This window comes from Aethalodelphis obliquidens, unplaced genomic scaffold (genome assembly GCF_003676395.1).
Source record: "Aethalodelphis obliquidens isolate GAN/ISIS:26980383/991018 unplaced genomic scaffold, ASM367639v1 scaffold6, whole genome shotgun sequence".
Classification (NCBI taxonomy): Eukaryota; Metazoa; Chordata; class Mammalia; order Artiodactyla; family Delphinidae; genus Aethalodelphis; species Aethalodelphis obliquidens.
In genome coordinates, this window is record NW_020837950.1 from 25,487,073 (window position 1) to 25,559,161 (window position 72,089).

A 72,089-nucleotide genomic window follows, 5' to 3' on the forward strand; every position below is an offset into this window, starting at 1 on the left:
TCAGTCTCTGACAGCAGCAGTGAGTGCCTGAGATGGAGGTCCGGAATCAGCCTCAGGCCTTTTAATGAGTGTTCTCCTAAGCAGAGTTGCTAACGAACCATCCTGGACTCCCTTGATCAGTTTAATTGGAGGACAGACGGTCTTAAACATTTAAAAAAGCTGACAGAAGGATCCAATTCCCAAGGCTTCCCCTTGAGCTAAACCTGTTTTGGAAGCTCACTTTCTCGAACACATGCAATGCGTGCATTTTGACCTTTAGTGAATTCTAGATCGTTCCACGCCCAGCCCTGTTTCTGAGCGTGCTCTTCATTTTGTCCTTTTGAGCACAGACAGAACGATACTAAACTCTCCATTCGTTCTGATGGCTTGCTACTGGAAAGAAGTTTGAGCGAGGGGTTGCTTTGGGAACATTTTGAGGCCTGTCTACACCCCAGATTTTGTTTATCTGTTTTCATAAAGCATATTTAAAGCTAACTCTGTCTTTTCACTCCCTGACTATTTCGGAATCATTATAGAATTTCCTAGTCATTGAGATCCTTCTTCGCATTGAACGTGTTTTGTTTTTCTTAGCACATTAAAATACTTGGAAAATTGAATTTTTGTATTACTGATATGTTTTATAGAAGCTGATAAATGTGAGATTAATGGCCAAAGAGAGACATTTCAGATGGATAATTTAGATTTTTATCATTTATTAATCATGGAAAGTAAACCTGCTATATAAGTAATTTTAGTTTTATCAAGAAGACAAATGGTTCTGGCTAATGAATGTATAGATGGTCTATGCCAAAGGCATTTGGAGTAATCTGTTAATCATTTAACTGTGTCAGGGCATATGCTATGTCTTCATAAAGCAACTAAAACACATAACTTTCTCCACTGAAATGTGTATTGGCCTTCACCGCCTAAAGCAAATTAAAATGGCATTTGTCTCAGACTAGGCTTCAGTGGCACAAATATCTAAAGGCAAAAGAACATGGGAGGCTGTGGATGTCACAGCAAAGAAAGACTCTTTCAATCCCTTATACTTGGGGTGAGGTTGCAAATCACTCCCAGAGTGGGGCTGGGCTGATGAGGACTTTCTGGTCCCTAAGTACCTGTCACACTGGATGGGTTATTGGTGGAAAATCTCAGGGGACCATTTCCCCTTCCAGTGCCTGGGGATTTACATCTGTGGCTCCCATTAACACTAATGGGTGCTCCCCATATACAAACTGTCCTCTCCCTGATGGAGGAACAGACCCCTGAATAATATTCTTGCTCCCTTTATCTGGTATTCGGAGATGGACAGAGGGCTGCATGATCAGGGTTTTGATAGCATTGTGCTGCCATTATGCTAATAGAGATTTGTGGCAGCTCTTTTTTTTTTTTTTTTTTTTTGCGGTACGCGGGCCTCTCACTGCTGTGGCCTCTCCTGTTGCGGAGCACAGGCTCCAGACGCACAGGCTCAGCGGCCGTGGCTCACGGGCCTAGCCGCTCCGTGGCATGTGGGATCCTCCCGGACCGGGGCATGAACCCTCATCCCCTGCATCAGCAGGCGGACTCTCAACCACTGCGCCACCAGGGAAGCCCAGCAGCTCTTTTTTAAAGGGTCATAATTCTACTTTTAAAACTCTCTTTCATCTGAAATACATTTTTAAATATTAGTTTTGTTTTTTTTTTTTTTTTGCAAACAACCAATCACCATCCCTACCACTCCCCCCCCACCCCCGCAAATAAATCGCTATTTTACTCACTTGGCAAGAGTTTGTGGAAGGCGATTTTCCCTCTGCTTGTTTTCCAGACATCCTTCCATCTGATTTGCCCTGAGCTCGGGGCTCAACTTCAGTCATCCTCCCCCCTGTGGCTCTATCAGTCACGAGTCTTGGAGGACCCCTGAGAGGGAGGGGCTCAGTGGAGACCAAGGCAAAGAGAGGTGAAGTTGTAGTTTGAGATTTTGTGGAAACCAGAGGCTGAAACCCATTTGCATTGGAAATCGGATTTCTGATTCCTAGGGTGGGTAGGTATCTAGTATCCCGCAGGAAAGTTCCTCCAGAGCTTCTGAGAAGGATGGAGGGTGCTCATTCCAACCTGGGCTTGGTCTTGCAGAGGGCACAGCACACAGTGGTTTCTCTGTAAATGCATGATGAATCAACAGATGTGTGAATGGACACGTAAGATGGATGTTGGCTTTTGTCCTTTTCTCTTACTGGCTTCATAACCCCCTCAGGTCTCAGTGTCCTAGGAAAGGGAATTTGCTCAGACCTTGTGGTGCCTTCTTGGGAGTCAGGGAGGTAAAGCCCATGGAGGCTGTAGCTCTCAGACTGGGGGCTGTTCTCAACAGGGACAAACTGTAGCACTGAACTGGCCTACGAGCAGTCCAACAGAAGCAAGGGATGGATTCTATTAAACACACCCTTTTTCTTTCTTTTTTTGTTGAAGTATAGTTGATTTATAATGTGTTAATTTCTGCTGTACAGCAAAGTGATTCAATTATACACATATATATATATTCTTATATATATATTCTTACGTATATATATTCATACATATATATATATTCTTATATATATATTCCTTTTCATATTCTTTTCCATTATGGTTCATCCCAGGACGTTGAATATAGTTCCCTGTGCTATACAGTAGGAACTTGCTGTTTATCCATTCTATATCTAATAGTTTGCATCTGCTAATCCCAAACTCCCAATCCACCCCTCCCCCTTGGCAACCACAAGTCTGTTCTCTATGTCTGTGAGTTTGTTTTTGTTTTGTAGATAAGTTCATTTGTGTCATAGTTTAGATTCCATATATAGGTGATATCATATGATATTTGTCTTTGTCTGACGTACTCCACTTAGTATGATAATCTCTAGGTCCATCCATGTTGCTGCAAATGGCATTATTTCATTCTTTTTTGTGGCTGAGTGGTATTCCACTGTATATATGTACCACATCTTCTTTATCCATTCCTCCGTCGATGGACATTTAGGTTGTTTCCATGTCTTGGTTATTGTAAATAGTGCTCCTATGAACATAGGGGTGAATGTATCTTTTTGAATTGTAGTTTTTTCCAGATATATGCCCAGAAGTGGGATTGCTGGATCATACGGCAACTCTATTTTTATCTTTTTGAGGAACCTCCATACTGTTCTCCATAGTGGCTGTATCAATTTACATTCCCACCAACAGTGTAAGAGGATTCTCTTTTCTCCACACCCTCTCCAGCATTTATTATTTGTAGACTTTTTAATGATGGCCATTCCGACTGGTGTGAGGTGGTACCTCGTTGTAGTTTTGATTCGCATTTCTCTAATAATTAGGGACATTGAGCATCTTTTCATGAATGCACCCCTTTTCTTAGCCACACTGAGGGCATGGCAAAACAGAGAAGAAGCTGAGTTGCATGGGGTTTGGGGATCACTTCTCCACCTGAGTTGGGTAGGCATGGGGGGCAATGAGCTGAAGATCAAACGGTCGGTGCTATTGTAGATAAAAGCTTGAACAAAGGACATGCCGTCACTCTGTGGGGGATAGTCTTTCTAAAGTCTGCACACCAGAGTTAAATTGACCACCCAGACACTGGCAGAGCAAGAGTCCTGCCTGGGAGAGCAGATGCAGGTAAGGCAGCACCTCATGAGAGGACCCAGAAGGGGCTGAACTACCCAGGTTGGGTTCCTTCTTCCAAATTTGCTAGTCAAGTTAAGTCCCTTCTCCTGCCCTGGAAAGGAGGGAGGAAAGGGGTGGAGGGAGGCCGCTAGTCTTTAAATGACAGCTTCCCCTGTGGAAACAGGACAAGTGAGGAAAAACCATTCCTCCTTAACAGGTTGTAAGGTGTTCCAGAATCCATTCTTTAAAGGGCTTGATGCATGACTTTCTTAATGATGTGTTAGGACCAAGTCCCCCAGCTTTTATGTTCTAGATGATCATCTTCATTTTCCTTATTTTTTGAAGCCCAACATCCACTAACCTGGATCGTATGTGAGGACCACGAGGGGCAGTTTTCATAAGGCAAGATGAGCAGTCATTTCATAGTTAGCAAGATGTACATGCTGGCACTTAAAAATCCAGAAAGGACAGGGTTGTTTTTTTGTTTGTTTTTAATTTATTTATTTTTGGCTGCATTGGGTCTTCGTTGCTGTGTGCAGGCTTTCTCTACTTGTGGCAAGCGGGCGCTACTCTTTGTTGCGGTGTGCGGGCTTCTCATTGTGGTGGCTTCTCTCGTTGCGGAGCACGGGTTCTAGGCGCGCAGGCTTCAGTAGTTGTGGCGCTCAGGCTCAGTAGTTGTGGTTCGCGGGCTGTAGAGCACAGGCTCAGTAGTTGTGGTGCACGGGCTTAGTTGCTCTGCCGCATGTGGGATCTTCCCAGACCAGGGCTTGAACCCGTGTCCCCTGTATTGGCATGCGGATTCTTAACCACTGTGCCACCAGGGAAGCCCTGGGACAGGGTTTTATATAGATGAAATCTGAAAAAGGAAGGTGCAGAGGGAATTTTGAAGAAGAGCTGTTACAAGAGGACAAGAGGCAGCAGAGGGGCACGTCAGGAAGGACAGCTGCCTTTGTGTATGTATACGAGCATCTTGAGTGGGCTTTTGATCACATTTTTGGCAGAGTCTAGTTCCATGGCACCTTCTCCAAACTTTGGCTTCCACCCTCTGCTCAGTGACAGCTCTAACCAGATCTGACAGTCCTGATTTGCCACCTCTTGGGACAGCTCTGGTTTCCTCACCCACATCCGGGAGATGAGGGAAGAGTTACTCCCATTCCCTCCTGCCTTGGACTCTTTCCCTCTTGGTCTGTGGTCCACGTCCCACACAATGAACGACTGCAACTTAGCCCTGGACTCACTACCCCTGATCCTCCGCTGCAGCAGGCCCCGTAGTCCTTTTTCCTCAACCAAGTCTCCAGAGACCTTGTGGACACATCAAGAACGAATGATCACTGACCTGCTACACAGCCAGGGCATCCCATTGTAACAACCCCCTTCCATCCTCTCTTAGGACCATTGAATTATCTTCCCCGTTCTTTTGTCCTTACTGGATTCCTCTTCTACGTTTTTATCCGGAAATAAAATTAGCTACTTTTCTGGTCACAGAGTTCTCTGCACAGCAGTCTTCACTACGTTTGGGTGCCTGGGGGCCTGGAAAGCCTCTGCTGGGAGGGGAAGGAGGGTGGGGAGGTGCTGCTTGGGCAGGTGGGATGTGGGCCTCTGGCCAGCTCTGGAAGGCTGGCCCACTCCAGAGCCTCAAGCACAGATTCCCTGCTGAGGAGCATATTGATGCCAGCAGACTGCTGGGCAGGCCCCCTGATGTTGGGAATACACAGATCCATATCAGGGTTATGCAGTTCCACATTAATATGATGCTAAATAGGGATTCCTAGGCTTGCCAGAGGCAGGGATGGGGAAGCAGTGAACGAGGTCACCAGTAAAAATGAAAGCCCCGGGACTGGAATAGCAGCAGACTTGCAGGTGACTGTCGGGATGCATTAGCAGCAGGGGAAGCTCCACCAGCATCTGCCTGTGTTAGTCTTAGTTCCAGCCCAGTGCCCCCTCTCTCCTCTTTCTCATTGAATTTGATGCTTTATGGAAGCTGCAACGTCATAAAAATAACACCCTGCTGCATCCTTCACCGCGGGATCTCAAAGCCCTCTACGGACATTAATATTTATCGCTAGGGACCTGAGATGTCAGTGGAGAAATATTATCCCAATTTTACACATGAGGAACTAGAGATTGGGCAGTTAAGTGACTTGGCAGAAGTCGTTCCCTGCCTACTGAGTGGTGGGGCCATGCCCTGGGCCAGATCCCAGGAAAGTCTTTGGAGCCCTTGGCAGAATGGGAGAAGGGCCTTTGTTTAAACGAAAGAAAACATGGTGTGCCCTGAACAAGCTGGGGGGAGACAGGGCAATTAGTCTCGTCTCCTCTCTCTGACTTTGGCTTTCCTCTTGTCAGGCTTGAGGGAGTTGACTCTTACGGCCTGTTTGGTTTTTCACTTCTCTGCCAACCTTGCCAATTATATCTGCCAGCTCAGAATCCATGGTTGGAGAGTAGTGAATGGTTTCAGTTACAGAACTTTCAGAAAGTATGAAAAAGGCCCACTTGGGAGGACATCTATAATGGTCAAGGAGAAGGGGCCCTCGCACAGAAAGGCAACAAAAATCTCTCTCTCAGTCTGGAAAGATGGCGGCCAAGAGGAGAATATCATCTAAAGGGAAGGGGTCCTGAGGATTCTGGAGGGGGTAGACCATCAGTTATAAGGTCCAGAATTCTAGGACTATGGCTGTATTTTCTTCTTTACTTTGAAGTTGTTCAGGAGGAATAAAGGGTAGTTCTACGTTTTTCTGTGTAAATGGGAGGACTTCTGTGTCTGGAAAAAAATACATGGATTTAAAAAAATGATTGAAAGACACTTATAGATGAGGCATCCGTTTTGAAGGCATGTATCGGACAATTTGGGTTGATACCAGGAGACAATGCTGCAGTTTTATTTTCCAGCACTTAGTGTCTGGCTACGGAAGAAAACTGAAAAAATGGCTGGGGCGGTGCTTCACTAAGCATTTGCTAACCATTTGTAAAGCTCTGATGATGGGCCATAGACTGTGTGGCACCCGGGATACAGAGCAGCATAGGATGGAGCTTCTGCCCTGCTGGTGGTTGGCCCCAGGCTGGACGGGGGAGCAGACCTGCAGATGAATAATCACAGGGCTGTGAGATAAGCTGCTACAGAGATTGGTCCATGGTGCTGTGGGAGTACAGAGGAAGAGGTGATTCATGTCAGGGAAATTCTACTTGCAGATTATATTCTTCCCAAACTAGCCTTGATGGGGCTGGCACACTTTACCTATTAGGAATTAGACGGTGACCACCTGGTTCATTTAATGGGTAAACAAAAGCTGTTCTGAAACACTTGATCTAGTTGAATGCTAGTCATGTCCTATGGGATTTTAGGAGGTATCAAGAGTCAAGAGTCTCCTGCAGGCATGAGAACAGTATCCTTGTCACCTGTAGTGCATCCCTAGTACCATTAGGGAAGGACATCAACATTGCTGTCTCGGGGCCAAGTCATGCCATTTCCCTGCTTCTCAGGTCTTTAATGTTGGAATAACATCCTAGGATGGAGTTGGTGAGGGGCTTTGTTTGTTGCTTGGAGTATAAGTAGATGGTAGGACATGTGTTATGGCATGGTGTACTTGGTAGGGTCCAGGGTTCCGTGTGTGAAAGCCTTGACCAGACCTGCTGGAGCCATGGTCACTTCTTCCCATGAAGTGCCTGAAGATTACATGGATGACAAAGTACCACATTCAATTAATAACTGAGACTCTGGTCCCCCCAGACGCTGTCATGGTACTGTGTGAAGGTGTGGTGGAGGAAGAGACTTGAAGCGGTTGAGTCAGCTTGCTGTGGTCCCTTGGAATCCAAGCTCTTGGGCATCCTGGTCTCTGTGGCCTTTCTCTGGGAAATGTTGCTCAAAATTGATGCTCACAAGTGGCATCTAAGACAGGCTTGGAGTTGAAATAAAACCAAGAGAAAGGAGGCCATTTAGGTCTCTGCAGTGTGAGTATGTCCTTGACCACCTTCTCTTGGCCCAGTCAGCTGACCATGGTCCAGTATATGATCTTTCTCCCAATCCTGACTCCTCTCTGAAGGACAAGCAAATATTTCTTGGGTTGAGGATAATTCTTGGTGCTTGGAGGGAAAGAGGATCTTTACCTTCCTCTGGTGGTCAGTGTGAGCGCCAAGGAAGCAGCGACGGGATGGTTGTGGCCATGAACTTTATGCAGTTTCTAAGACGCTTGTCCAGCCTCCCTTTGGCCAAACTTACCCAGCTCAGTGAAGCCTCTCCCAAGTTGTCTGCACGCATGGAATCAAGTCATCAGGCCAAACCCGGATCCCAGCCAAGGTGGCTGTTCTTCAGCATCGTGAATCCAACCACCTTCATCCATTTAAGGCTGGAACAGTGAAAACTGGGTCAGTTTGTAGAGAAGGTTTAACAGCACTACATTAACATGGTGATTAGGAGTGTGGCTTCTGGAAGGAGTGGCTCTGGGCCGAATTCCTTTATGATGTTTGGCACATCCTACAAGTCTTTGATCTACTTTTTCTTCATTTTTTAAGGCAAAGATGTTGATGCCGTGAGGATAACCTTGAGAGTTGCAAGGATGAAAGTAGTAATGTATGTAAAATAGATAGCTCTGTGCTTGGTATGTGCCTTAATGTCCTCATCTGTAAAATGGGGATACGTTTAATTTGGATCTTACAGGATTTTTGTTAGGATTAAATGGGTTAATTCATGTAAAACCCTGGCATGTAGTGATCACTCAATAAATGTTATTTTTACTAAAGTGTACTCGTTGCTATTATTTTTATGCATTTATATTAAGATTTCCAAGGAAGACCTCATGAAACACTACCCTTTCCCCTTCACCTGGCAAAAAAGAAGGATTTGATTTGAGAAGTCTAAGTGGCAGGGACATTGTGGTCAATTAACAACCTGAACGCATTTCCTTAAAAATCCCTTTTTAAAAAATACATCTTTTCCTCAACCTTAGAAAGACTTAAATATTAAAATGCAATGATTGGGCGATTTTTTTTTTTATATATAGTGACTTTTTGTTTTTCCACAAAAGTACTTTTAAAAATAGCACAACCCAGTATTAGACAAATGCTTATCCGATTATGTAGGCACATCAACCAAGAGAACATCATAAGGGAGAGTTTCTAGAAATTCTAAACGTGAAAAACGGGCATATTAAAAGGAATGAAAGGGCTTCCCTGGTGGCGCAGTGGTTGTGAGTCCTCCTGCCGATGCAGGGGACGCGGGTTCATGCCCCGGTCCGGGAAGATCCCACATGCCGCGGAGCTAGGCCCGTGAGCCATGGCCACTGAGTCTGCGCGTCCGGAGCCTGTGCTCCGCAACGGGAGAGGCCACAACGGTGAGAGCCCCGCGTACCGCAAAAAAAAAAAAAAAAAAGAAAAATTATAGGTGTTACTGCAGTGAGCTGCTTCTAATATTCTTTAATGGCATATATTTCCTGAAATTGTGCTCCGTGGTGGTTTGCTTACAAAATGAAAGAAAGCCAGTTTCCAAGGTCTGCTTGTGTGGCAGTATGCAGACCAGCAAATACTTCCAACTTTTGTGCTTGTTTATTGTATTATATCTTTGTTCATTTGTTTTTAACTTCCTGGGCTTTAGTCAGATGAAGTTCAGTCTTTCTGGATTTGGATCTTCAGAGCTCAAAGCCACGTGCTGCTGGTAAGCTCAAGAGTCTGGAAAAAATAGCTCTGTGATGAACCTTTGTGGAAGGTAGATGCTGAGAGCTCCCCGGTGCCAGGTGCATGAGGCAGGGTCGAAGGTGAGCTTGTGTGTGGTGGAGCTGGAGGTGAGGGAGGCAACCCCCAATTCACTCCTTCTAGAATAGCGTCATGAGAGACGGGGACCTGGGTGGCTTTGGGATTGCTGGGACTTTGAAAGAACAATCATTTAGGGTCATGTTGCCCTGGCTTTTGGTGGCTGCTGGGAGTAACATGGAGAAGAGGGATCATTGTTACAGGAGTTGAAAATAGCTGAGGACCCCACAGGCGGGGATGGGAGGGACATCCTCCCGCAGGGTGCTGAACCCAGACTGTGAAGGCAGTTGGGAAGCTGGCAACATTTGGCTGTCGTTCTGCATGGGAAGTTGTCTTGAAGATGCCATCATGCTTTTCAGGGAAATGACCCCTGTCAAGAATGTGTGGCAGCCACAGCTGTGCCCAGGAAGGGGGGCTGGGCAGGAATGAGCATGGGTACGGAGTCAAATGCATCTGGCCCTTTGGAAGAGGAGAAACGGCTGTGGCTGTCCTTTTCTCTCTCCCACACCAAAGAAAACCTCGGGAGACACTCAGGATGCTTGTCAGTAAGATGCTAAGGATGAAGCTTGAAAACTGCTGGCTGTTTACTGTTCGAAAGCAGTTCACTTGGCCTTGTCATGGGGACAGTGCATCCCGAGGTAGAGGTGGGTGAGGCTTAAGCCTCCAACATTGCAATTCCCACCTAAATAAAAGATACTTTGGGTGGATTTGCATCAATACATTGTATAAATTCTGAGGAAAGTCCTGTAATCCGTGAGTCTGGTGAGGCCAGCTGCTGTTCCCCTTGGAAAGGTCAGCATAGCATTGCATTAGAAAGCACATTGTTACTTTTTGCTCCTGCTAACTTACTGTGCATTTCATTCAGATTTTCCTTCTCCGATAGTGCAGTATTGGCACGTACTCTTTGGTTAAAGTAGTGCAGCTTGACTGAAAGAAACATGGAAAAGAGCTTAGGAAGAGATCTTTTGTTGGGTTTTATTGGTAAAACACACTAAAAAACCACGTCCAACACCACGCCCCTACCCCACACACATAGAGTTATTTTTCCTTCTTCTCTTTCGTCAGCTGTATCCTAGAAATTCCCAGTCCTTAGCACAGACTCTTACCTGCAGTTTTATCTCTATCTTCTCAGCTGTACTTTTCACTAGTTGCCCTGCACTCATCCCTTTGTTTCCTTTCCCAAATTTATCGTTGATCTCATCAACAAGAGGAGAGGGCTGCAAAATCAATGTCTTCCCAGCACCGTGGTGGGAAGAGGGGCCCCTAACTCGGGCTCCTTTGCAAGGATGTTGGCAGCAGAAGTGAATTAGCCCGCCGATGTCAGGAGAGCCTGTTTTCAGCGTCCTCTGCCAGAGAGCATGCAGAGTGCCAATTACAATCGATTTCTCACTAAAATTGTGTTCAACCTTCCCCGGCATAATCCGAGACAGAAACGACAGAGAACTGTAGAGAACTGTCTCACTTTCAAAATTTTATTCTGTGGAGTCAATTACATTCTTGCAGGTTTATTATCGTTATTAGCCTTGGACTCTGAGACGCTCACCTCACTGGCCTTCGTAATCGTCAGAAAACAAGCAGAGTCAGCTGAGGAAGTGGGAGTGATGGCGCAGCCACCCAGTGCCCCTGCCATCCCTTTAGGGCAGGGCTTCTCACCAGGTGCCACAAGAAGATGCCACTGGCCCCTAAGATCCACAAGTGCAGGAGTTCGCTCTCTTCGGTTCAAGTCGCTCACTCAGAACCTAACGGGCTGTTTACAGCAGATTGTGCCCCTTCTCCCCAGTCAATCATTCTCCTCTCTCTCTCCATCTCTCGCTGCTATCTTGCGCTCATGTGCATGCACACTCTCTGCCTTCTGCTCCGAGCCCATTGTTTTTGGAACCACCGACCAACCAACCTAATTAAAACACGTTGTAAATAGAGCTGCAATGAACATTGTGGTACATGACTCTTTTTGAATTATGGTTTTCTCAGGGTATATGCCCAGTAATGGGATTGCTGGGTCGTATGGTAGTTCTATTTTAAGTTTTTTAAGGAACCTCCATAGTGGCTGTATCAATTTGCATTCCCACCAACAGTGCAAGAGGATTCCCTTTTCTCCACACCCTCTTCAGCATTTATTGTTTCTAGATTTTTTGATGATGGTCATTCTGACCAGTGTGAGATGATATCTCATTGTAGTTTTGATTTGCATTTCTCTAATGATTAATGATGTTCAGCATTCTTTCATGTGTTTGTTGGCAATCTGTATATCTTCTTTGGAGAAATGTCTATTTAGGTCTTCTGCCCATTTTTGGATTGAATTGTTTGTTTTTTTTGTTATTGAGCTGCATGAGCTGCTTGTAAATTTTGGAGATTAATCCTTTGTTAGTTGCTTCATTTGCAAATATTTTCTCCCATTCTGAGAGTTGTCTTTTCATCTTGTTTATGGTTTCCTTTGCTGTGCAAAAGCTTTTAAGATTCATTAGGTCCCATTTGTTTATTTTTGTTTTTATTTCCATTTCTGTAGGAGGTGGGTCAAAAAGGATCTTGCTGTGATTTATGTCATAGAGTGTTCTGCCCATGTTTTCCTCTAAGAGTTTGATAGTGTCTGGCCTTACATTTAGGTCTTTAATCCATTTTGAGTTTATTTTTGTGTATGGTGTTAGGGAGTGTTCTAATTTCATACTTTTACATGTACCTGTCCAGTTTTCTCAGCACCACTTATTGAAGAGGCTGTCTTTTCTCCACTGTATATTCTTTCCTCCTTTATCAAAGATAAGGTGTCCATATGTGCGTGGGTTTACCTCTGGGCTTTCTATCTTGTTCCATTGATCTGTATTTCTGTTTCTGTGCCAGTACCATACTGTCTTGATTACTGTAGCTTTGTAGTATAGTCTGAAGTCAGGGAGCCTGACTCCTGCAGCTCTATTTACAATAGCCAGGACATGGAAGCAACCTAAGTGTCCATCAACAGATGAATGGATAAAGAAGATGTGGCACATATATACAATGGAATATTACTCAGCCCTAAAAAGAAACAAAATTGAGTTATTTGTAGTGAGGTGGATAGACCTAGAGTCTGTTATACAGAGTGAAGTAAGTCAGAAAGAGGAAAACAAATACCGTATGCTAACACATATATATGGAATCTAAGGAAAAAAAACAAAAAAGGTCATGAAGAATCTAGGGGTAAGATGGGAATAAAGACACAGATGTACTAGAGAATGGACTTGAGGATATGGGGAGGGGGAAGGGTAAGCTGTGACAAAGTGAGAGAGCGGCATGGACATATATACAATACCAAACGTAAAATAGATAGCTAGTGGGAAGCAGCCACATAGCACAGAGAGATCAGCTAGGTGGTTTGTGACCATCTAGAGGGGTGGGATAGGGAGGGTGGGAGAGAGGGAGACGCAAGAGATATGGGGACATATGTATATGTATAACTGATTCACTCTGTGATAAAGCAGAAAGTAACACACCATTGTAAAGCAATTATACTCCAGTAAAGATGTTAAAAAAAAAATCAATCAATACAATTCATCATATTAGCAGAATAAAGAAGCAAAGTTATGTGATCAAAAAAAAAAAACAAAAAAACCCCCACGTTTTTCCAGTTGCTGGAACAGTTCCCCCAGTGCTATGCTCTGTCACCACCATGCTGGGCCTGCTCAGTTCCTACCTGTATTGGGCTCTCCCACGGGCTCATCTTGTGCAAGAGAAGTCAGTTCATTTCATGTTGCTTTGCATTCAGAAATGGAGAGTGTGCCTCTCTCTCTGAGGAAGCCAGCCTCTTCTAAGGAGGAAAGGTATGCACACGCTGCATCAATACCCCATGCATCAGTCTCCACCACGTCATCCCCGCTTCACCACCACCTTCCCTGACATCTTTACCAGTGGTTCAACATTCACTCACTAATCGCAATGGGCCAGCCCTGTGCTAAGTACTTTTTCTGTTTTCATTGAAGGCATTTAAAATTTGTGTCATTGCTTCCCCTCCCCCAAGTTGGCTGTCCTCCTGCCTTTTTTTAAAAAACTATCTTAACCGTTTTTAAGTGTAGTTTAAATGATATTAAGTACATTCACGTTCTTGTGCAACCGTTACCACCTTCCATCTCCAGAACTCTTTTCAGCTTGCAAAACTGAAATGCTATACCCATTAAATGATGATTCCCCATTCTCCCTTCTTCCAGCTCTTGAGAACTACCATTCCACTTTCCATGAATTTGACTTTTCTAGGTATCTCGTGTAAGTGGGATCAGTACTTGTCTTTCCATGACTGGCTTATTTCACTTAGCATAATATGCTCTAGGTTCATCCATGTCGTAGCATGTGTCAGAATTTCCTTTCTTTTTAAGGCCACATAATATTTCACTGTACGTGTATACCACATTTGGCTTACCTTTCATCTGTTGTTGGACACTTTAGTTGCTTCCACTTCTTGGCTCTTGTGAATAATGCTGCTATGAATATGGGTATAAAATATCTCTTTGAGGTCCTGCTTTCAGTTCTTTTGGGTGTGTACTCAGAAGTGATAATTATCATATGATAATTTCATTTTAAATTTTTTGAGGAACCTCCATATGGTTTTCCACAGCAGTGGCCCATTTTACGTTTTCACCAACAGAGCACAAGCGTTCCAATTTCTCCACATCCTGGCCAACACTTGTTATTTTCTACCTTTTTGATTGTAGCCATCCTATTGGGTGCAGGGTGGCACCCTAACTATTTTATGCCTCACAACCACCCTGTGCAGTAGGCAGTATTATTTTCCTCATTTTAAAGATCAGAAAATTGCACTCAAATGTTCTCCAAAAAAAAAAAAAATCAGTAAATATGTAAGGTGATGGATGTGTTAATTAACTCGGTGCAGTGGGGAGGGGGGAATCCTTTCACAATGTAAATGTATATAAAATCATCATGTTGTACACTTCAAATAACTTGCAAATTTATTTGCCAATTATATTTCAATGAAGTTAGGAAAAGCAAGATCAGGAAATTGAGGCTTGGGGATGTCAAAGAGATTGTTCAAGGCTACACACCTAGTTAACTCCAATCTAGCTGCCTCTGGAATCATTCTAGGAAAAATAAGGTCCCTGTTGTGTAAGGTCCCCTGTACTGGCAATATTGACAGCATATCAACAAAGAATTGGGGGCTTTTCTTTTTCCAATTAATGGCTAAAATTGCCAGAAACAGAGCTCTGCACATTGCATATGAGCACAAAGAAGACATTCTTCTTTTATTATTCTAAGAAAAAGGAAAGAAATCTGAGCTAAACAACAAGGGGGTAATTTATGCTCTATGCCATAATACTTCCCTAATTGGGCAGGTAGGAACCGACCTGGTGACTCCTCCTAGGGTTGGAAGGAGAATGGCTATTTTCTGTCACCCTAAGCAGAACATGCCTTTAGAAAAAAAATGGGGGACTTCCCTGGTGGCATAGTGGTTAAGAATCCACCTGCCAACGCAGGGGACACGGGCTCGAGCCCTGGTCCGGGAGGATCCCACATGTCGCCGAGCAACTAAGCCCATGTGCCACAACTGCTGAGCCCGAGTGCCACAACTACTGAAGCCCCCGTGCCTAGAACCGGTGTGCCACAACAAGAGAAGCCACCGCAAGGAGAAGCCGGCGCGATGCAACAAAGAGTAGCACCCCTGCTTGCCACAACTCGAGAAGGCCCGTGCACAGTAACAAAGACCCAACGCAGCCATAAATAAATAAGTAGATTAAAAAAATAAAGAAAGAAAGAATTGGTTGCCTGGAAGGTATTTTCTTAGATCCAAAGTGAAAGGCATAGACATAAACATATGCACTTCATTGCCACCGGTGAAACTTTTGTTCAGCAATCCTATAGCTGGGCCGTAAGTCTGCCATTTCCAAGATAAGTAACTTTAGCCCAATTTATTCACCTCTTTGAAACTCAGTTTTCCCATCTATAAAATACAAATATCTGTCCTTTTCTCCCCAAAGAAAGAGGAAGAGCAAACAGAACCTTTTATATATGTTAGAAAGTCAAGCTTGGTACCCAGCACTGCTCCCTTTTGTCCAGTCTGACAAGGGGTATCCCTGATTCAGATTGATGACTTTGTCGCTAATCAATAACGGGGATAGCGTGTCTCAGCTGAGATGTGATCTACTGCCGGGCACCAGTGGAGAAGTGGGAGGGCACAGCAAAGATACCCGCTTTGAGTTGGGTGCAAACATGGAGACTGGGGCTGAGGGAAATCCAGTGGACCGGTCCCGTCTTGGATTCAGTGTTAATGTGTAACTTGGGGCATGGCACTGAAACTCTCCCAATGAAAGTTCTCTAATGTGCAAAATAAAGAGCTGACTTTTTCCTAATAAGTCAATCTAATTTTCTTAATTTTTCTGTAACTTAACATTGGTCTTTTGATCATTTTTGTGGCGCTTTTTGTGAATTCTGTGCTTTGATGAAATGGGTTCTTATACATAAAGAGCTCAGCACTGTTCTTGGCACTTAATAGTTTTTTCATAAAAATTTTCTCTTTCCTTTCTCTTCTCTTTTCCTTCATCCTTTCATCCCTCCCACTTTCACTCTGGAAATGAACAAGGTTCTCAACTAAGGCCTATGGAACCACTTTTCTGATGCACATTCATTTTAATTTCCGTCACTATCCAGACCTAATTCATAGCTGCTTCTTGGATGAAGATGGCTGGTCATATACTCTGAACTCATGAGACAGGTCCCTCAGGACCGTATTTGCCCAAAGGACATGGGAATCTCCTAAGAAACAACTGAAGTCTTATAATCAGGGAGTACATTCTGTAATCACACAGACGTGGGCTAGAATCCAATCTCACCTTCCTTGTAGTCATGTAAGTGAGGTGTGTTCCAGAGAAGTGTAAAAAAATCTCAGGTTCTTGAGTCTTTCTCAGTTTAAATTCTACATGATCTGGGGCAATACTTAACTTCCTTGTTATGCCTCAATGTCTTCATCTGTAAAAAGGGATAGTAATAAAAATTCATAGGGTTGTGAGGATTAAATATGATAACACGTACGACACGTTTAGAGCAATGCCTGCAGCAATTTAGTAGTATTGTAACTATACTATTACTACTGCTACTATTACAATTACTGCTGTTACTTCTGAAGTTACTACTTATGCAACAATGGAGTCATCTGCCTGTTTAAAAGCATTACTCATTTCATGACTGTTTCTTGCATACAGACATATCTTGTGAAATACACCTTAAAGCACAATTGCTAGATGCTATGTACTGACTTGAAGTTCTAAAGAGTTTCAATTTCTTAATTTAAATGGGATTTCTCATATTATTAATAAAGTATGTTAATAGTAGCTCATTTGCCAATTGAGTGAGATTATGTTTTTACCGTGAGAGTTAAATATGTATGTAAAATGTAAATTATGTAAATTTTTGCTCAGTTGAAAGGATATTTTCAAGCACCCACCACACTACAGTGTAACTTATTTCAGAATACAAATAAGATTAGCGGCAGTGAGAAGAGAGTAGTATTTAAAAACCCTAAATAGACATATGCAAAACATAAAGTTGAAATCTCGAGTGGGATAAACATCTCCAAAAAACTCTCCTTTTTCGCAAGACATCAGTCTTAGGTTGTTATCTCAGATGGTTTACTTCCTTTAACAAACACGTGTTTTATGTGCCCAAATAATTTTTTTTCAAAGAGGATATTAAGAAATGTGTTTCATTCCCTCCCAGAGACCCCTCCCCCTCCACAGCCTCAGGAGCAAATAATACTATGCATCTAAAAATGAGCATTTTTTCCTCCTTAGGATATCTCTTCTTAAAATCACGTTCAGATTCTTATAATTCCAGTACCTCAAACAGCTGGTTCTGTCCTCTAATCTTTTCTCCATTAGAGAATTCAACACTGCTTTGAGCGACACTGGTTAGCGGATGACCCAAATCTCCTTAATCCAGAGCAGCGGTAATGCTAGACCGGTAACCAGGGTATATTTTTCTCATCTACTCCACACACTTTCTTGTTCCCTTTACATCTTCATGGTGTTCTGATGATTGAAGCAGTGTTACAGTTAGAGGTGGAGTTGGCTGAGACTGGTGGGGAGTGGGGGTTTGAAGGAGCAGGTCTTAGATTTCTTTGGATTTGCCCCGGTAGGTAGCACAGTCTGGTAATGATGCAAATTACAGCCGCAGTTTCCGGAGCTATTTGCTGTGCCCCAGGCAGATGCTGAGTTTAAGCACATCATCTTGTTTAATCCTCACAACTAACCCGAGGCTTTATCTGCATATTATAGATGAGGAAACTGAGGCAAAGGGAAGTGAGGCATCTCACACGACGTCTCTCGGTTAATGGCAAAAGTGGCTGAGATTCAAACTCAGATCTGTGTGACTTCAAAACCTTCATTCTTATTCAATATAAATATAGCGTTTGGATGGATCCACCTGAAATGGCATTTTTTTTTTTTTAGTAATTTTATTTTATTTTATTTGTTTATTTATTGGCTGCGTTGGGTCTTTGTTGCTGCACACGGGCTTTCTCTCTAGTTGCGGCAAGCGGGGGCTACTCTTTGTTGCGGTACAGGGGCTTCTCTTGTTGCTGAGCACGGGATCTAGGCACGTGGGCTTCAGTAGTTGTGGCATGCGGGCTCAGTAGTTGTGGCTCGAGGGCTCTAGAGCGTGGGCTCGGTAGTTGTGGTGCATGGGCTTAGTTGTTCCACGGCATGTGGGTTCTTCCCGGACCAGGGCTTGAACCCGTCCCCTGCATTGGCAGGTGGATTCCTAACCACTGTGCCACCAGAGAAGTCCCTGAAATTCCATTTTTAATGGTCTCAGAAATTTAGGAGTCCCCTGCATTGGCAGGTGGATTCTTAACCACTGCGCCACCAGGGAAGTCCCTGAAATTCCATTTTTAATGGTCTCAGAAATTTAGGATTGATGAACCCCAAGTGACTATTTTTTTTTTCTTGTTGCCCTTCATCTTTTATCTTTTATTTAACTAGACACATTGTGCTGCTCCTAAGGCATGTTGGTGGTGGTTATCAAAGCTGGTGCCTAGGCTTTTATGAATGTGACTTTTCACCCATTTTATTCCATGTCCTCTTCTATTTTGCCCTTTTCACATATGCCTTGTGCCAGTGCATGACATAAGACTGATTCCTTAGGTTATTGGGTAACCCTTTGGGTCCTCTATTTGACTTATATTCTGAAGGAGAGTTACAAAACCTTGCATTCACTGAATAGAGGTATTGGTTGAGTCTCTTGTTCCCAGAGAACTCATTCTCCGAGAATGAGAAATCCTGCTGGATTAAAAAAAATATATATATCTTGCTGCATGACAGGAGAGTTTCTCAGGAATTAGTTCTATAAATTTATAAATCTGACTATTTACCACATTACCTAAACTAACTCAGAAAAGAGTTTTAAAGAGAATACAGAGGTTTGGCTACAACAGGGGCAAATTAAAAAAAAAAAAAAAAAAAAGGAAGGAAAGAGCGCAGGGAATGTACATTGCTTCCAGGAACAATTCTTTGGGATCTGACTCTACTTGGGAAGCTCTGCCATTCCCTCAAACTCAGCTTCTCAAGAACACTTCATTCACTCATTCACTTACTCATCTGTCATTCATCCTTTTGTTCATTTTAAGAACGTCTGAGTGCCTACTATGTACCCATTGTTTTGTCAAGCCCAAACTGACACCTATTCCTGACTAAATGATTTTCGATGAAAGCAACAGTTACTGGCTTCAGAACCTCAGAATCATTGTTTACACCCTACAACAAAGTCTTGAGGCCTCCAATTGTCAATTCTCTGTGCACATCACCACTGAGAACAGCTGTCCCTGGTTGACACATTCGCCAGGTTTCTTCCCTGTTCAGAAGTCTTCAGTGCCTTCCCCTTCTCTGCAGGTTTCAGAGCTCACTCTACAACCTGGCCTCCAAGAGGAGGCCAAGGCCACTTCCTCAGCCTGCATGTCCACTTGCTTCCATTGCTCCTTGACTCAAATTTGCTGTTTAAGCCACACCGTTGTCCTCCCGGACCCTCTTCTTACTAACAATTAACCAAACATAGACTGGGTGCCTACTACATGCCAGACACACTCATGCTCATGCTACGTTTTTAGAACTTAAGAAGGTAGACACTGTAGATATGAATTATAGCTCTGCCACTGGTAAGCCATATAATTTGATCTAGTATCTTAATTTCTTTTGATCCTCTATTTTCTTTTCTGTAAAATAGGTGGTAACAAGAGCACTTAACTCATAGGGTGTGGTGAGAATCAAAAGAGAATGAAGATAAAACTCTTAGCACAGAGGGAGCCCACATAAAGTGCACAGTAAATAGCTGTTATTACTATTGATATCACTTATGATAGAATGTAGCCTTTAAAAGAATGTGTTTCATCTTTTTTCAAATATGAAGATATTTCCTTTGAAACTCCTTTCCAAAGAAAGGAACCATATCTTTTATCATATTCCCTATTCTTAGTACACTACCTGGAACTCCATAAAATATTTGAATGAATGAGGTTCGAAGAATAGACTATGTTCTAAATAAAATGTCTATTGGATTCGGCAAAAAGGCTGATAAAATCACTTTTGAAATAAGCTAGTTGTCAATGAGTGTTTAAGGATCAGACTTACCTCGGACAATTTGTGTTTTGCTGTAATTGATTCCACAATGCCAAGAACAACTACAACCAAAATATTTCTCCTAAGCAATGGAATTAGAAAATGAAGGAGAACGGGAGGCCAGACAGGCCACTTTATGTGAAGAGGAAAGCTAGACGACTAGAGAGCTGCGATGTGAGGAATTAATTAGCAACTACTTGGCCTCCGCCTTTAACTAAATTATACAGAGGAGAAGCCTAGAGGCGGCAGTCAAGGAGATTTTTGGTGGGAGAGTCAGAAAGCTACATAAGAGGCTAAATAAAAGAATATTCTGGTCGCTAAACTATACCATATAAATCAGTAAGATCATATTATCTATTCCAAGGGTTCTTAAAGAGCTAACAAGGGAGTAATTTATGAAAAAAAATCTTCAGAAAAATCAGAGTGAACATTAGAAACTATGGAAATATGCAGTTCTCCACACAGTCAGTCCTTGATTAAACACTAATGGAGGAGAATTCAGATAAATCACATTTCTGGATAATCCTTAAACTGTTGGTTTGGTTTTAAAGTGCTTCTGTGCTTGTCCCCTTCACAGGAGGAGAACGAAACTTCTAATTATATTTGCTACTGTCATTCCGAAGCCCCTTGGTAGACATTGACTAGGGATGACTAAAGTTGGGAGCCAGTGTCTCAAAAGGGCACACAAAGGTTAAAATGGGCCATTCTGGATTTGGGAAGGTGGAACCAACCGTGGCCTTGGATAATGGAAAAGTGAATAATCTATATACACAGAACCTTTATAAAGCCAAAACCTCTCATAGCACAGTCTTGGCAAGGATCAAGTCAAAGGAAAATAGTCATTGACATTGATTTAAGTTTTCATTGTTCTCTCTCCAACAAACGCTCAGGAAGTAGGACATTTATAACACCCACCACTTCTTTCCTCTGTTCCTGTCTTGTCTTTTAGATAGACAATAACCATTCCCCCCAATACTCACTCCTCTCCATTCTCCCCCAGAATTCCCCCATATCCATACCAGGAAGCTACTGACTTATTCCTCTACCCCATTCCTGAGACTATTAGTTTTGATCTTTTTTGGAGTAAATCCTATCTTCGTACCGTCTCAGGTTCTTCCCTTCCCTGATTATCCTAATGTATATATTAAGGCCTCATAGGAGGAGAACATACTGATACTAGAATTTTTCTTGGGAGTGGGAGGGTTAAGGGAAGAGACTGTGAAAATTAATGTGTTGTCCCTATAACTAGCATATGAATAACTGGCAGTTCCCTATATGTGGAAATACAGAAAGCAGAATATCATCTCCATTTTACACACAAAGAAACTGAGGTTCAGAGAGGTCATATGTTGCCTAAAGAGAGGAAGATTTTTCCTTAATTTCCATTAGTTAGCATTAATTTATCAAATCAATTGACTGATAGGTTGAAAGAGGTTGGTGTCTAAGATTAGAGTGTGAACACTGGATGATTGGGTGGAAAATAAGATCTGTGGACAGCTTGGAGGAAGTTATAGAAAGGCATGAGAACAGCAATGCAAAAATTTCTCTCCTTCATAAATTCTCTAGGCTCAAGTTGGGTATAGACAATATTCTCCGAAGCACCGTTTGGGATGAGCTGCCTTTCATCAGTATTGGAAAGACTGGCTTGAATCCCGTCTGAACTCTGATTTTCACAGGGTGCTGCAAGGGTCCATTTATAGTTCCTGACGTTCATCACTCTTTGGAATACTTGAGTTAAAAAAAAAAGAACCACAAAATGTGTTTACTTACGTACATTATAGCAGATCAAAGAGCCACTTGTGACTGTTGAAGATACTTGGGCAAAAATGAGAAGGACACATCTGGATAAAATAGTGAAGTGTTGACCAAAGAGCAGAGGGGAGGAAGAGGCAGGCCAAAAATTACATCAACTGTTGTCAAGAGAGGATTCTGATGGAAAGACTGGTTCTGGAATGCCTGAGATTTTGTAGTGTGTGTTTGTATAAATGTGTTTATTAGGGCACCATTTTGCTTTCAAAAAAGATGAAAAAGGAATACTGCAAGCCAGGATGACGAGAATGATAAATGGATTAGGGGGCATGACTTACTGTACGAAAAAAGATGGAAGTAATATAGCATAGATAGCCTAGAGAAAAGGCAGCAGAGGAAAAGGGAAATTGCTAATACTTCTGAGCACCTGAGAGGTTGTAACATGAGTGACGTTCATTTTGGAACTTGAGCACATCAAAAGACATGCTTAGTATGGTCTGGAGATACATGTTTGCCCATTTACCAACTAAGTTCAATGACACTGAACCAGAAAAGGCAGGAAGGGAAGTGTAAAGGCAGAAGAGTTGGAAAGAAAACATTTTAAGTGTTTATGTTACCTTCAAGGAATGATATTATTAACATTCTGCTCTGTAAGATTAAGAGTAACATTAAGCATGGGAGATTATATAGCTTCTCTAAGTGTGTTCATGAACAGAATCTCTGAACCGTGTCTGAGCCTTCCAAGTGGGCTGGGATAGGCCTGGCGATAGCTAGACCTTGAGTACTTTTCTGCTGTTGGCTGAGAAGGACTCATTCCAAAACACTTATTGATTCATGAACTAGTGGTTAAGTGCAAGGGTTCCATAGCCATATGATTAGGTTCAAATCTTGACTCAGTTACATACTAGCTGACAATCTGGCAAGGAACTTCACCTCTCTAAGCCTTAAGTTTCCTTATATGTAAAATGAAGATAAAGAATAGTCTATCTTATAGGGTCCTTCTAAGTAGAGAGAGCATTGCTCTAATGAAACCAAAGTCAAGAGGGAAGTAATGAGTTTGGAGGACCATAATAGTTCACTGAGGCAGAAAGATGGTATAGGATGGAAAGGAGTAATGAATCAATGATGAGATGGGAGAGGTAGGTAGGGGCCAGAAAACTGAGAGCCTCAAATGGTATATTGGTCAAAGTAGGCACATGGCTGTAATAAACAACTGTCACAACTCAGCAATACAATACAATAGAAATGAATATCTTAATATAGTGGGATAATGAGATCTTAGTACGATAGAAATGAATATCTCATTCATGTAGCAGTTAGCTTTCTTTCAGTATTATTCCAGGAGCCCAGATTTCTTCCATCTTATGGCTCTACTGTTTCTTAAGGCCCCAGAGCCCTGTAGTGGACTCTCTGCACCTAGTAGCCAACTGGGGAAGAGAGAGCATGGAGGATGGCATGGGAGATTTTTATGGACCAGGTTGGGTATATCACGTGTCATTTTCTTTCATGTTCTAGTGGCTAGAAACCCACTGACATGGTCACAACTAACTGCAAGGATGGCTAGGCAATGAACTCCAGCTGTATGCCCAGGAGAAGAGGAAATGAGTTTTGATGAACACATAGCCAGCAGGATCTGCCATACATGGCATGCTAAGAATCTTGGATTTAATCCTGAAGGCAGTAGATAGGCACTAAGGTAACTGAAGCCAGTGAATGATAAAGTTTGCGTTTTAGAAAGCTCAGTCTGGTGGGAGTATTGGTGAGGCCCAAAATTCAAGTTAACAAAGTGAATAATCTGAGACATAATGAGTCCTCAACCAAATGAGTGGTGTGGGGCTGGGGAAGAGGAGGCTGATTTGAGAAATGTGGGAGAGTTTGAATGGACAGGGTTACAGATTAGTGGATGGGAGTGAAGAAGACAGGAATCGGTATAGAAGGATTAAGAACCCCCAGCTTTGATTCACTGAGAGAAGAAACATAGGGGGAGAAGAAATTTGTGAAGGGAAATGAAGGTTTTGAAGAACAAACCACCCCATTGTCTTTTCTTCTGATGCCCATATTTTAGTGAGCCTGGTTTTGAAACCAATATTGGGGCATATATTCTGACACGCATAAGTGAAGTTGTAGGGCCAGCACAGGAATATCTTGGAAAACCCAGGCTGTTATATATATACATTGAAAGAGAGAGAGAGACTATAAGGAATTGACTCTTGTGATTATGGGGCTGGGAAGTTCCACAATTTGCTGTCTGGAAACTGGAGACCCAGGAAAGGTGATGTGGTTCTGATCTGAGTCCAAAGGCCTGAGAACCAAGAGAATCAATGATGTAAGTTCCAGTCCAAACTTGAAGACCTGAGGGCCAGGAGAGCTGATGATGTAAATTCCAATCTGGGGGCAGGAGAAGACCAATGTCCCCACCAAAAGACAGAGACAGGCAGAGAGAGCACATTCTCCCTTTCTCTGTCTTTTGGTTTTATGCAAACTCTCAATGGATTGAATGATGCTCACCCACATTGGGGAGGACAATCTACTTTACTCAGTCTACCAATTCAAACACCCTCACAGATACACCCAGATATTTAACCAAATATCTGGATACCTTGTGGCTTTGTCAAGATGTCTCATAAAATTTACCATCACAGAATTACTCTCCTAGAGCCGTAACAGAGGCCATGGCCCTGTTGACACCTTGATTTTGGACTTCTAGCCTCCATAACTATGATAGAATGACTATTGTCTTAAGTCACCCAGTTTGTAACACTTGGTTATAACAGCCCTAGGGGACTAATGCAGAGTGTGGGATCTAAGGGCACCAAACACAGAGATATTTTGACAGAGGGATGGTCTGTCTTTGCTCAGCATTAAAATTAATCCTTAATTTAAAAATATTTTTATATTACAACATAATTTGTATACATATTCTCATTCTCATAAAACATAATCTCTTCTGTAGAGGAGAAGAAACTAAGGCTTAGTGAGTTAAGAAAATTGCCCAAGTTCACATGACTAGTGAGTGGTATTGAGGTCCTCAGGCTGCAGTACTCATTCCTGGAACTAGGGTGATCCCTTCCATGCAAGAATTAAGATGTAGACTCTTGCAGAGTCATTAGGTACCACCCAGGGAAATTAGGAAGCAGTGACCCTTCAGGCTGTCGGTAGTTCCCCTGAGAACTTCTGTGCTCAGTAGGACTTAAAATACTTGCCTGTATGGAAAGGGCTTACCTTTTCCCCTCCAAGAGCACAAAGAGTACAAATAAGGAGGAGTTCTTGGTTGTCATGTGAGCTGTATGCAGTTTTGTGACTCTTGCCCACTTAAAATGTTTCTTTCGGTGTTCCTCAAGTGGCCTCCGGCTTCTGCAGAGTGAAGTGTGCTTTCTAGTGACCAGCCTTGCCAATTAACTCAGTGCTCCGTGCTCTGGTGGAACTCTATGTCACCATGCGTCACTTTGAGATGCACCCAGTGCACTCCTGGCTCAGAGGTGCTGCAAACTGAGTGTGTACGATGCCTAAAATGTCTCAGAGCCATTGAATATGCCTCAGCTCCTATTTTCCACTCCAAGCTCTGGATTAAAGAAGCAGTCTTTTGACAAGATGAAACCTGTTTGTGCTCAGTCGTATTTCTTACTAAAACAAATCCAACATGGCCGCCCTGCTTCTACGTCAGGTGTCTGGGAGGTGGCCATGATTTTGACTAATGAGGTTGTATTTCCTAATACTTTCTGCTGTGCTTGCAGGCATAGAGTGGTTCTTTTAAGAGACTCATCACAGTACAACTCAGATTAGGATCTGACCCTCAAGGTCTTTTAAAAGAGGAAGGCTTTGTGCGAAACTGCAGACCAAGATGACAAAGTGGCATCTAATTTGCTTTCTCTGTAAGTGAGAGCTCAGGAAAGCTGAAAGGGAAGAAACGGCCCGACTCAAAGACAGACTCAGTTCTTTTGGTAAGAGCAGCAGGGGTCCTTGTTACACTCAACTGCCATCTTTCACAAAGGAGCCCCAGCCTAGGAGTTATGCTTGACATCTCTTAGAATTCAATTAGTGATAGTGCAGTGACCCAACTTTAATACTTTGTTAAGCGAAAGCCAGGGTACACATATGGTGTTTCCAGGCCAAACTGATCTACATAGACGATATACTCAGAATCTGAAACTGTTGGTTCTTTCTGTGCCCCCAAATTGAGGGCATGTAGTTTCTTTCATATGTCCTTCCTCTGTTTCTTCCTAAGTTATTTATACTGTGGCGGGGCAGTGGAAGATACAAAAATCACGTTCAGTTTTCCAATTCCTTACTGTATAGTAACTGTTTGAAGACAGAAGCAATAATCACGGCCACCACCACAGAAACCATAACTGTGCTTTAAGTATTCTACATAGTTAGTCCTCAGAATTACTTGGCATTATTAACCCCATTTTACAGATAGCTAAACTGGGTCTAGTAGTTTACAGAGAGGTTAACGGCTACCAGATAAATCCCTGGGGTTGGGCTGGTGAGCAGTGGGCAGGAAGGTATAGAAAAGATGTCATATGTGTTATAGATGGGGTAACATTTGAACTGCCTTGGAAAAGCCATTCTGTATTGGTAGAAGGGAGAGATGGGCAAAGGCATGATTATAAAGCACGTGGTACCTCCAGGGAATGGTGATGTAATTCATTTAGAACCCACAACAACACAGAAGAAAGGAGGAAAGTCAGGGTAAACCCAGTGCCAGATTATTAAGGGTTCTGAATCCCAGGCTATAGAGTTCAAACAATTTCTTCTTTCAGAAAGACAGGAAGAGCCCTTGAAAGGTTTTGAACAGGATGGTTGGGCAGTGGGGAACAATTGAGGCTGTGCTTTTAGGAAGATTAATTTGGCAGCAATGTATTTGACGGAATCAGGGGTAGGATCCCTAGGTGAGCTGGAGACGACAAGGAGAGAAATCTTCTTTGGACTTCCGAATCCAGTTGCATGTTTATTCTTTTTAAGATTAAACGGAAGTCATCTCCTGATTCAGTAGGAGAGGATCAGTGTGGGGAAAGGATGAAGGGAAGACATCACAGTTCGCTGACCCCAGAGAGCTGCCTATAAGATTGGTAGCTTCATGGCAGATTAGAAAATCATGAGGACAAAAAGACCATTTGAGGATAAGGGCACTCTCTCAGTACTGCTGATGACTGGTGTTGAAGATTGTCACCAAAATAGTCAAGGCAATCTTGGTTAACAAAGAAAATAATGTAGAATAATAAAAAGCGGTGCTCCACTACTATCAAGGATGTGAACTGTAGAGCTTGCGTATCCACATATTCTTTGATAGACATTTTTTTGTTAGACTTTTTTTTATAAACAATATTTCACCTTTAATACAAGTGATGCATTCTGGTACAATTTGTTTTATTCCATTCCGTTTCTTTTTAAAAAACATCAGTTGCAGCCAACTAAATATCCATGTATTCTTTAAAATTATGAACACCAGTGGTGTCTTTTATGCTAATCTTATTTGGGGGCTGAAAAAAGAATAATGTGTATGCCCATAGGACTCATACAAGTTTATATACACTATATCATGGTATTTAAACAGGTTTATATAAAAAAGGTGACTTTTAAATACAGGGTCATTAAGATGGCTGCCATTGGAAGGAAAACATCAACTAAAGTTTTTGTTCCCATGGTCTTCAGTTGATATTTATATGGTCCAATGTCTGTTGCATTGGTTCTTTTGCTCCCCTCCAAGCCACACAGAATAACTTAAGCTGCCAGTAGCTTAAGGAATATAAGTAGCATGTGCTTTTTGGAGTCAAGGACTATGCAGTGCACTTTAAATTTTAATAGCCACTGATAGAGACCTTAAGAGATTCAAGCACTCTGGAGCATTGGGCTTCAGCATTCATTTTTTGATTTTCCTATAGAAAGATGCTCATCCTGGACCATGGGGAAGGCGTATAGGCAGAGAGGGTGACTATTTGAAGTGAAATTTATTTTTCATCACAATCTGTGCATGTTTCCTATTGGGGTAACTTGGTGTATACATTTTTTTCCATTTAATTTGTTTTTGAAGTATGGTTCATTTACAGTGTTGTGTTAGTTTATTTTATTTTATTTTTGGCTGCATTGGGTCTTCATTGCTGCACACGGGCTTTCTCTAGTCGCAGCAAGCAGGGGCTACTCTTTGTTGTGGTGCGCGGGCTTCTCATTGCGGTGGCTTCTCTTGTTGCGGAGCATGGGCTCTTGGCGCACCGGCTTCGGTCGTTGTGGCACGTGGGCTCAGTAATTGTAGCATGTGGGCTCTAGAGCACAGGCTCAGTAGTTGTGGCGCATGGGCTTAGTTGCTCCACGGCATGTGGGATCTTCCCAGACCAGGGATCGAACCTGTGTCCCCTGCATTGGCAGGCGGATTCTTAACCACTGCGCCACCAGGGAAGCCCCTGGTGTATACATTTTTAATACTGTGAAACCACCAGTGTTAATAAAAAAACAGCTGAATACATATCGGCATCCTTGGAGATCAGGCTTTGGAAGGCTGAGTGGGTCTGGTAGATGGTAAAACTTCCAGAAATCACTTTCAGAGATGTTTAAAGACATTTACTTATCAGTAGTCCAGATGGCACTTGAAGTGATGAACAATCAGCTTTACAAGTAAATAAAACATTGGCCGATGGAAAAACATTCTAAGGGTATATGTGATAAATACTTAAATGATGTGACAAGCAAGGAAAGTAGTAAAATTAAAGATGCATTATTGAGCAATATCTTTTATATTTATTCTTTATTTGGATGTTTTTAGGAGTGGGGTGCTTTCTTATACCTTAATATTCTACAATCTGATATCCATTTTGGACTCTTTAAAAAACAGCATAGTACCCATATAATTCTCTTCTGAATATAAAAACTGTTTTCTTAAATATAGTAGGGGTTCATACTTGGGGATCCAGGGATGTGACTCAAGGTGTCTGTCAGCTCTTTGAAATGGTATCAGAAAATTCACATGTATGTGACTGTGTGCATTTTGGCAGAGAGAGGTCTCTCTAATTTTTTTTTTTTTTTCATTTAGGCTCTCAAAGGGGTTTGTAACCCGCAACAGGCAGAGGACCACTGTGTTAATGGAAGGTAGACATCTCAGACAGAGTTCTGGCAGATAACAGATGGCACATTCAAATGGGATTAGAGTTTAATGAAGAGACTATTTTCAAGGATGTGGGAAGGGTTAAAGGAAATCAACAAATGATGAATCCCCAGGGTTAGCAGCAGTGGAAGGCCAAGACCTCCCCTAGACCTGAAGATGCCAGGAAAGGGAGCTTGTTTTGGAACCCAGAGACCTGTAGCTATAGCTGGTGGATAGCGTACATCTCAGCAGTGCAGCCTTTGGTGGAGGAACGAGGTCCCTTTCAACCTGTGCCCAGCAGGGAGAGAGTTGTAAGGAAAATACCCACCTCCTTTTTCCACTGACCTTATATCTACTGTTAGTGTTTCCCCATATCTCAATCTAGTCAGAAGTGAAGGGCAAGGAGGCCCAAGGACACAATTGCTAAAGGTCAGCCTCAGGGGTCACAGGAATAGAGATGGGTGAAGCAGAGAACTAAAGGAGCAGATAGAGAATGTTCAGCGCACTGAAAGTTAGCATGCTTTATCATCATTCCAATGTCTGTTTTTGTATTGCCAACATGAGCTGAAGTCAAGTTCTGCTATAATAACTTACTCAGTTTAGGAATATTCACAACCTAGACCAATGCAGCTTTATTTTCTGTTAAATTTTTTTCAATCTTCTACTTTTTAAGCATGGTTTCTGACTGAGCCATGTGAACACTAGAGGATCAGCAGCTTAAAATTCATTTTGTGTTAAGATAAGTATTATGGATGTTGGGGCAATTTTAAGGCAGGTAGATATCATGTGAGTATATTTTGCCAGAATGCTAGAGAAGCAAAGAAGACCATAGCCATTTATTCACTCCCAGTGAAACAAAACTATGATGGTCCTATATTTAACAGAATTTGTACTTTGTTTTTCTTGCAATAAGAGACTCAGATCTATAAGCTTCAGCATTGCATTAACTTGTTGTACAGAGTTCATTATTGTAATTAGACTTCTTTTTAAGATTATTAGTGGACTCACTAATGTACTCTTAAAAAGCTTTATTTGGAAGGAAGTAAATATCCAAAGCCAATAGAACCGACAAGCTTGCGCCACGCGCTCTGTTGCTGAAAATCATGTTATCAATTTTCATGTGACTGTTAATCAATTAGAGTGACAGAGAGATGATTTGAAGTCAATTTTCTGTTTATTGCTAAATTAGCATTTGATCACATGTGCTTATTTGGGGTTTCAGAGAAGCTATGGTTTCTTTTGTCAAGAGAAAGAATGGAGGTCGATGATGGGAATAATCATTTGTGATTTTTTAAATATTTACATATTAAGATGCAACTGTTAGTTACAGGACTAAAATGGCAGATCAGTGCATGTGTTTGAGTTGTGACAGCTGGCATAGGAAGCCTGATTGGATAAAGTGTTGCACCTGACACAGACATACCTCGTCAGTGTACAACCCAAGAAATGAATCGAGCATTGGAGGTTTAGTGGTTGGTTAGCATGTTGTCCTCAAAACAAAGGGGGATCCAGTTGTCCAAATTGGGGAAGTATGCTGTAAGGTGTACGGTCTTTGGAATAGAGCAGAAAGATATTCTGGCTAAATGTGGAACAGTAACTGCAATATGTTTTGGCCAAATTGTTGGTTAGATATTGAAAGTAACAGTAGGATTTAAATAAAGGACTATGAAATGATACAGTGACTGGGACTGGACATGATGATGGTGATGGTGGTGGCTAATTTTTTATTGAGTACTTACTGTGGTCTAACATTATGCTAAGTGTTTCAGAAAACATACTCTGTCAGGAACTCTAGGAGTTGTTCTCTATTTGTGGCTAATTGCTTTAGGAGTTATCATCTCTGTTTAATAGAGGAAGAAGCAAAGGGATCTTTATTTAACTAGGTAATAGTATCTGGTTGATCTAGGAGTTACCATATTCAAGAAGAAGCAACAAAGGCATAGAAAGATTAATTGGCTTGTATAGCATCAAGGTTGAATCTTGTCCTACTCCAGAGACTGTGAGTTTGACCATGATGCTAGACTTTCTGAACTGGAGTCAGAAGGCCTCTCTTTGCCTTTTATAAGCTGACCGATCTTTGAGCCTCCATTTCCCATACCTAAAACAAGGGGTTAAACAAGATGAGCTCGTAGGGTCTTTGTAGCCCTAAATATTCAGATTCTAGAACTATCCAGAAGGGAGCAGTTCCTCTCAAATGTAGAATATTATGCCAATATTCCAATTATAAATAAAATACTAGGGAATCTGGAATGCAGACATTATGTTTCTCATAAGAACCTCAACTCCTTGTAATTGCATATATTCAATTACTCAGTGGTGTAATTGAATCACTAAAGTATGGCTCCTTAATTTATGTTGGATAGCAGGTGGACAAGTTTACTGTCAGAAGTGTTGCACATTCTGACTTTTCTTCCTTTAAGATATGCTTCCAATTGGAAAGCAGAATAAATTACTGAGGGTTTGTCGATGATTCACAGTTATGGAGGGAACATTAAAGCTTTGGGATGACAGAATGTATTTTGTCCATATATTTGGACAAGTGAAGTTGGGTTTAAATTCCTTATGATAATATTTAATGGTGGGCCAGTAAATGCACTGTTGTCTATTTGGTGAGTGTAATTAAATTGTGCAAGACAAGATGTCACTGTGGCTCTTTGCTGTTAAATCTCTGTGGCGACATTAGGTGAGGCTGTCCAGGTTCTGTGGGGAATTACTAAGCCCGAGGAGTTAAGAGGAAGGATTTACCAGCTTCTGCCGTATATCACTTGCTCTATTTGGATTCTGGAATGCCCGTTTCAGTGCAGTGTCTGGGGTGCACTTACAAGGTGTAAATAGAAATTAAACTGGAGATGGGTCCACTGCTGAATATAGCCGTTTGCTTTCATAAATACAACCGGAGGGAGGGAAAAAAAAGAACTGAAAGGAGAAATCCAAGCCAGCAGCCCATATAGAAAGACTCTTCTCTTACTTTGAAGATCCCAGAGGGAATATCGCCCTCAGGGAGAGCAGTTGGGATGGTGTCAGGGCCCTGACTTGGAATGTTCCTGCTTTACACTCCCTGGGGGAGAGAATTAGAAGAGCAGGCTAGATCAAATAACCTTGGAGGGTCAGAATCAGGGCAATTACTCTGGTACCTGGCCCTTGAATTTTAAATATCACTTATAGACTTTTTCCAACCTTGAGTTAATTGCATTGGCTCAGTAGGTACCTGAGTGCTACTGATTCTCTCATTTAAGGAAGGTTTGGGCCACCGCTATTGCACCCAGCTCAACTACTCTTGGGTACCCCTAGAGTTGAAGTAATCTCATCTAGAAGTGACAGAGACATCCAGACTAGGTTTATAGAGGGGACTGCTGATAATCCTGAAACAGAATTATGCACAGTGAAGCCATCGGCCCTTTATGTTGTTTTGTTCCACAAGGTCATAGCATTCTCTTGTTCGTCCACTTATGTTTGGGCAGGGTGTTTACTTCACAAGGGAACTTGACTTGAGAGGGCAAGTGGGGGGCTGAAATCCAGTCCATTCTCAGCTTGCTAAGCTGTGTGTCCTGGTGTGGGACCTCTTGTGATGGAAGAAAAAGATGTCTTTGATTTTTTCAAAAGCTGCCGTTTAGGCTAGCAGCAGCCTGGATCATTCTAGACATTTAGGTCAACACAAATTGTTGAGTACCTACTTTGTACCAGGCACCACGCTAAGTTCTGGGGGGTCTGGGATGAGCAAGACGTGGCTTCTGCTTTTTAGTAGTTTGTGGTCTCGTGGGGCCGGCAACCGGGTAAATGGATAAAGGCACTGTTATGAAATATATGCAGTGATAAAAGTATTATACACACAGCATGTCATAGATACAAAGAGGAGAGAGGCTGAGGGTGGTTTGGAAAGGTTGAGGAAGGGACATATACAAATACGGGTGCAATACATACTCACATACGCAGTAATCCAGAAACGAATGCAAACGTACAGCTAGGGATGCCCTGCTTTCTCTGCTGCTAATAGAGATAATACTTAAAATCATAATTGACTGCCATATTGACAGGTTTCCACAAGCATGTCTGTAAATAAATTGGAGTTGAAACTCCTCTGTGATCTTGAAAGATCATTTAGCCTTTCTCAGGTGATGTCTATATAAACATTCGGAAATAGTTCAAAGGAAGGTGAATATGGGAACACAGCTATAACTCAGTTGTAATTAATGCCTCTCAAATATTCAGTTTTAGCCCTGATCATTTTTTTTTCTGAAAATTAAAGATGAAATTAATCTAAAAATAGTAATATTAGCTAACTTTTTATAAGCATCTCACAGCAATCTTATGAAGCAGCTTCTATTATCAGGTGTATATTAAAGATAAACCAAGACTCTGGGATGTTAAGAAACGTTGCCAAGGCTTGTAAATGGCAGATCCAAGAATCAAAGGCAGGTTTTTCTGGCTTCAGAGACTGTGCGCTGAATTGCTAAGCCATGACGATGCTTCCTGAGGAGTGACTGGAACTGGTTAACAGGGTTCCTCAAATAGCTTGTCTCCTCGTTAAAATGGGGACTGTATTTGGTAACTCTTGTGCCATCATAGAATACTTAGGTTCTCAAGAAATTCTGTAGACTCTTTGAAATGGATAGATAACTAGAAGATAAGAGTAAATAATAATAGCAGAGTACTTACTATGCACCTGACATTGTTCTAAGTACTTTATATTACAATTTACTTTTGAGCCATGTACAAAAAATACAGTAAAGTCTGTAAGTGCTTTAATCTTGAGTGTACAGTTCAATGGATCTTTATATGTGTGTATAATATTTCCAACACTCCAGAAGATTCCCTTGTGCCCTTTTCAAGTCAATACCCTACCCAAGGTGTTACCACTCCCAGAGGTTCCTTCTATCATTATCAGTTATGTCTGTTCTTGTACTTTGTGTAAATAGAATCATACATTATTTATTCTTTTGTTCTATCTTCTTTTGCTAAACAAAATGCCTGTGAGATTTACTCATGCTGTTACACATATTAGTAATTCTCTTTATTTTACTGCTGTGCGGTATTTCATTTTATTAATTTACTGCAATTTATTTAGTCCTTCTCCCGTTGATGGACAGTTTGAGCTGTTTCCAGTTTGGGGCTAATATACTTAAAACTGCTAGAAACAATTTCATACATGACTTTTGGTGGGCTTATACACTCAGTCCTCTTGGATGTGAACCAAGAAGTGGAGTTTCAGGGCCATAGAGTAGGCATGTGTTTGGCTTTAGTAAATATTTCCAAGTAGTTTTCCCAAGTGGTTGAACCAACTCACACCCTTCCCAGCAATATATGAGACTTCTAGTCACTCCACATTTGTGCCAATACTGGGTATTGTCAGTCTTTTTCATTTTAGCCATCCTGATGGAGATATACTAGTATCTTTTTTTTTTTCCTTCTAAATGCTTTACATTTAATCCACAGAATAAACCCTGGAGATAGGCACTATCATTATCCGCACTTCACAGATGAAGAAACTGGGGGCACAGAGAGGTTAAGTAACTTGCTCAAGGTCACACAGCTAGTCAGTGGCAAAGCCTATATCTGAACACAGATAGTCTCGTTCCATAGTCCACATTCCAAAACATTTTGCTAACAATGGGGCACTTATGAGAGGTAAACAGGTCGATGTTCTTTGGGATTCTGCTATTTAAACCTATGAATACTACCTTCAAACATTTTTGCCATGGCTCTTTGCCAATAGTATGAATATTTACTAAATTTTATTTAAAATAGAAATCATTGTAGCCTCTTCCTAAACTATTGCATCTATGTAAACACCAAGTACTTTCATCTTAAAAAATATTAAAAGTAAATACATAACTCCTCAATAAAAGTTGTTTGTGAACCATATAAAATCACCTTGCATACCTATCCCTATGGTACTAGACTTTGGGAAACACTGATTTAAGCCGTGTGATGATCTGCCTGCCCAAATTCATCCATTCATTTCTCAGAAGTTTTAAAAAATTTTGTTGCTATATATTTTCATGCAAAAATTAACATTAAATTCAATTTATCGGTCCTATAGAGGCACAAACACTGCCTCAATACTTTCAACAAGTGATTCTCACACATTTACTATGTCCTAAGTGTTAGGTATGGCTCTCCAGGAGGCAGAGTGATAAGCAAGATCCAGTCTTTGTCACAGAGATTACAATCTAAGGAAAGAGGAGGGGGAATTAGGTACATCTACAAGTAATAGTATTGGAAGGCAGAATATGCCACATTCTATAGAGCCGTTCAGAGTTCTCCACGTGACTGTCTTTCAGACAGCTCTGTCATACCATCCAGATGCTTCCCAACACACTGTTGAGACAGCAGTTGATGATCATATGTACCACTTTTGATCAGAGGCAAAAAAAGCCATTCTATCTTTGTCTTCGATCACCTCCTTTTTAAAATAGTTTTCCTTGCTCCTTTAAAGATTAATCTATTTCACTTTTTAATCACAAATGCATAAAAAAGAGACAAAATAGTATAATGAACCACTATGTACCTGTAACCAGCTTCAACAATTAACAATTCATGGCCAATCTTGTTTCTTTAAGAGTGCTTCCTCCTCTCATATAACTTTGAAGCAAATGCAAGATATTCTTTCTTCTGTATTTTAGTGTGTATGTTTAAAGAAAAACAACCACAATACCACTGGCAAATCAAAAATTTAACAAGAATTCTTATTATCAAATATGCAGTCAATATCAAAACTTTCAATTATTTTATAAATGCCATGTTTTAGCAGTTTGTTTGAATAAGGATCTAAATAAGGTCCATGTGTTGCTATTGGTTGATTTGTCTTTTCAGCTTCATTTACTCTATATATCCTCCCATCTCTTTTGTTTTACCTTTTAATGTATTTACTGAAGACGGTTCACGTCCAACTTCTGAGTTTAGAGTAACACACTGGAATACGGATATTGGAGTTGCTTTTCTCTCCATCTCCAGTATCTTGAAAGAAGAAGACCTTAGGAATGACTTCTGAGTTACTCCTTGGGAGAAATAATGAGGCTTCTTTTTTGCTGTTGTTTAGAAATATATTTTTTGCATGTCCAGCAGATATCTACATAATTATGTATTTATGATGTTATGGCAACGCTAAGCTGTCCAAGACTCTGCTCACCCACGTGTTTAGGAAGATGAAAGCAAAATGGATCACTCAGCATTCTAAGGCTTCAGAGCCAGAACCTTGCCATTTTGATATGAAAGGTATTTTTGAGAGAAAGGCGGCCTGAAAGCAGACTAAATGTAGCAGTAAATGAATACGAGTTGGAGTTAAGCGCCCCCGTCTACCGGCCCCACGTCACCCTGATCTCTTCCAACCATCTGAAGCCATTTCTGCAGAACTCTGCCTAGTCAGTTTCACACAGGGTAGCAGCATGACATGAGAGTAATGGCTTTGGTGTGTTTGTGTGTGAGCCTTTTCTCCTTTATCATCCACTCGAAGGCATTTTGGAATAGTGGAATAGTCTACCCACAGGCAAAATCTGTATTGGGTTGGATGAGCTCCAAGGTCACTTTTTACGCTGGGATTCTCGGATGGCCTTCTAAGATTGGACATTTGACTGCTGGAGGCCCCCCAGAGGGGTGGATTATCAAGAAAGCTATCATCTATAATGGTTTTGACTGTCCCCCAACCCAGGGACACTTGGCCATGTCTGGAGACATTTTTGATGTCCCAGAATGGGGCATGCTACTGGCATCTTGTGGGTTGAAGCCAGGGATTTTGCTAAGCACCCAACAATGCACTGGACAGACCTCTACAGCAAAGAGTGATCTGGGCCAAAGTGTCCATAGTACAAAGGTTGAGAAGTCCTTGTGCTTTCCGAACATGGGGGCTCGGCCACGTAGATGCATCCAAGCCCCCATCCGCAGTTGTTTTACTAGGCATCTGGGTCATTTGAAGGGACCACATACAAATTTTGTCGTTAGGGAGTCTTTTCCTCTCATGCTCTTCTGTCTCTTTGTGACAGGAAGTTGGGAACAAAGAGGAGGTGTCATACAACATAAGAAATGGAATCAGAGACCCCTTAGAGAGGAGAGCCTGAAACAACTTCTGTATTAAAGGGCCACAAAAGGAATGGAAAGGGGTCACCATCTCTCTTGCTAAGGGACTGATGGGGGCAATGAATGGTAGATTCTCGTGGGAATCTTTGTGCCATTAGTTCATTCGCTCACTGGGCATGGAATCCCTATTGCTTGCCAGGCTCTGTGCCATTGCTGAGGGTACGTAGCCAAGGATCAAATGGCATGGCTCTGCTCTTTTATATGAGCTTTCCTGTGTCTTCCCCCTTTTCATCCACAGGCAAGTCCTCCTAATCCTTCCAGACCCAGCTCAGAGAATCTTCCTTCTCTAACTCCCTCAGGGTGAGCTGGGTGCCCTCCTGTCTCTTCCCACTGAGCCCAACACTTACCTTCTTACTCAGCTGCTTATCTGTCTGCTTCCCTGCAGAAATCAGATCTCATTATTCTCCATATCCTGAGCATCTTGCATCGTGCCTGGCGCTGAGCAGGTACTCAAAAACTGTTCAAAAGATGAGCAAGAGGACAAACGAATGAATGAATGAATGCGGCAGGGCTTCATAAACCAGTCTTCATGCAGTTTTAAGACTCCACCTCCTTTTCACCTTCATCCCAGGCAACTCTGTGAATCCCAGACTGAAAAGAGAGAGGGGAGAGGTGCGGAGGACAGATTTCCGGCCGAGGTCTCACTAGGGCTGCATAGAGATGACTGTCGCTTGGAGAAAAGGAGGCTAGTGGGATCTCAGGGCAATTGGAACACAAGCGAGAATTGTAGATAAGCCGGTGTTGCAGGTCAGGAGTGCAAAGGTGATCAAGGGAAAGAATGGGACCGGTAACTGCTCTATTATGGGAAAATATTAACGATCTCCATAAAGATGGTATATGACTCAAAAGGTGTTATGTTTAGTAGATGTCTTCGAGGTATATGAATTAATAAGGAGCTTGGGTAGTGGAACTCAGTAACTTCTCAAATCTACCTTATTTACACCGAATGTAAACCTTTCTCAGGCTGGTGGCATCAGCCATTATAAATGATGTTCCCAATGTGCACTGTATTTTCTGTTAGAGATAGTATTTTTGCCTTACGATGTGGGAGTGGGGAGGCAGCTTTTGGATGCACTGGATACTTTTATGTAGGTGACTGCAGCTTCTGCTACCCGCAGCCCTTACTGAAACCGAAAGTTTGGACTCATTGCAAAGACACTTACAACCAATCCGGTAGTGACTGTGTTTGTTAAACTCTGTTGTGTAGCAGTTAATTCCGTTCTGTTAGAGTCGCTTAAGTTGGTCAATGGTCTGTTGTCCTCGTCAATAGGTTATTAGTGTTAATTTATAGTTCGGTTCCTCCCTTTCACTTCACCAGCAAAAGCACTCTATCTGCACGGTGGGTGGCTGATTTTTGAGTGAGGAGCCTCTTCCTCCTGTTGGCTTCTTCCTGTAAATGCCTTTCCAGACAACTCACCTCCTTTGTACACAGGCTCCTGGGCAGCTTGTACTTCCTTCAGCAATTGTTTAATATAGGACGTTTCTCTTAGGTTTTCAGTCAATGGCCTTGTTCACTGAGACTTTCTTTTTTCTGGCAATGGTATGAAGGTGTTGGATTTCATATTTATTTATTTTTTTCCCTGTGGTCTAACAGACATTTTGGAGTCTTGGTTTTAAATAAATAATAAGAGCAAAGTGACTCTATCGATGTAGTTCTCAGACTTTATAATTTTCCTCTCCCCACCTACATCTACCAACTGCTGCATTACCTGCTTTACAGAGGAGAGTGGAGAAGGCCAATGGAGTCTGTTGGGGGTTTTCAATATGGCGCCCCCTTTAACCTTCCTCTAAGATATACATTGTCATCCCAGTTATTCAAATGGGAAATCAGGGCTCTCAGACACTAGGTAATACACCTAAGATCACAGAGCCAGTAAGTGGAGAACTGGGATTTCCAATCAATATTTATCTTTGCTCCAATGTTCTGGTGAATCCCATCAAATACTATCTGTAAGGGGAAGGAGAAGGCCAGGGAAAGGTTAAGGCAAAGGACTTTATAACTGGAAAATAAGAGAACATTGGACACGGAATGCAGGGGAAAAGTTGAGGGATTGAGTTATTTTCTACCATTTCTACTAATGGGCATCTTGGAAATCCACTGAGCTGATCCAGCAAAATCCTCAGAACTTCCTTATGATTTCTCCCCATAGATCATGAACCAGGGCTTGGAAAGAGTCAAGCTCTGGTCAGTAAAGTTACCAGCATCCTATGTCTTAGAATTTATCTACTTGATGCTGCTTGAATTTTTGGCTCCCTTTCTAGGAAGTGAAGAAACAGTGTAGCAAATAATGATATTAATATTGATAGTTAACATTTATTGAGAACTTTCTGTATAACTGGTAAGCATCTAATCTAGTGCTTATCAAACTGCTTGTGGAGAAGGACACCCCTCCCTTCCTCTTTTTTTTTCCTTAAAAAATTTCAATGTGTCATGGACTGTTGCTCTATTAAAATCTAACAATTAATACAAAACAATTTTGTAAAATGGCATAGAATATACAAGCCCCATTTTTTATTATTATTGGAATCAATGGCCGTAAAAATTATTTTCTCAGAAGCTCAATTTCAGTATTTGTCTGATCATGAAGTGATGAAACACAGGATGAAGACTGGTATAGTCCATGGATCACACTTTGAGTAGCCCTTCCCTAAGCAACTTACATGTAGTCAGTCTTGGGAAGATTGTTTTCCCCATGTTGCAGGAGAAGGGATGGAGGCAACACGGGGGGATTAACTTCCCAAGGCTACAGAGCTAGTGAGATGAGGAACCCGCATTGGAAGGCAGGCAGCTGGTTCCAAGACCTTGCCTGTGAACCTCTTGCATTCTGTCTTGACACATAGTGCGTGGGGTTTGGGCTTAGAATGAGATGGACTCCAGGCAAGTCCTGACTTGATCTTTTAGCACCTGTATGACATTAGGATGAAATGACATCTCAAAGGCTCATAGATGGCCCCTGGCATGATGTAGGTGTTTAACAAAGAGAAGCCGTTCATTTCGACAAAGTCAAAATTCCAAGTGGCACTTTGATAATGATTTAGGGTAGATTACTTGCAGTTACTGTTCCGCATACCAGTGTGTCTCAGCTGTCATGTTTGTCAGAAGGCACTTAGTATTTTTTTATTCCGTGAAAGAAATTAAGTTTAACTTCATCATTTTAATATCTTTGCCCATTTATTTCTAAACCCTATGCAGAAGTGGCCAGCTACAAAACTTATTAAGAGAATGGATTTTGTTTCCTTGGGGAGCCAGTAAAACAACTGCAGGGGTCTGATGCCTGGTTTTAAATTCCAGCTTTTCCAATTACTAGACGTGTTCTCTTTTTTTTTTTTTTTTTTTTGTGGTACGTGGGCCTCTCACTGTTGTGGCCTCTCCCGTTGCGGAGCACAGGCTCCGGATGCACAGGCTCAGCGGCCATGGCTCACGGGCCCAGCCGCTCTGCGGCATGTGGGATCTTCCCGGACCGGGGCACGAACCCGTGTCCCCTGCATCGGCAGGCGGACTCTCAACCACTGCGCCACCAGGGAAGCCCACAAGCCGTGTTCTCTTGACTAAGTTTATTTTTCCAAGCCTCAGTCTCCTCATCTCTAAAATGGGGATGATGATACTATGACCTATTTCAGAGTGTTGCTATGAGGATTCAATGAATCAATACATGCAATGCACTTGGCACGGTGCCTTGTAGATAAATGCACGTAGCAGATGTTAGTCATTATTATGGGTGCTGATTTGTGGGGAAAGGGGGGTGGATTCCAAGATTAACTCTATGTGGCCTCTAACTGAAAAGTTTGCAAAAATTAATGATAATATTAACGGTCAATTATTGGAACTACTTGTCCAGCATCTGTGGCATGCTGGACCTAGTACTCGTCATTTCCATACACATTACTCATGTAATTCTCAGCATTTTGCTGACCAGTAATTACGTCTCAGGGTGGTCAAGTTACTTGCTCAATGTTCCAACAGTGAGTGCATAGAGGCTCCCCAAGTCGAACCTAGGATCCACCTGGCTGCACCCCACACTGTTTTCCACTTAATTCTACTCAGAAGCAAAACTGATAATAAATAATGAGTTAGCATTGACTTAGTTCTAATTGTTGGGCCCCGTTCCAAGTGCTTTACATGAATCATCTCATTTTATCCTCACAAAATCCTATGAGTATACCATTATTCCAATTTTTATAGATGAAGAAAGAGAGTCAAAGGAAGCAGGGGACTCAGGTAATGAGAATGGGACCACACTTTGAGCTCAGGCAGTCTGTTCTATAGGCCACACTATGCTAAAAATGGGGAGAGACAAACACACACATACAGCAGCCTGGGACAGGGATGCATTACCCTGTTTCTTGAGTTAAGTCTTTTCCCTTCCCTGTAAAACTAGAGGCTTGCATTAGGGCCCCTTGAAAGTCCTTTCTGCCACTGAAAGCCTATGACTCTGTAAATAGGAGGACAAAATACAGCTTTCCTTGTATGTCTCCGTCGCAATACTGACCCGCTAGAAAATGGCCATCACGTGAATGGCTTCATTTGTACTCAGGCCCTGTTTATACAATTTTGGGGAAAGGAGTAAAGATGGAGGCCCAACAGGGCAATTTGAAGCACGTTATCAGCTTCTCACTTGGGATTTAGTCCTGGAGTGCTTATTCTCTTCCTACACCCATACAACTGCACTGCGGACCGAGAGATTCCTCAGGTTGGATTTCTCATCCCACAGCTTTCCTGTACCCCCTGCTCCTTAGAGAAACTGCATGTGATCTCTTGTTGTGCAGAATGGACCCTCCATGACTCGGAGTGAAGGATGGATGATTATTTGGAGCAAGTGTTGTGTGTCTGAAGATTTGCCGGTTTTCCCCACGGAGTCTTTGAACATGCTGTTGGTAGTGGCTCATTTGTTGGTCTACAGAATAAAAAAAAAAAAAAAGATTTTTGAAACTTTGAGCTTTCCATCATGAGAATTCATTTAAAAAGTGGTTTTGTCTTTCACTTCAAGGGAAGAAAGGGACCTAAACATGCACACTCTTATGCTGCAGACAAGGAAGCTGAAGATCAGAGAGGTGGCTTGGCCAAGCTTAAGAAGCTCTGGCTGATGGATAATCTATATCAAGGGCTCTATCCACCCCTGAACCTTTACTCTGAATTTTGTGTGTATAAATATTTCTTGGAAGAGAAGGTTTATGGCAGGCATTGGAAACTCATGGTTCTACAGATCAGGCACATGAGTGATGCAGTCAGGTGGAAGGCAGTTGGGACTGGTAGAGAGTGTGGCCAACCAGACACTACCTACCCCACTGAGAGGAAAAGTTGCTACCTGGCATCGGTCAGTTGTTACCGTGGGGTCACGCTGGCGTAGTATCGTCAGGCCTTTCAACTTTTCAAGAGAAGTACATTTTCTGGACTTTATGTAAAATATTTCAATTTTATATTGTCAATTCATTCAAAGATTTTTAAGGTAGTGCAGGCCAAACACAACACGATGTTGGGTTACATATCAACTATGGGCCACATGTTTGCAAACACGGATTTATACCTCTTATCAGATTCTAGAGAGAAACCATGCTGCAAAAACCTGGGGAAAAGCCAGCTTTGCTAATGACAGTTACAGCACTAGGTGACAGGTTTTCTCCTGCTTCTTTTCCCATTGAATTACATAATGATCTTTAAAAAGTCATCTAAACCTGGAGTTGTATTTAAGTCATTTGAGAGCAACTCCTCCTTTACTGAACATTACATATATTTATGACAATGTCTCTTATTTTATCTGCCTTAGTCTGTGGCACTTGGGGCCTTGCTGACTTCTGTATGAATATCCATACTTTCTTTCCTGGTGACAAATACCCCTCTGTGAGGGTGTGAGGCATTGGACAGAGGTGACTGGCAGCTCTAAATAAGTATTAGAAACATGTCAAACTCAGTTAAGTAAGAGAGATTGGACATGGAGTCCGGGCAGGAGGAACAGATCTGTGATTACTGGGGAGGGAGGAGAGACTATTCCTTCTAGAAAGATGGGAGAAATGAATGTGAATTGAAAGAAACTGGAAATTTTATCACTGCAGATAAATCTCTACTGCACTCTCCAGTCCAGGGCCTTAGCTGTGACATAAAGATGATGGTGTGTAGTCAAGTGTATTGAAACTCACACAGATGTTTATTTGAAGTTCAGTGTTAATAAAATACATAGATGCTCCTCTTTATTTCTCTTTCCCTCATACTCTCCCTTTCTCTTTGTCAATTTGTCTCATTTAGCACCTGAAGAATCCCCCTTTTCAGAAAAGACACTGTATGACTTCACTGCTCTAGGTGTACCATCTTTAAGAGAGTCCAGGGACTAGAGATCATTTTCACTTAAGAAATGAAGTCCTGCGTTTAGGGACAGGGGCATTTGTATCACAACTTTGTAAATGGGGTAGTTTTCAGCTCCCTTGTCAAAAGACTTTATTTGTCAGTCTTAAAAGTACTAAGTAACTTGTCATTACTTCTGTAACAGTGGGAGATAATTAAATCCTACATGCTTTAAGGAGCCAAGCCAGGGTCAGAGCTGTTTTGCATACAACATGCACAGATGAGGTGACAGTAGCCTGTTTAAGCTGTCACTTGATATTATATATTAGCTGTGAGATAAATGGTACAAACTGAGCAGCACAGCAGATACTTGGCAGTGCCTCTCCACCCTTGCCTTGTGCCGTGGCAGGACCTAGGACTAGCTTCTTTGGGGGTAACTTGATACTCTTAGGCAGTCGAAGAGCTTGACCACCGGCTGATCTGTTGAAATTGCCATCAAACCATAATGCTCGGTGCTTTCCATTTCCAGGGAACCCTTGAAGTCAACCTCTGAGAAAGAGCTGGACAGGATGACGTGGATCTAAATTACTGCCCATCAGAATTTGGGGACTGTCACGCTGGGTTTTTTATTTTCTTTGCGATACGCGGGCCTCTCACTGTTGTGGCCTCTCCCGTTGCGGAGCACGGGCTCCGGACGTGCAGGCTCAGCGGCCATGACTCACGGGCCCAGCCGCTCCGCGGCATGTGGGATCTTCCCGGACCGGCACACGAACCCGTGTCCCCTGCATCGGCAGGCGGACTCCCAATCACTGCGCCACCAGGGAAGCCCCACGCTGGGTATTGAGCAGCTCTGTGACAAGGCTGTTGAGAAAAGGCAAAACCAGAAATTTAGTTAAGTAGGAGGATGTGGGTGGACAGTGAGAGTGGAGAGAGAAGCTGCTGCTTGTGAACGAAGCCAGGGAAGAGCTGGCTATTGTTGCAACAGGAAGATCCTGTTCTATGAAATCACACACACATGGATCAGAAATCTGGTTCCATTGCTCACTGACTGTGTGACGTAACCTCTCAGACTGTTTCTTTGTAAGTTACCTGGGTCAGTGCTTGGAACATAGAACATGCTTTATACATGCTGGTCCTGGCACAAGTCTGACCCTGAACTTAGTAAGGTGTCTGTTAGTGAGTTAAGCTTGAATACTGATTCAAACCCAGAGAGGATGTTTGTCATTACTTATTCTAGTCTGTTGGTAGGTGCAGGTGGGCTGTGGTCCCCAGGTGTTGATTATACCCATAAAGAAAGCAGAAATAAGTGAATTATGCCATTGTTGCAACAGGGACGTCCCAGGATAGCATTTTAGCTATAAAATTCCACTTAAGTTGGCTGCACTTTGGAATGTTCTCCAAAGAGAAGCTTGATTCTACCTGCTTTGGAGGTTTGTAACAAAGAAACCTCAGCCATCTACTGTCAAGAGGTGCCCCCTGCTCTGATCAGCCCACATGCTTTATTTTGACTTGCCTTATGCCACTTTGTATTTCTATCTTGTGTTACAGTGTTTGGGTTTTTTAAAATTTCTTCTACACCAAATCACATTGTTATCCAGATTTGATGCCTCCACAACATCCTCTAACATCCACTTCAGAGGTGATGAAGCTGTGGCGTAGTAAGGTTAAGAGACTTGCCCAAGGTAACCAGGCTTCTAAGAGCAGAGCAGCCTGCTCTTCTAACCTCAGCAAATACGTACACGTTACTCTCATTCCTAACACCAGATTTATCACCATTTTTGTGATGTTTCTGTGCCTCTCCTTCCCTCCCCTCCCCCAGATAATATATACATACTCTTGGACGAGGAACTGCTTGAAGACAGGACAGGATCTTTGGTGTGTAGCTTAGCACGTGACAGAAAGTCAGCTCTAAATACATCCCTGAGGAAGGAAGCAATGCAACATGGTTAGAACATCCCAACAGAAGAAGGGTTAGCAAGTGACCTGTGGGCTTCTTAGTCATGGCTTTGGAAGACCTGTGTAACATTGTGCAGGGTCAGCCTGTCTGAGATAGCACAGGATGCCAGAGGAGGGATATTCCTGGGTCAGGAGGACTTTGGAAGTGGATGGTCTGTGCCCTCTGGAGGTGGCTGCCCGGCCAACAGACTCCCTATAATTTCTCATGTGCCTGAAAGAGGCAAGAGGGCCAGATGAGGGGAACCCTGCTTCCCTCCTATGGACCAAGAAGCCTGCCTCCAAGCCAAACCTTTCAGGTGGCATCTCAAAGGTTATAGAGGTCTCTGATTCCCCAAGGACCATTCAGGTCTTTGCCAAGAAACCTGGGTCGTTGACTGGAATCACTCATGTTCTTGCAGCCTCAGAGCTGTTAGACCAAACACTGATGGATGGCAGGAATGGTGACCAGGCCACACTGGCCCGAGCAGAGCCATGGAGACCACAGTTTAGCTCTTGTCAGTCAGCACTTTGGTGGTGTTTTCATAGGGATTCTTGAAAGAATAGAGGATTTCTGAAAGAACAGAGAGAGAACACGGAATCAAACTATACCTAAAGTATTGATGTTCCCCAGGGGGAGAAAACTACATCCATGTCTAGATGTCCACATGCTCCATGGGGGCTTTAAAGAGACAGGGGGTGAATAAGTTCATTTGTCATTCTACATATAAGTGATATATGATATTTGTCTTTCTCTGTCTGACTGACTTCACTTAGTATGATCACCTCTAGGTCCATCCATGTTGCTGAAAATGGCATTATTTCACTCTTTTTATGGCTGAGTAATATTCCATTGTATATATATACCACATCTTCTTTATCCATTCCTCTTGTCAATGGACGTTTAGGTTGCTTGCATGTCTTGGTTATTGTAAATAGTGCTGCTATGAACATGGGGGCACAGGTGTCTTTTTGAAGTATGGTTTTCTCCGGATATATGCCCAGGAGTGGGATTAACATATACACACTACTATATATAAAATAGATAACCAACAAGGACCTACTGTATAGCACAGAGAGCTCTGCTTATTATTCTGTAATAACCTATATGGGAAAAGAACCTGGAAAAGAATGGATACATGTATACGTATAACTGAATCATTTGCTGTACACCTGAAACTAACACAACATTGTAAATCAGCTATACTTCCATATAAAATATAAATTAAAAAAAAAAAGAGAGGGGATGTAAGAAATTGAGCTCTGGGATGCAGAAGAAGAGAAAGGGGTGTGCTTCTACCCCCTTTTTCCCCCCCATCCCTTGTCCTCTCTCTACTCTCAGCACACACTCCCCACCCCCTAGGACTGGGGATCTGGGAAATCAAAGCGTTTTACTCACACATCCCGGTCCCTCCAGAAAGATGAGAGCCCATCTCCTTACTAGTATCAGAGTGACTTTCTCTAGTAGCCGCAGGCCTTAAACCTGTGAAGTATTGTCTTGCGGCAGTAGAGAACACTGAATGCAGAAGGAAAATCTAAAAGAAATAAGAGCTTTGAAGACAGTCTGTATTGATATTATACTTATAAAACCTAAAAGCCCCTGATGACTGTGGAAAATTAATGATAGGTACAGTCAATATTAATTGTCTCTCCAAAAAGCAGGGGGAGTGGAAAGCCTCCAAAATGAGGATCAGTGTTATGCCCTGCCAGTACAGTATTGAGCCTTTCTTCCAAAAATACATGTATTTTTTTCAACCATTGACAGGATTATTTAGGAAAGCGTTTACTTAGTCCTGTTAATGGAAACCCATGATCATGATCTCTGAACAGCAGATTTTAGACACATCAGCTCTTGGGTGGTAGGCTGGCCTCCCACCCAGTCAAGGCTATAGTTTTTCTTTGAAAGGGGAGCAGCTAGGACTCAGGGGCATGGAAGGAGTTTGGATACCTGATCTCCCCTGTAGAGTTTTTTGGGGTTTTTTGGCATCTCTTTTGAATTATTAAATGCAAATCCAGCAACACAGGGGAGGAAAAAGCAGATGAATTCCCTTTGAGTTTGCTGATTAGCCAGTTGCTCTGTTCAGGGAAGACTCCACATATTTCTACTTTCTATATACGTCTGTAGAAATGGAGCGTGATCCTGACTGCATCTCAAGTGAGTGATTTTTCAATTAGCCTGTAGTTCCTTGGTGGCATTTCCTTTGAAGTCCTATGTGGGTAATGGAGAACAAAGGTTTAAGGGGTTTTGGACAATTTATGTGGTTTGGAGAGGCTGTTTGTCAAGAAACAATATCTTCAATAACTTTCAGGTTCAATTTGAGTCCCAGGTCTTTTGCTTATTTTTATAGCACCATTTTCTGAGGTGTTAAAGATAAATTACAAGCAGTGTTTAAGTGGTGGTGTTGGTGGTATTTCTGGAGGGGCTTGGAGAACCAGGAGGACTGTTCTCCTGGATCCAGAGAGACAGTGGACGTTGTTATAATTGGAGGGCTGTTTGTCAAGTCTCATTGAAATGCTTTGAATAATGAATATTGTTTGAGCTGAAAATTTCACCTCCAGGGTGGTAGAATGGTGTGGGTGGGAAAAAGAATGGACTTTTTAAATATATATATCTTTATTGGAGTATAATTGCTTTACAATGTTGTGTTAATTTCTGTTGTACAACAAAGTGAATCAGCTATAAGTATACATATATCCTCATATCCCCTCCCTCTTGAGCCTCCCTCCCACCCTCCCTATCCCACCCCTCTAGGTCATCACAAAGCATAGAGCTGATCTTCTTGCTAGCTATTTTACATTTGGTAGTGTATATATGTCAATGCTACTCTCTCACTTCATCCCATCCTCCCCTTCTCCCCATGTCCTCGAGTCTGTTCTCTACATCTGCGTCTTTATTCCTGCCCTGCCACTAGGTTCATCAGTACCGTTCTTTTAGATTCCATATACGTGCATTAGCATACAGTATTTGTTTTTCCCTTTCTGACTTACTTCACTCTGTATGATAGACTGTAGGTCCATCCTCCGCATTACAAATAACTCAATTTCGTTCCTTTTTATGGCTTAGTAATATTCCATCATATATATGTGCTACATCTTTACCCATTCATCTGTCGATGGACATTTAGATTGCTTCTGTGTCCTGGAAATTGTAAATAGTGCTGCAGTGTGGGGAAAAGGGAACCCTCCTGCACTGTTGGTGGTAATGTAAATTGATACAGCCACTATGGAGAACAGTGTGGAGGTTCTTTAAAAAACTAAAAATAGAACTACCATATGACCCAGTAATCCCACTACTGGGCATATATTTTGAATTATGAGAATTCATAGTTTGAATTATGAGAAAACCATAATTCAAAAAAGATACATGTACCAAGAATGGATTTTTGAATTCAACCAAATTTGGGAGATCTGGGAATACTACTTCCTAAGACAAATTACTTATCCTTATCATATCTTAGTTTTCTAACCTGTAAAACTGGGATTGGTACCATGGTTAAATGAGATAATGCATGAAAACTGATTGGTCAGAGCCTGGTATAATAAAGTAAGTCCTCATATATATTATTATTTCTATTGTTATTGCTGCTGTTGTTAGGAACCTAGCCTAAGACATATGTAGGAACATGTACAAAGGTTTAGTTGGAAAGATGTTCCTCACAGCATTGTTTATAATAGTGAAAAATTGGATTGGCCAAATATATCATGGCAAATATTTAAATACATGACTCGTGGTTATTTGGCTATTAAGAGCCATGTGGTTGATATTTATTGACAGAACAGTATTCAAAATAATTCAAGTGAAACATTAGGTAACAAAATTAGTATCATCCTATGGTTTGTTTAAACAGTAACAACGTAAGTATATACTCACACATCAAAAAAATTTATCTAGGTGTATCTCTAGGTGATGGAATACAATTTTTTTATGTTTTTTTTAATTTTTGTGGCTTCTCTGAGATTTTTACAATATTCACACTCTATTCTTGATTTAAATCTAGTTTTGATTGGAAAAAAGAAAACATTAAAGCGGGGGTGAGGCTCCCAGTTGGAGACTATCTTGTTTAGTGGTGAAAAAACAAGTCACCGTGTCAGTGTGGCTTTATCAGAGAATTCAGGATGTAAACTTGGGTGTGCTGGTGGTGTGTCACTCTATCAGAAAACATAAACAAAGGATGAAAGATCAGGAACATTTGAAAATGATATCTTGAGGAATGAGAACTACACAGTCGCTTGGTCCCGTATATTTTTTTTAATAGGAGACTTACTGACATTTGAAAGATGGAGGCCTGTGCTACTGACTGGAGGTTGATTGGCATTTATGGGCAGTATAAGGCATTATTTGCCCGCCATCCAAACCCTCACCCATCCACCCTTTGAATTAAATTGGATCAGCTATAAAACTTTCTAAAATGGCTATGTGCGGAAAGACTCGTTGTGGCTTTCAAAATATGACTTACCTGGATAGAAATTTGAAAAAGTAACTTGTGACATTTTAAACACTTTTACTGACTCTTGTTAAAAAAGAAAAAAAAGCAGAAAAAATAAAATTGTACCTGTTCAGAGAGGAAAAAAAGAAAAAACCGAGAAGAACTGAGAATAGTTTCATATCAAGTCTTTATTGAAATAGTTGGGTCTAAATCCCAATGGATTTTGTAAAAATTGAAATAATGTTTGGAAGGGGCACATGATTGCTATAAATATCTATTTATATTCATACCTCAGGAGTGGGCCAGGTCCCTTAATTTTCCTCATAAATTGAAAATTATTTTCACGCATGGAGGTTTATAATTTTTATGATGCTACAGCTTGACCCTTAGGGTTCTGGAATTTTCAGGGCATCCTGCTGAATACATAATTTTAGAGACAGGTGCATATGTGCTCACATATAAGATTGTACCCTAATGCTTATTAAGCCTCTTTTTTATTCTCCAAAGGGTTAAATCATATTTCTGAATATTTTGTCTTTTTAACTCTGAGTTTTTTGCAAGGGAAAAATTATATTTTTCTCAAAACCATCATACTCTCAGATATGTCCACCGGCACTTTTTCTATCTGTTAAGAATTCAATTCCAGGAATAATGAGTTTTTTTCTGGGGCCTCACTCTCTTGAAGACAACCCAAAAGTTGAGCATCATAAAGAATGCTGATTGTTACAAAAAAATGATGACATTGTCAGTAAAAATTCCTAAAAATTATTTTGCTAACAGGACTGTTCTAAGTGAAGATTTAAAGGAATTATATTTACTTTCCCCAAATGCCCATTTCTGCCCTCTTTCCTTTTTCTTTTGGGTCCTGTGTGTTGGCACTTTCTCTCCCTCTCTCTTTCTCTCTCTCTTTCTCTCTAAGCTATCTGTCTTTCTCTGTCTCTGCTTATCTGTCTTTTCTGCATTATGACGTACACCATTTTTATTTTTTATGTACAAAACCCTCCCCACTGTTTTAATCCCATCTCCTACCATGGAGATCTTAGCTTTCCCAATAAAATTTACCCTCATCATTCATTTCCTCAGAGCACTTTTAGCCATCAGGGATTATATTATATATTATTACAGTTTCATGCATAGTATTAGGAGATGAAAATATTAGTGCTTTATGGTCTACCGGTAGAGGTTTCAAGTAGCTAGCTGGTTGTTTGCTTTGATCCAGATGCTGTTCAAAAGTTTTTTGTTTGGTTGCTAGGGCTTCAAGATTCTACATGGAAATTTGGATCTTCTTAAAAAGGTCAGAAGATTTAACCATCTTGGGTACCTTACCACATGGCAATAGTGAGCTGAAGTGGAGAGGTAGCAGCCTCTTAATACATCACAGTCTTTCCCACCCTTTGAGGTCTTCATTCATCTCTGTTCCTGCCCCGCTCTGTGGAGGCAGTGCTTTGCCACTCCCATTCCCTTCCTTCCTGGTCCTAGAATTTCCTCTCCCAGAATTCCCCTATCTCCTCCCCCAAAAGATGTGCAAACATTGGGAACTCCAGTTGTGATGGCTGGACCCATAAGAGAGGGTACCTTTGGTTATCCCTCAAATGACTCCTCAGCTTACATATAGGCTGAACTCAAGACAGAGAATGTTCATAACTGTTATGAACAGCTTCTAATGTTACTTGAGGTCACTGCTATCCGAGTCTATCAGCCATTTAGACTTATTGGTATAATTTGTTCTCTGGTATTTTTCAGATGTGTTATTCATCTTTTTAAAGATATGGGGACATACAATGAACTGAAATATATTTTATCATAATTTGAACAGAAACAAAAGTTGAAAGAACTTTAAAATTCTATTGGTGCATGTCTAGCTTTCAATAATACACATATATTCATGGTTCTGGGATTTGGAAGGGGTCTATCATGGGGTCATATCTGAGTTTTCCTTTCCCCCACAAATATTTGATACTTTTTCCCTGGTGTTGCCCCTTGTGGCTGTACTGATCTCCCTGAATATGCCAAGAGCACACCAGTGCCCAGCCTATGCTTAGCATTCAATAGATGTTCGTTAGATGAATGAACACTTTTATATATGTTTGTGAAAACGAGACAGAGAGAAGGGAAACAACTTGCTTTTGGTCATACATGAAGTCACTGAGAAAACTGGGGTTAGATTCGGCTGTTTAGTTCAAACATTTAGTTACGTGCTGCCTTCCCCCATTTATTCCGAATGCCCGTCACATGGCACTGTAACCCAGCTTTTCAGGAAAGGTTCAATTTTCACTTACCATGAGCCTTTGAAATGGTCCCAGGTATTGGTGATTCTTATTCTAATTTACGCTTCCAGCAGAATTGAACACAAATAATAGTTTCTGATTTTCAGAACACTGACAAACCATTTCCTTGCTTAAATGATTGGTGAAATTCTCACATTTGTGTTCATAATTTCCTATGCATACTGTAAACATCACAGCCTGTGGTACCACTCTGTTGGCAGTGGGTTTATCCACCGAAAGTACACACAGTCACATATTTGTGTGTGTCTTATCAGTCTGCAAACAATTCATGCCTTTGTGCTGTCCGGCTTGTCCACAGATGCCAATCTCACTTCTTTTAGCAACTCTTGGCGTTGAACATGGAATGTTTACTCCAAGTTCATTTATGATGTCTTCTTGAAGTTTTGCCACCTTACAAAATGACCATTGGTTTAGTTGAGTTTTGCTTTGTTCTCCTGCTTTGGGCAAGGCCTTCTCTGTGCAGCTTTGTATGAATTGCTTGTTGGACCCGACTTAATTCATCTGTCAGAAAAGACAAGTACTTTGGAGGCATTTCCTTCCAGAGTCTCCCAAGTGTATGCACACATGAGGACACCACACTCAGGCACACACAGGCACACATATGCCACCATGAACTGAGAATAGCTCTGCATTGCTGAAGATCTAGGCAGCCACGAAGAAAGCTTTAACAAGAGGTGAAAGCCTGATTTGGAATGAGCTTTCTCTTGTTTCTCCTTTCCTTGAGACTCCATGGTTGCTACAAAAATGAAGGTGAAGATGAAAAAGAGGGCTTCCCTGGTGGCACAGTGGTTGAGAATCCGCCTGCCGATGCAGGGGACACGGGTTCATGCCCCGGTGCGGGAAGATCCCACGTGCCGCGGAGCGGCTGGGCCCGTGAGCCGTGGCCGCTGAGCCTGCACGTCCAGAGCCTGTGCTCCGCAAGGGGAGAGGCCACAACAGTGAGAGGCCCGTGTACCGCAAAAAAAAAAAAAAAAAAAAAAAAAGATGCAAAAGAAAATCTGTTAGAAGGGAGAGTAAATAACAACTCTTTTACCCATAAAACCACTGAAATCTTAACTTAAATACACGTAATATATACCAAACTGAAAAGGGTTTTCTTGGCTACCCCAGAGGCAGAGTGGTTTTTAAGACCTGACTTTATGAAAAAAGGGTGATTCACATCTATCTCTATATTTATCTGCATCTACATCATCTATACTGATACCTATATATCTAGTAAATAGATTATACGTATATCTAATTATATCTGTTAATGTATGTTTACATATATGCATACACACACACACACGTATATCTCATGCCTGCTGTTTCTATTTCTTTGGCCACAAAAATGGTGAGTTATTGGTGATTTTGTATGTTTCAGCCCAGTAACTCTGACCATAGAATAGGTTCCTGCCTGCCTTCCCTACGACTTTTCTCCTATTTCCTCCCATGCTAGAGAAATGACCAGGAGCTGGAAGTGTCAAGAGAGAATTGCAACATTGTGGTAGGCAGAATTTCACAAAGGCTCCAAGATTTCTACTCCCTGGTGTATGTGCCCTGTATAATCCCATCCCCTTGAGTGTGGTCAAAACTTGTGCATATGATGCTGTGTCATTCCTGTGATTAGGTTACATTATAAGACAAAGGTGATGGGATTTTAGAGATGTAATTAAGATCCCAAGTCAGTTGGTTTTGAATTAATCAAAAGAGAGATCATTCTGGATGGATCTGAGTCAGGTGAGAGCCTTTAAAAGAAGGCCGGGTCCTTCCTCAAGAGACAGACACCCCGTCAGTGCTGTGATGAAGCAACCAGCCGTATTGTGAGCCTCCTGTGGAGGGGAATGACCCCTAGCAACTCAGAGTCTCAGTCTTACTATCCAAGGAACTGAAGTCTGTCAATAATCTGATTGAGTTCAGAGGAGGACCTTGAGCTCCAGATGAGGACACAGCCTGGCCAGCACCTTGACTGCAGCCTTGGAAGACCCTGAGCAGAGGGCCCAGCTAAGGTGTGCTCGATGTGTGCCGTTTTAAGCCACTAAAGTTTTGGTCACTGGTTATGCAACAATAGAAAATGGGCAAACGTAACATAACAAGATCTGCATGTTCAGATAGAGGGTCTGACGGCACCCGTGCCTGCTACCATCTGCACCTTCACCCTCTTGCTTCATCCACCTCTATCCCATCCCAAGGAAGAGATGTAGGTGCAGAGAGACCTTTGTGTTCATTCTGGCTTCAGCTGGTGGTTTTGCTCCCATATCTGTGAACTCAGCTTTATTATTATTTGTTTCATTCTGTTACTGCAACAGGGAGCAGTTCTCTTTTCAGGAAGAAAAATATTTAGCTTGTTCTTGGTTTGGAAACATCAGACACTTGATGCTAGGAATGGGGTCTTGGACTGTTCCCTGCAGAGACGTCATCCTACAGCATTGCGTGCGGAAAAAGGCGTGTGGCTGCTGTAATATACTTTTTTTTAATTTCCTTACTCTCTTTTTAAATGTTCTTTCCTGTTTAGGCTTCTGGGCTTTTTCTTCCTCTTTCCCTTTGTGTGGTGGCATCCGTCTTGAATGTTGATGTGGGAAACTTGGTCCCGCCCCAAGAACTTATTTGGGGTAATTAATTCTTGGCACCCTAACAGTACTTCACAACTGTGACTTTCTTAGGTACGAACTGACTGACTAAATGTCCAAGCATGGGACATGTGCAATTATTGCCTTACCTTTTGCCAAAAATTAATCATTTATTGAACTTGCTCTAGCGGGAATGGGAATGGTGATTGCACGTGTAAGAGGGTAAGGGCGGAATTCACAGGAGGGCAGTGAGGGAATCCTTGAGAACATGGGCTCTGGTCTCTTAAGTCATTTTATTTGCAATTTTATGCTCTGGAGCCCTGGAAGAGGACCACCCGTGGTTCATGGAGGCTGGACCATGCCTCAGGGAGATTACAGTCTGTCAGGGTGGCAATCATGCAAAGAAGATGACTCATGAACTTTTGATAGACGGTGCAACTACATGTACAAAGACATGAAAGAGAAGAAGATAGGGAGATAAACTGTGTCTGGCGGGAAGGAAGGCATCTGAGACGTGGTGTTTGAACTAGACTTGGATGATGGAATTTTTCAGAAGAAGAAGAGTATGGAGTGATGAAGAACTTATTGGTTTTTCAGCATGCCTTGAACTTGAAACTGGGTGTACTTTTAGGAAAGTTTTGTACTACCCAATGCATGGCAGCATGAAAATTAATTAACTAATACTCTGCCAATTTAGAATTGGTGAGAATTGGGAGTGTAAATTCTGCCAGGGCAGGAGCCATCGCCTTCTTGTTCTCTGTTGCGTCCACAATGCCTAGCTCAGAGTTTGGCCAGTAGGGAATGCTCAAACACAGCTGGAGGCTCAGTGAGTGAATCTCACCACTGAGTAACCCATTAAAAGGGTTTCCTAATAAGATTGTGTGATTGCATCTATAAAAACAAAAAAGTGGGAAGAACAAACTGTTAACATGGAAATGATTGCTCAATCACAAAACATTGTTTCCCATTCATTAAAGCAGGGCTCCAAAGGAAGGCTGTAAATGAATTCATTGAGAGTCCAGTGGGATTCACTGGCTATTTTGAATGTACAAAATATATATATTTTTTCCAAAATAGTATCTCATTCACTAGTCTACCTTCCCATCTGACCTTCTGAATGAGTAAAGATTTCATGAGGCTTTGGCAGGCTCTCCATTTTGATATTTTACCAGGTTTAGGGATCATAGTGGGCTTTGGAGGCTAAGTGGGCAGCCAGGCCTGAGTTTAAGACATGTGACTCAGATCCTGAAAGTGTTATGAAGCAGGGCTGCAGAGCAGAAGAACAGGGTGGCACCAGGTCATCAAGAATCTGGCGCAGGGGAGAGAGTCCAATCCAAATGGGCTGGCGATGGCCGCAGAATACTCCAAAGGTGGAAGTCCAGGGAGATGCTTTCTGTGGAGGGGAGGTAAGATTGAACAGCAGAAATCCTATGTCCCGTCTGATTAATGGGTCAGGAACGTAATAAGTTCAGGTCAACCGCTAAGAGCTGAGCTATACTTCTTGACAATTGGCTTCCCTAATATCATCCTCACCTAGAAATTACCAATACTATGGTGGCTCAGTGAGGTTGGCTGGTTCACAACAGACTTTTTCTCCCCAAAGGCTCACTTCTATATATACAGGCAATTTTAGCTTTAACCGCTCTGGGCACTCTTCGCAAAAATATTTCACCGGGCACACGATGGCAGCTCCATTTTGTGAAGAGTTACTCTATCACTGTTTTCTCAGTGAACATTGTAAGTGTTCTGATGAGTCTGAAAGGTACGATCAGAACCCAGATTTCTATTTTAGGGAGCCGGAGGTTATGTGCACAAAAGGCCTTTTGCTGGATTGCACGTTAGATACCTCATTAACTTAAAAATGGAATCTGAATGTCAATTATCACCTTGTTATTACTCATAACTGCAGTTCAGGTGAGTTGGCAGTTTTCCCATACTTTCACAAACCAGTGACTTCCAAAATAAATGATATATTGCGCCTAATTCCAACTGTCCTTAAAGAGGCAATCTGTGCACAAATGGTGTAGGGTGCCACTGATTCTCTGTAAGCTGCTGCCACAGCTTGTGGTAGTTTATCCTCTTTCTGCCATTTCCTCGTAGGCTCTGAGATGACCGAATTCAGGTATTGAACACAAAAGAGCTGGAGTTGTTACATTGGGTTTTGGTAACTGTGGGTCAGAGAAGGTTGACGGAAAGGAAAATCCAGGACCTTGTGGATACAAGGGAGTGGTTTCTGTGCAGCCTTCAGATGGTCGCGGGTGACTGTCCCAGAGCCCACAGACTAGAAAGCCAAGGGACTTTGGCGTGTTCCCTCCTGGGCTCAAACTGCCTTGTTTACTCTCCAGGCATGGGAGTGAAATGCTCTATAAACTTGAATGAGAGTCCCCAGTATGCACTTGCACCTATAAGTGTGTATGTGTGAGTTATATGTGCCTGAGTCCATGAGTGTATACTTGGTGCTGTATATTGTTTCCGTCAAGACTTTAACATGGGAAGCCAATGTCCTGATGGCAGATGGTAAAGTCTCTCCGTGGATACATTTGCGCATGAGCTTCAGAGAGAAGGGATAGAGAGTTTTGACCTTTCTTAAAAAGGAGATCCCCTACTTTAAAGTCTATTTTTATTCAGTTGCCTTAGTTCACAGTCGAAAGAAGGAGTGGCCGCCTAGAGTTCTGTCCTCCCCCAGGATGATGGTGGCCACTTCTACTTGCTCTTGAAACTGCAAAGTCTTACTTCTGCTACCGGCTCTTCATCCGTCCCAGTACATGCCTCAAAGAAACCCACTAGCCCTCATCATCATAGTTGAACAGATGGTTGTGAGCAGTTCTCTGGATTTCCACATGATGCCAAGTGAAAATTAATACTCACGGGGACCCTCTGTTATTCTAAAACCAAGATCTTAGTTTTGGTATTTGGAGACACTGCCCCAACCTGGAATGTTCAGTAGTCACAATAGTTAGCACTTCTCTGCCCCTTAAGGCAAATGTTATGCGGAAGCAGTCTGCTCTGAGGAGGCTGTGTGGACTGTTCTAATTTCTTATCACTCTCCATTTCTTGATATTTTAGGTACATATTTATCAAAAATTATTATCCTGTGATCAGAAAAAAAATATTATATACACTCAGTGATTGAAGAGAGCAATCCTAAATAAATATACATGAAATGAATGAATGAATAATTATTGGGCATCAGTGCTTTCTGACACGTTACAGATTTCCTGATGTGTTTTTTTTTTTTTTTTTTTTTTTTGCGGTACGCGGGCCTCTCACTGTTGTGGCCTCTCCCGTTGCGGAGCACAGGCTCCGGACGCGCAGGCTCAGCGGCCATGGCTCACGGGCCCAGCCGCTCCGCGGCATGTGGGATCTTCCCGGACCGGGGCACGAACCCGCGTCCCCTGCATCGGCAGACGGACTCTCAACCACTGCGCCACCAGGGAAGCCCTCCTGATGTGTTTTTATCTGCCTTCCTCACTAGAATATAAGTTCTATGAAAGCAGGAATCTTGTTTGAGTCAATACAGCTTTCTCAGAAGAAGATTAGGCTAGGCATTTAATAAATACTTGTTAAACGCATGGCTCAGCCATGGGGACTGCCACTGAACAAGTGGCGGCAGCAACGTTAAATTCCGCTTTTCAGGGTGTTTCTTAGCTGCTTCTCCTTTAAATCCTCTAGCCTGCACAAAACTGCCTTGAAAGTTAATATTTACTGAGTGATCTGCTGCGTTCCAGGTGCTGGGGATAAGTAGTTTGTTGACATATGAATGAATTTTCCATTTACAGTTCTGTGAGGTATGTACTATAATTACACCCATTTTGTAAATGAAGACACTAAAGTGTACAGAGGTTATAGTTGTGCCCAAGAGCACAGGACTAATATGGTGAGTGATAGCAATCCGACTCCAGGTTTCCCTAACGCCAGAGCCATCATTCCTTGAATCATCATTCCAGTGTCTTTTTATGACTTGCTTATTCAGCCAACGAATCAACTAACCAACTCTTACTGAGGGTTCTCTATGTGTCAGGCACTAAGCTGGGTGCCTGACAGAGTGGTCCCTGCCTTTTCTACCTGCTAAGGGGGAGAGGAGGGCAGGGCACAGATTGGGGGAAGAGGTGTAGGTGGCTCTGTAAGCACTGGTAGGATAAATTGACAAGTTACAGGCTAGTTTACTTCCCAGATATTCCCGATGGAGGGGGTAGTAATGAACAGTGAAATGCCCCGTAGCTGGACCAGAGTGACAGTCTGTTTGCAGGAGGTGCCGGCAGCTGCTTCCAAAACAGACTCGAGTGTTGTGTTCTAAAACAGAGATCTTGTCAGTTTCTCTCCGGTCAAGTTAAACCCAGAGCTGTCCCTTAAAATATTGACCCAGTCAGTGTTTTACCCACTTCACTTCTTCTCAGAGTGGAAGTTTACAGAGAGTTCTTTGTAGTTAACAGGAAGGAGAGAGTGAGAAGAAAAAAGCCAGCAATACATTGTCCGCCCTAAAATGTGCAGCATCTCACTGCTAGTCATCCTAGCGGGCTGATTCTTCAGAACCGCTTATTAGTTTTCATTTAGGGCTGAATTATTTTAATGTCACTCACAGTGCTTCATAATCCTCATACGGTTGCCAGAAGACACCTCTAGCCAGAGCAGGATCTGATCCTGTTCTCAGAATAAAGGTTGTGTTCTACTCCATCACTTTCCTAGCTGGCTTCCTTTACTTGCCAACACAGTTTCAAAATGTTTCTGTTAGCTTACTGATGCAAGGCTGTAATGGGAGAGGCTCTATGCTTTACAATCAAACTCTCCATTAATTTATGTAAAATTCTTGTAACATAGTGAATAATCATCAGAAGTGTTTTGCTTTCCATTTTTTCTTTTCCTTCACTGTATTTTTTTTAATAGGCTGTGGGACACATTGCAGCAAATATTTCACACAGGAGTTTGTGCCACCAAAATAATTAATGTCAAAAAGTTATGTGAAGGTCTTGCTGTATTAAGTAAACTAGCCCTTGCAGAAAATGGGAAGATAAATGGTGGGAGAGTTGAGAAGAAAGCTGCTGTAAAAATGACGTAAGATTTAAGACGTATAAACTGTGGGAAAAGAACCCACATATTTTTATCTTTGCCGAGAAAGGTTACTATTTTTCCAAGACAGTAACAGAATAATAACATCTTCAGTTAGCAAATAATTGCACAACTGTGTGATCAGATGCTTATAGAGGTTGCAAGGAAAAAAAAAAGCAACATGGAACTGTGCTTTGCCCAGCTTTTGTTTGCTGCCCTTCTAGTGATTAGATTCTGTCAATCAAAGACTGTTTTTTATATAAAAAGCCATTAGGAGTTAGATCTTCAGTACTTCTGAAGGGCAACCAAACTTGAAGGCAGCTAGAGATAGCAGTTACTCTGTGGCTAACATTATCATGGGGGTGAATTATAGGTATTGGCATTTAGCTTTGTAAACTGTGCTTACCTAGGGATTTTAATAAACCACGGATGGAAGTTTTATGTTTTCCCTTCCTAAGAACATCTAGTGTTTTTACACTGAGGCTTTATTTGTTGTTCGTATGGCTTCATCAAATCGCAATTCATAGGGTAGAGGTACAAGGACTGGAAATAGATATATTCCAACCAGTGGAGTAAGATTGGTTTTTAAGTCGATATCTGCCAAGAAAAAAAAGCTCCTAAGGACCCTTTGTGTTCCTTTAAATAAAGAGCTCTTTTTCTCCAGGCTTCAAATAAACTTTTATCTTCCCCAAGTTGGTTGTGAGATCTTCAATGCATCTATCTAATGAGGACCATGCTAGTGATACAATAGGTTGACTCAGAAAGTTCAGGAGTGTCCAGGCTTGTTACATAACGTCCCAGCTGGGGGAGACCTGGCAGACCATATGGGCTACGCTTCCTTCCTCTCCTCGTGCATTTCCAAGCCCCCACCCCTGTCCTGCTTTGTTCACAGTTCTCTGCCATCTGTGGCAAGAACCTCTATTGAATATTCTGACCTCAATCTATGGGTATTGCTCCCAGGATGTCACTGCAAGGTCTGTGCACAGAAGAGGTGACAGGAGGGCCTGCACTGCAGAGCTGAGGACTGCATGGCTGAACTGGTGAAGAGAGTAGCCCTGAGTCCACTTTCCTCCATCAGTTCTTGCCTGGACCACTAGAACGGTCTCCTAGCCTGCACCCTTCAGTGGACCCCATGTGGCAGCTAGAATGCGGTTTTTGATCTGAACATACTGCCTCTCCCACCCTCCGCATTAGTTTTACCTCTTCAGTGCCGTCAGATTCTCTTAAGACGAAGACAGAACCTGGCCACAGTCTTACTCCTGACCCATTTCACCCCATATCTAGGCCCCCCTTGTTCTCTGGGCTCCAGTGACATGGCCTTCTCAAAGTTTTACTTCTGTCTTACCAAAGGACCTTTTGATACGAAATTCCCTTTACACAAAAGCCTCTGCCTGTAACCTTCACCTTTACTTATTCTCAAGCAGGATATCCCAACTCATTCTTCATTTCTCAGGGGAGTCTCCCCAACTAGGTCATTACCCTGTTCTGTACTCCTTCGTGGCACTAGGCACCTCTCCTTTCAAACATTTACGATGCTTGTAGCTTTACATTGGTTCTTGTACTATTTGTTCAATATCTGTCTCTCCCTAGTAGCTGGTAAGCTTCATGCAGGCAGGGGCCACTTCTGTTTGGACTCATCATTTCATCTCTAGTGCGTAGCATAGTGCCTGCTACAGAAGAGACAGCTGATAAATCTAAGTTAAAACAGGGGAAGGACAAGAGAATGAGAAAGAGTGGTAGGGATAGAGCATGTGCACATACACAAAAGAGAGAGAGGGAAGTGAGAAGGGAGGGAGGGAGGGAGGGAGAGAGAGACATAGAGACACAGAGAGAGAGAGAGACAAAGAGAAAAATGGGCAGTTCACTCTCCTGTAGCTTGCTGAAGAGAGTGATGAAATGGCTCTCCATTTATGCTTTGAATACTACCTTTCACTGAGTCTAAGATACAAAATTGTATGATACATGATTACTTTCTTTATCACAAAGAAAGAACAAACACTGCCCATTAAACTATGAGATACTATTGATTGTAAAATGTCTCCCAATTTTTAGACATCAAAATTTCAGATGGCAAAATGTGAAAAGATGAGCATCTTAGAATTGATACACATTAGAGTTGGATTACATTAAATCTAGGGAAAATGAGCTCAATCAATAGTCACATGGATGTGGGTTGAAGAATGATGGCCTTGAGGATTAATGCTACTGCCCACCAATGTTGAATATCAGAATGACACTGCTGACCTCAGCAATGTTTTTTCCTTTTTTTTTTTCTGTAATGTGACACAGATTAGGCTACATCTAGTCACACAGGTATGCCTTGCTCATCTAGTGAGAAGTAGCATTTGAGTTTCAGGTGGTTGGGATTATGAGGGGCAGTCTTCAGTATGGCAAGAGGAAGACATCACGGCTATCAGTGGACTAACCAATGGACTAGCAAGTTACAGACAGTACAGAGTGTAGTCCAGAGAGGTGCCCAAGCATATCTTTTCCCTAAACGACTAAAGCATAGCATAGTTAGGCATCTTTCTGTGATTGTTTTGGAACCAGGCTACTCTGAAGAGGAGTAACGGATTAACAGTGGTTTCAATCAGTATTTAGGGGTAAACCTATAAAGTTGCAAAGCCATCGGTCTTGCTGTCCAGCTGGAGAAGGAAGACCGACTGGTCAGGAGTCAAGAGTCTTCATTCTGGTCCTGAGTCTGTAACTAGCTGAGTGACTATGTCACCCCTGTGAGCTTCAGTGGGATTACATGTCTCCAAGACTTTTCCAATCCCCACTTTTAATCTGAGTCCCCCTTCCCATATGTTAATGAAATTGTAAGATTTCTAGGCTTTGTGTAAGTATGCACTCCTCCCATTGATTCCTCTCCATCTTTCTCTTTAACCAGTCAACATGTTTTCAGTGCCAGTTACTATGCCATAGTGATGTCTTCTGCCCTTCTCTGCTTCTGTTGCATGTTTTCCTCATTTCTGGTATTTGTTCTCTTCATAGGTTTGACCCTGTGTCCTTCCCACCAGTTTATGTGTAGCACCTAAAATCCAGAAACCTCCAATTTTATCTAGAAATGAAAACGTGAACAGTATAACAGTTAACACTGCCCTCCTGGTCCCCATGATCTTAAGGGCCATAGACATAAACTATGAAAAGGCTGTATCTGACAGGATCTGTAGGGATTGTCTTAGCTAATTGTCTCATTTAACAGAAGAATGAGGGGGATGAATTACCAAAGGTTACCCAGAGCTGGTTCTGGTAGACTCAGGACATGATTCTCCATCACATGTGTTCTCCATATACCAAGCTGACTTCATTCTTAACAATACCGAGCACAATAGTTTCCTGTACCCTATTTTAAGTGTCTATTTACTTTGCCTTCTGAGTTTTGCAAACCTGTTTTGAAAAAGAATATCTTTTTTTTCAAAAGCTCTTTTATTTCACATTTAAAGAATGTGAATATGAATTCCTTTATAAGTTTAGCGCTTATAATTTTCTTTAAATCACAACTTCAGAATGCTTTGTTGCTGCCTTTTGAATTTAAATCTTTTTTCTTAGGAATAACCTGGGGACTCAGGACATTTCTTCATGATCCTATCTTAAAGATTCTCATTCGCCTGAAGACTTCATCTCTGTTTGTAACTAGATTGTCTTAGCTCGGGCTGCTGTAACAAAAATATCGTAGACTGGGTGGCTACAACAGCAAACATTTATTTCTTACAGTTTTGAAGACTGGGAAGTTCAAATCAAGGTGCTGGCAGATTCAGTGTCTGATGAGGGCCTGCTTCCTAGTTCATGGTGGAAGGGCAAGGGAACTCTCTTGGGTCTCTTTTATAAGGGCACTAATCCCATTCATGAGGGCTCCATCCTTATGACCTAATCACTTCCCAAAGTCCCCAACGCCAAATAGTATCACACTGGTGATGAGGATTCTGTATATGAATTTTGAGAGACACAAAAATTCGGTCAGTAGCACAGATGGAGTCTTTCTAAGTCATGAATGCTGTTGGAAAGTCCTCAGGGAGATAAGGGTGGGCGAGCCGTACTGTGACGAACATTTCTTACGTACCTTCTATGTGTCTTACCTACTATGTGCCTTACCAAAATGACCTCATTTTAACCCTCCCAACAATCAGCTGTCAATGTGACTTTCACTTTACAGATAAAGAAACTGAGGCCCAGAGAGGTAAAACATAATGGATTGGCAAGTCACTCAGTGAGAGGTGGAACCAGGATTCAAACACAAACCTATCTCTTTATGAAGCCTGGTGTTCTTCTAGTAGTTTGTCTTTGCAGATCCAAGAACTTCAATGTTTCATAATGTGTGGCTAGTGTGGTTCTTGAGCTGTTGATTTAATTTTTTATCTTACTGAAGACCAGTATCACAATCAGTGATTTCCCTAGAGCTTTATAAACCATCCCTTTCCTTTTTTTTTTTTTTTTTTTTTTTTTTGTCTTATATGAACATCCCTGGGAATTTGTCATCAACAGGCAGGACTTTAGAGGTGAACTCTACCTTGGGTTAATGGTTCAAAGTTACTACCAAAACTAAAGGGAGTTATGGTTTTCTCAGGGTATATGCCCAGTAGTGGGATTACTGGGTCATATGGTAGTTCTACTTTTAGCTTTTTAAGATGAACCTATTTCCAGGGCAGGAATAGAGATGCAGACGTAGAGAACGGACATGTGGAGACAGGGCGGGGGGGGAGGGTGGGATGAATTGGGAGATTAGGATTGACATAAATACACTACCATGTATAAAATAGATAGTGGGAACCTGCTATAAAGCACAGGAAGCTCAGCTCAGTGCTCTGTGATGACCCCAGATGGGTGGGATAGGGGTGGGTGGGAGGGAGGTCCAAGAGGGAGGGGATATATGTATACATATAGCTGATTCACTTCATTGTACAGCAGAAACTAACACAATATTGTAAAGCAATTATACTCCAATGTAACAGTGAAGTAAGTCAGAAAGAGAGACACAAATATCATATATTAATGCATATATGTGGAATCTGAAAAAATCGGTACAATCTTATTTACAAAGCAGAAATAGAGACATAGACATAGAGAACAAATGTATGGATACCAAGGGGCAAAGAGTGGCGATGGGATGAATTGGGAGAATTGGGATTGACACATATATACTACTGATACTATGTATAAAATAGGTAACTAATGAGAACCTAAAACAAAAACCAGCAAACAAAAAAACCAAAAGGGAGATTGGCAGATGAAATTGATCGGTTTGAATTTAGCTGTGGGGCAGGACTTGACTACTCCTTTGTTGTCGAAAATCACCAGTTGTGTTTTAATCACCCCAACTGATCTGGTTCTTGATCCCTAAAGTCATAAGGTGCTGACTCTTCTCAATGCAGAGGCTGCATTCCTGTCCCTCAGCTCACTCATTCTACTTCTTGGGGTTCTTCTTTGTAAAGAAGTATCATTTCCCCTCTGTTCAATTTGGAATGCTTAGGTGACAGAATTCTGAAATTCTGAACACCTGAGACTTGCCTGTGTTAGGTCTGAGCTTTCTCAAGCTGCAGTAGCAACACAGGTGGCTTGAATTCCAATGACGACCCGACCCAATGAGGCCCAACATCAGTTTCATCTTTGCCTCTGTTTCAGAGATCTATCACTCTGGGTTTTAGAACATGGACAAACCATATACTTTGGCTAGTGCCGGAGTTTAAGACATTCTCTGAAAAAAATCACTGCATTATTATTTTTGAAGATTATGATGCTGTTTATATAATGACAGCCACTGCTTCCATTTGGATTTCTCCTTAACTTTTTTTTAAAGGAATTTATGTGTGTTGTTTCAATCTTACATTCCATTCTTCACACTGCAGCCAGTCATCTTAAAAAAACAGAACATCAATGTGATCATATCACATCCTTAACTTAAAATCACTTCCTGTTGCCATCAAAACAAATGCCAAATTCCTTTCCATGGTTTAAAGGTTCCTATAGGAGCTGACCCCTGCCTACCTCTTTATCTCCTGCTGACTCAGTGGTACACGCTTTGGTCTTTTTCTTATTCTTGGGATTCATTTTTGCTTCAGGGTCTTTGGCCTTGCTGTTTGCCATGCCTGGAATGCTTCCGGTGAAGATGTCTGTGTGGCTGTCTCCTTGATGCCTGAAATAGGTGTCAGCTAATTAATCCTCACGGCCTGGGTGATTCTCATGCATGTTTACTATTTCAAAGCCCACCCTCCCACCCTCTTCCTCACTCAGAACTTCTTTGACTGCATATTTTTTCTATTTTAATTCTGTTCTTCCATCTACTGGACATCTGTGTTAGGTCTTAAGTACCATTGAAAATATATTCAACTTAGTTCCCAGAGGTTGAAGTAGCATATCTTTGATTTTTCTGTGATTTCCCCCTTCGGTGCTGTTCACTAGAGGGTAAGAAGGTAAGATATTTGACAGCTTAGTGGAAAGAGTATTGGATTCTGAGTTCAGGGGTTTGTGTTCTAGATTGGCCGACTTGATAACCAGCTGTGTGGGTGTAGGTAACACATCCACCTCTCTGGGTCTTAGAGTTTCCTTCTGGAAGATGAGATGCTTTTGACTCCATCTCATTCTTTTTATTCGTGGACATAGCTTTCAAACATGACTCTGATTTTTTGTGTGATCATAAAAATGGATTTCTCTGTGGTAATCAAGAGACGATCAGAGTAAATAAATCCAACAAGATTGAAATGAACACCGCTGTCCGTTTCAAATTATTTCTGTGTTTTGGGAAGGATTTAAGACCCCACGAGGTGGACTCAGTTCCATATAATGAAGGTCCATGTTCTTCCTGTAATTATGTTTAGTGTGTCGGGCTGCAATAAATCACAGCAACAAAAAATGGGACATTTGTAGGTATGTGTGGAATGCCTGGTAGCTGGAGCCAAACTGTGAGATGATAGCATATAATGAAGGACACTAAGAGGTACATTTTCTAGTCCTTTATCTTGAGGTTTCTATGGAGAGCTTGCCAATTCAATATTGCATCTAGTTCTTTTTGTTTATGTTTTTGTGGAAAACAAAGCTAGGAAGATGTTGTCATGATGGTTAAAAGTAAAAAAGAATAGCAGCGTGCACTTTTGAGAACCACAATTAATGCTGGGATTATGCCAGGATCTCTTGCTTGATTTTTTTGGTAAAACCCTTTCCACTGTCTCAATTGCAAGGAGATCAGTGACTTCTGCTCTCTGGAAGTGACGAATCAGGTCAAACTGAGTTTCTAAAGCATAAAAGTATGTTCCAGATTTCTAGACACTCTCAGAAGTGTGTGTCTTTCTCTTTTTTTTTTTTTGGTGGCTGTTGTTTTTATCATCCAGTTTGTGTGAAACTGAACAACTAAATACCAGACCACATTGCATGACTCTCTTCCTGATGGTCATGATGTCTGGCCGATGGTGTGACCCCCCCTCCTTCACTTCTTGGTATGTTTTGTGATAGATGTAGGATTTGGCAGGTGATATCTTCTACTTCGTGAACTAATAGATTCATTATACCTCTTCGGATACTTGAAGAACGTCTGCTTCGGTGCCACACTCTAATTAAAGGCGGGTACCCAGCTGTAGGAGTCTACAGTTCTTCAACGGCTTTTCTCGTGTTGTCACAAGGAGTTAGCTCTCTCTGAAGACAGGCTGAGTTTGCAGCCTTGAAGGAGATTACCGTAATTACCAGTGATCAGTGTTTAGTGCCTTTCCATCCAAACCCACCTTCGGCTCTTTACAAGACAGTACTTAGAAGGAAAAAAATATCAGATCTCAGCTTGACAGTGAGCTTGATTTAGTTTATAAGAAAACTGATTCTGGTCTGGCTTTTGAAATATACCCAGGCTCAAAAATGCACTGAGTGTGCTCTAGGATGCCGGTTGTTAGATTGTTACTATATTCTTACACAATGGATCGTGTTCCTCTTGAAGATATACCATGTTCTCACTTAAAAAAAACTACCTGGAGAGAAAAATCGTTTGATTTCTCCCTCTCTGCTTCTTGGAAGGGCAACGTATATAGTTCAGTAGGAGAGTTTGTGATTGGTGCAAGCATTAGCTAAGCCCTCTGGGTACTGCAGAGATCCAACACGGGAAAAATAAAAGTCCATCTTGGAGAGATAAATCATTTCCCCTACTCCCAGTAATTAATAGTGTATTACAACAAAGGGAATCGTGAAAACGTGAAGGTGTGTTTTTTCAAGTCACATTTATCAAACGTGGTAAAGTAATCCCGAGCCCTATTAGTTCCTGTGTACTTTTAACATGATATATGGATTTTCCTTTTCAGTTGTTCAAATGTGAAAATATTTTAAAAAGAAAAACATGCCTTTATTGCCATTTTAAAAAATATTGAAGGGGATAAAAAGGAAAGTGTAATAAGAACGGTATGTTTTTATGTCAAAAGTAACCTTTCTATAGTACTCTTTAGATGAATATTGGGAAAGGAAGGGAAAGATAAGTAGTTCCCTTATTCATCTTAGTCCAAAACCTATTTTACTCACAGCTGGTTGTTGGCATTGTGTGATGATGTGACACAGTACCAGAAGATCAGATTATCAGAGAAGAAGGAGATTCCCAATTTAATAGTTACTCACCAAAATTTTCCCCTTATCTCTACATCACAGAAAAATAAGTAGTTGTTAAATTTCAAATCCTGCAGTCTTTCTGATTTATCATCAAATTGTGGATGCACTTAGCTGCCTAGCGTCAGGGAATCCAATAAGTCCTGTCACATAAGAAGAAAAGAAAATATCCCACCGGATAATGGTTTACTTCTCCCCCACAGTGATTTATTTCTGTCACAAGACTTAATTTTATCATGAGGCAGACGCCTCTGTCTGTATCAATGTATTCGTTTCTACATTTATCTGCTTCATTAAAAAAAAAAAGCACCTGCTGCATTGGGGGGATGTATTTGGCTTCTTTATTCTATGCCTCGATGACCCGATTACGTGCTACTTCATCACATCTTTCATTTCTCCTTTTTTATGATTTGAAAATCCGTAGCTGTTTTATCAAGTGAGTCTGATGTGAAGGGGTGACACGGCAGATGAAATTGCACGGGGTAACCGTTACAGCGACAGAAGGTGTCAACATCTGAGCTCTCCGGTACTAAGTCTCTGAGATTCATGTCAGAGGGAATAAGCAGAGCTTACCGGGGTTATCAGGTGATACCTGGGATGAAACGGTGACAGCCTCTGTTATGAATTAATTTTGTTGGCCTACATGTGGAAGATGTTGCCTTTTACAAAAGGTTCCAGGGAGACTTCAAAATATATGTAAAAGAAAAAAGAAGGGGAAAAGAAGGGAGAAGGGAAAGAAAAGAATAAAGCAGGGAAGGGAGGGGGGAAGGAAGGAGGGAAGGGAGGGAAGAAGGAAGAAAGCAAGGAAGAAATGAACTTAAAAAAAGAAAGCGCATCATTTTTATTTGGTCTGAGTCACCACACCTCGCCGCAGAATGTTTTAACGACATGATTGTGTCTCATCAAGTCGACCCTCCCTCCAATCTGCCACTTAATAGAGATTCTGCACCTCTGAATAATCATCCCGGTTCTTGGGGCAGCTGAGGTCTACAGGTTGGAATTCTTCGCCAACTGTCGTCATTCCAGAGGAGCAGCTACATCTGTCTCGCCACACTGCTCGTTTTTGGTTTTTGCAGTCTCTCTCCGTGACAGACTGCCTTTCCCCTCTAGTGCAAGGAGGTCCCAGGGAGAGATTGTCAGATAGCTGAACTGTTCAATAAGCTTAGGATAGCTGCCCTTCCATTTTGACATTCAGCCCAAAGGACTGTCCTGTTGTCAGCTGCCAATGACAAGTGACAAGACAAACTGGGACTTCTAGGAAGTTTCGAAAAATCCCTTCTTTACCTTCTTATGCCTTCTTTCCATTCCTGTTTCCTCACTGGATTCTGGATTTCCCTCAAAAACAAATCAGCCCAGACCATTCACTCCTTTTTTTTTTTTTTTTTTTTTTTTTTTGCATCAAAGAGGACACAGAGGTTAAGATGGTGATGCTGAGTTTCCCAGATTTGCATTTTAGTGGAATCGCTGCAAGAAAGCTAATAGACAGGAAAGGAGACCAAGTTAATGACAATTCTCTAAACAGCTGTTGTACGATTCAGCTTCACTACTTCAGTTAATTAATCAGCACCTTGCTGGCAACTCTGGGGGAGAGACTCGTTACATACTGGTAGCAAACAGACAATGCTTTCATATCAAATATGTTCAACAACATCTGATACAGCGATAACTTCCACAGAAGAGGGTAGGGAATAGCGTGGCTTATAAAGGCACTCAGGAAGAGGCCCTTGGTATTCTTGTAGATACACACTTGCTAGAAGTGCTACATATGCTGTTTTCTTTGTTGTCTGTAACCAGCCCAAATAAAACATGGGCAAAATAATCTCCAGGGTTCCCTGTTCTCAGGCATGCTTCTTTTTATTGTAATAAATAAATATGTATTCATAGGTTGATAGCAATGTTCATGGTACATAATAAATCAAGCATCTTCATTTCTGATTTTAGTCGCGGTATTTCATTTAGAATTTTAATCGTTGAAATAGTCCTTAAACTTGACAACAACTGAGGGAGATCAAAACATTCAAATATAGGCCACTCACCAAGCTACCACAGCATTTCGTATGAGAGATATTGACTCTCAAGCTTCTCTTTGACTTTTTATATTCTAAAGGGAAGCAACCTCTTGTTCTCACTAGGAAGTCAATAAAGCCATACATATTTTATGAATGGTAATGCACAGAAACCTTAAACAGACAAAATAATATCTGTCTCTGGCCAATGTACTCTGCATTGTCTTACTCTTCCAAAATTGCTCTCAGTAAAATTGGTAGTGAGTTTAGTAAAAGTTGTGTTATTCTAAGTTTCCTGCTATCACACGGCCTTCCCATTGATTAATTAAGAGGATATCAGTTTGCATAGTTCTTACTTTACTTTCTCTTTGTTACTTCATGTCTTTACCATATCATTATACAGAAATCATGTAGAAATACGACAGCTAAAAAACATGCCTTCAAATGATACATAACTTTTACAGTTAAATTTTTCATTATTGATATAATGAGAAAGATAGTACTGATCACAATCAACAATTACATTAATTACTATATAAATCTTAAAAATACACATGTATGCATTAGTTTCTTATGTCATTTTCCATTTTTAGGAATAAAATTGCGAGGTAGCAATTGTCTTATGTGTGTAAAGACTGTCATGCTTTGGAAATGCCCTTTGAATTTCCTTCTCTGATATTCTCCCAAGTAAAATTCAGCCTTGGGTTTCCTGCCCACCTGCCAGGGGTCAGATGGAGAACTTCACACCAGGACTTGAGGTTGTATTAACCAATTCATTGGGACGATTTATCTGGTTGGCGGCCTGTATGTACTGATGGAGAAAATTATAACTTTAGTTCTTTAATGAATCCCACATTATAGCAGAAGAATATCATTGAGTCCATAATACTCCAGGGAACTATAAAGAGAAATGTCCCTTTTAAGTTAGCTTTATGGCACTGAAGCTTTATGTATTTACTTACAAGTTCAATGTTAACTCAAAGTGTGATTCTTGAACCATCTCTGTTGTCGACGACAACACCGCTTATACAAAAGGTTGTCTTGGCAGTTATTAATGGTGAGTCTCTTTGAAAAAGAAAAACAGTTCCCACCTGCTATGGTTGCTTTTGCTACAGAGAGAGTAGGATGGTTTGTTAATCCTAGGTAATCTAGGGTACAAACTTTAGATAAGAAACGACTCTTGCCTAATCCAACTTCTCAAAGTGTGATTTACCTTTAGATTTGATCTACAGATAGATTTTCTAACTTTCTTATTTTTCCAAATCATTGGTTCTTGAGTTGTGAATCATTTAGAATAGAAGCTAGGTGAAATTTACTAGGGAAAGAGGTGGTGGCAGAGTGGTGGCTTGGTGATCACTCAACTTTGGTGGGTCTCAGGGTATTTGAGAAATATACATTGTTTCAAGGCCTCTTTATAAACTCATTTGTGTACTCAAAGCTTAACCAAAGATGGCAGATATGGCACATGTCCTACCATGATCCTTCTGACACCTATAGCAGACATCAGTAATGGATCACAGCATTTTTCCTATTAAGCCCATAGATAGCCTTGGAGTCTTTGTGAACATGGAGCTCCAGGAAGCCAACTACCACTCATTGATCAAAGCTGGCACATGAGATGAAATTTATTTATTGCCCTTGGTCTAGACCAGGGGTTGGCAAACTATAACTCATGGGCCAAATATGGCTGGCCACCTATTTTGGAAAATGAAGTTTTATTGGGATACAGCCATGTTCATTCATTTACATGTTGTCTATGGCTGTTTTCATGCTACAATGGCAGAGTTGAATAGTGGTGATAGAGACTGTATGGCTGTCAGAGTCTAAAAGTATTTACCCTTTGGCCCTTTACAGAAAAATTTTGTTGACCTCTGGCCCAGGTCTTTATAGGTTTCCTGGGTCTAGGCTCTCCTTGTTTTGCAGAAATAGAACATGTTAAGAAGTTTCTCAGGGGAAACACGGTGGGAGAGAGGGATGGAGGGAGGGAAGATAGGAAGAATGGAGCAGAGGGGGAAGCCTAGTGTCCAGCCAAGCTTCGTGAGCTGATCTCTAGGTATTGAGCAGGTCTGAGTGGCACTTAGAATGAGAAGCAGTGAACTTGCTTCATGAGGAAGCCTACTCTGCAGTTCTGAGTGGGAAATCCTTTTTGACTGATACAGGTTAAGACCAATAGATAGGAGGATTCTTCTCTT